General features: G+C 36.6%; 1 long non-coding RNA gene across 1 annotated transcript; it reads right to left on the minus strand.

Annotated features, from left to right (window-relative positions):
* Positions 1–26,924: 26,924 nt before the first annotated feature.
* Positions 26,925–51,736, minus strand: LOC115507364. The gene is made up of 3 exons (XR_003966622.1): positions 51,663–51,736; positions 45,821–45,823; positions 26,925–26,936 (listed from the first exon to the last, which is right to left on the minus strand). It is a non-coding gene; the product is annotated as an uncharacterized LOC115507364 (long non-coding RNA).
* Positions 51,737–72,089: the final 20,353 nt, after the last annotated feature.

A 72,089-nucleotide genomic window follows, 5' to 3' on the forward strand; every position in this document is an offset into this window, starting at 1 on the left:
GTTTCTCACTTGATTATGGCCTAATCTTTTTGCTATTCTTTTGATGTGACATCTTACCCTTTAAGCTTGAAAAAACATTTTTAATCTAAGATTTATCCATATATCACTTTTTGAATATAATAGCATTGAATTATTTTTAGTATGGGTGAATAATTTTCAAATTTCCTTCCTTCAGTTTTACTACATTAGTGAATTTTTATTGCACTGTGACATACATGTAGATAAGTACACAAATAATAAACACACAGCTCAGTGTATTGTCATCAAGTGAACCAGGTATAATCAAAACCCAGAACAAGAAACAACTTAATGAGCTTCTCAGAAGCTCTTTTTATTCCCTGATCAATTGACTTTTTATTCTCTGTATAAGGGCAACCACTATGCAAACCTCTAACACTATATAGTTATTTTATTTGTACTTAAACTTTAAATAAATGAACTCATTATGTGCTGTTTGGGATCTAGCTTCTTCCACTAATGGAGAGTCACATATGTTATGTGGGGAACTGTAATTTATTTATTCTCATGACTGTTAGCCAGTTTACTTTTCAAATGATTTTCTTAAGTTAGCCTACCAATTCAGCCCTGGGTTCTTATACCATATATAAGCTGATGGTGAGTTTCTGTGGGGAAAGAGTATATGTGCTAGAAATGCTAACACTGGAAGTTTGTGAGATTTTCTAACTTTTTTCTCATGAATGGTCGTGGCAACCATTGGAAATGCTGGGGGGGTGGTGTTTAAAAGGGGCTAGCAGACTGTTTTCTGGATATTTCAGGGGATCCCCAAATTTGCTCATAAATGAGGAAAAGTAGGCTCCAACAAACCTTACTCCATTTCACTGAACAAAGTAACTACAACATAGAAGCTCCACTGCATATTATGTTGTCAGTGGAAAATAGATGTGGAAGGACACAATCAACAATGATTAATAGATCATATAGATCTGGGGGCTCCAGGTAGGAAGAGAAACCCAATGAGAATGAAGCCAACAATGGATGGAACTTGAGAGCATTATGCTAAGTGAAGTCAGACAAAGTCAGACAAATACTGTGTGATCTCTCTTATACATGGAATCTAAAAGAAAACAAAAACCCTAAAAAAATGTCAGAGAAAGTCCCAACAAGCAAACAGCAAGCTCAGGGTCAGTGTACACACCCAGGGCATTCTGAGTTCACATTTGAAATTGGTCTACCATTGGCGATGCCTTGGAAAAAATAGCTCACAGATAGAGAACAGAATGGTTCTAAGGAAAGAGATTTCAATACAATGGAATGCTTCCTATTTGTTGAGATTATGTATTCTAGTGGGAGATTAGATGCCATTTTGACTGATTTTGGGAATTATTCATATGCAAAACCTTAAAGTTACAAGTAGGATATTATCTCCAACTATTTTTCCTACATGTCTAGTTTCTCCTATACCTGTTGACAAAGAAGATACCCTAGAATTTTTTTAGTGCTTTTTCACCTATCTGGTAAGTGACAATTACTTGTTACTTTCTTCCGTTAGTATTTTCAGCAATTTCCAAAGTGAGTCAAAACAGCAGATTCACTTCCTTTAGATAAGGGCCTGGATGTTTTCTTCTTTCTTGGTTATGGTTGAAGAGCTTTACTTTCACTCATTTCCTTCTATCCATCAGGATTTAGAATGGAGACAACATATATTTTCCTTATTGAAGAGTAGTTGACACACAATGTTACATTAGTTTCAGGTGCCCAACATAGTGATTCAACAAGTCTGTATGTGATACTATGCTAACCACAAGTGTAGCTACTACCATCTGTCACCATACAGTACTATTATAATATCACTGACTATATATTCCCTATGCTGTACCTTTCATCCTGCAACTTACTCATTCCATAACTGAAATACTGAACCCCGCCCCCCACCCATTCCCCTTCAGTATTTCCTCATCCTCCGCCCTGTCCCATCTGGCAACTGCCAATTCTCTGTATTTATGGCTCTGTTTCTGCTTTGTTTTAGTTTTTAGATTCCACATGTAAGTGAAATCATATGGAATTTGTCTTTTTCTGTCTTGCTTATTTCATTTAGCATAATACCGTCTGTTTCCATGTATTTTATCACAGATGGCAAGATCTGATTCATTTTTGAGGCTGAATAATATTCCAGTGTACATATATACCACATCTTTATCCATTCATCTATCACTGGACACCTAGGTTACTTCCATATCTTGGCTATTGTAAATAATGCTGTAGTAACCATAGGAGTGTATATGTTTTCTTGAATTAATGTTGTTATTTTTTTTCAGATGAATACCCAGTGGTAGAATTACTAGATCATACAGCATTTGTATTTTTAATATTTTGAGGAACTTCCATACTGTTTTGCACCATAGCTGCACCAGTTTACATTCCCACCAGCGGTGCACAAGGGTTCATTTTTCTCCACATCCTCACCAGGGCTTGTTATTTCTTGTCTTTTTGATTCTAGCCATTCTGACAGGTAGGTCATTGTAGTTTTTTTTGTTTTATTATTTTTTTTGAGAGAGAGAGAGACAGAGTAAAAGTGGGGGACGGACAGAGAGAGGGGGATACACAGAATCCAAAGCAGGTTCCAGGCTCTGAGCTGTCAGTGCAGAGGCCGACGCGGGGCTCGAACCCACTAACTGTGAGATCATGACCGGAGCCGAAGTCAGAGGTTTAACAGGTGAGCCACCCAGGCACCCCTCATTGTAGTTTTGATTTGCAGTTTCCTGATGACTAATGATGTTGAGCATCTTTTCATGTGTCCATATGTCTTCTTTGGAAAAAGGTCTTTTTAGGTCATCTGTCCATGTTTTAATTGGATTATTTCTTTTTTAGTGTATTGAGTTATAGGAGTTCTCTATATGTTTTGAATATTAACCCCTTATCAGATATCTATCAGTTGCAAATATCTTCTCCCATTCAGTAGGTTGCCTTTTCGTTTTGTCAATGGTTTCCTTTGCTATGAAAAAGCTTTTGGTTTTGGTGTAGTCCAAGTAGCTTAATTTTGCTTTTGTTTTCCTTGCCTGAGGAGACATACCTAGAAAAATGTTGCAAACGTGGAGGTCAACGAGATGACTGCCATTGTTTTCTTTTAGGAGTTTGATGGTTTCAGGTCTCACATTTAGGTCTTTAATGCATTTTGAGTTTATTTTTGTGTATGATGTAAGTTAGTGGTCCAGTTTTCCCAACACTATTTGTTGAAGATACCATCTTTTCCCCATTGTATTTTCTTGCTTCCTTTGGATTAATTGATCATATAAGCATGGATTGTTTTTTTGTTTTTTTTTTTTCTGGGCTTTCTATTCTATTCTGATCTCTGGGTTTATTTTTCTGCTAGTACCCTCCTGTTTTTATTATTATAGCTTAGTAGTACAACTTGAAATGTGGGATTGCAATACCTCCAGTTTGTTCTCTTTTATGGTTCCATGCAAATATAGGGGATTATTTATTCTAGTTCTGTGAAAAATGCTACTAGTATTTTACTAGAGATCGCATTGAACTTTAGGTTGCTTTGGGTAGTATAGTCATTTTAATAATATTGGTTTTTCCATTCCATGAGCCTGAAATGTCTTTCCATTTGTGTCATTTTCAATTTGTTTTATCAATGTTTTATAGTTTCCAGAGTACAGGTTTTTCACCTCCTTGGTTAGGTTTATTCTTGGGTATTTTATTCTTTTTGCTATAATTGTAAATGGAATTGTCTTCTTAATTTCATTTCTGCTACTTCATTATTAGTGTATAGAAATGCAAAAGATTTCTGTATATTTTTGTAGCTTGAAACTTTACTGAATTCATTTATTCTAATGGTTTTTTTGGTGGAATCTTTAGGGTTTTCTATGTATAGTATTCTTTCATCTGCAAATATGGAGGTTTTACTTGTTCCTTACAAAATTGGATGTAAGTTTTATTTCTTTTTTTGGGGGGTCTAATTGCTTTGGTGAGGACTTCCAGTACTATGTTGAATAAAATCTGTGAAAGTGCACATCCTTGTTACACATCTTAGAGAAAAAGCTCTGCTTTTTCATCATTGTGTATGATATTAGCTGTGGGTTTTTCATATATGGCCTTTACTGTGTTGGGGTATGTTCCCTCTAAACCTACTTAGTTGAGAGGTTTTTTTTAATCATGAATGGATGTTGAATTTTGTCAAATGCTTTTTCCGCATCTATTGAGATGATCATATGATATTTATCATTTATTTTATTAATGTGGCATATCATGTTGATAGATATGCAGATATTGAACAACTCTTGCATCTCCGAGATAAATCCCATTTGATCATAGTGAATGACTGTTTTAAAGTATTGGTGAATGCTGTTTCTTCATCATATGGCCTGTAGTTTTCTTTTTTTGTAGTATCTTTCTCTGGTTTTGGTATCAGGGTAAGACTTACCTGATAAAATGTATTGGAAGCTTTCCTTCTTCTATTTTTTGGAATAGTTTGAGGAGAATAGGTAGTAACTCCTCTTGAAATGTATGGTAGAATTCACCTCTGAATCTCTCTGGTCATGGACATTTGTATATTGAGAGTTATTTTGTTTAATTTCATTATTAGTAATTGGTCTGTTCAGATTTTCTATGTCTTCCTGATTCAGTTTTGGAAAATTATATGTTTCTAGAATTTATCTAATTTTTCCTAGTAGTCTCTTTTAATCCTTTATATTTCTGTGGTGTCAAGTAGTCTCTTCTTTCATTTTTGATTGTATTTATTTAAGTCCTTTTCCTTTTTTTCTGGATGAGTCTGGCTAAAGTTTTATCAATTTTGTTTATTTTTTCAAAGAACCAGCTCTTGGTTCTACTAACTTTGGGTATTTTTTGTTCTGCTTTTTCTAGTTCCTTTGGGTGTAAGGTGAGATTGTTCGAGATTTTTCTTGTCTCTTGAGATAGGCCTGTATTGCTATAAATTTACTTCTGAGAACTGCTTTAACTGTATCCCAGTAAACAGTTGGACCGTTAAGTGTTTCATTTTCATTTGTTTCCATGTATTTTTTTTTAATTTCCTCTTTGACTTCTTCATTGAATCATTGATGGTTTAGTAGCATATTGTTTTGCTTTCATGTGTTTGTGCTTTTTCCAGTTTTTGTCTTTGTAATAGACTTCTAGTTTCATATTATTCTGGTTGGAAAATATGCTTGATATTATTTCATTCTTCTTAAAGTTATTGAGATTTGTTTTATGGCCTAACATGTAATCTACCCTGGAAAATGTTCCATATGCACTTAAGTACAATGTGTATTCTGTTGTTTTTGGATGGAGTGTTCTGTATATATCTGTTAAGTCCATCTGGTCTAATGTGTCAAAGATACTGTTTTCTTGTTGATTTTCTCTCTGGATGATCTATCCATTGATGGCAGTGGGGTGTTAAAGTCTCCTACCATTATGACATTCTATCAATTTCTCCCTTTATGTCTGTTAATATTTGCTTTCTATATTCTTCAGTGATGGGTACACAGACAATTAAAATTGTTAGAGCTTCTTATTAGATCAATCCCTTTATCATTATGTAATGCCCTTATTTGTCTCTTGTTACAATCTTTGTTTTAAAATCTATTGTGTATAAGTATTACTACCCCAGCTTTTTTTTCACTTCCACTAGCATGGAATAGATTTTTTTTACTCCTAAACTTTAAGTCTGTATGTGCCTTTAGGCCTGAAGTAAGTCCTTGTAGGCAACATATAGGTGGAGTTTTTATTATCCATTCTGTCACCTCATGTCTTTTGATTGGAGCATTTAGATCATTTAAAGTAATTATTTATAGGTATATTTATTGCTATTTTGTTAATTGTTCTCTGGTTATTTTTGTAGTTCTCCTTTTCTTTCTTCTCTGGATCTCCTTCATTATGATTAATGATTTTCTGTAGTGTCATGTTTGGATTTATTTCTCTTTTGTGTATCATAAGTTTTTTGTTTGTGGTTACCATGAGGTTTATAAATAAATTATATAGCAGTCTATATTAAGTCGATGGTCACTTAAGTTTGAACACATTCTGAAAGAATTTCATTTTTACTGCCCCTCCACATTTTATGTATATGTTGTCATATTTTACATCTTTTTATTTTGTGAATCCTGTTAACTAATTTTTAAGATATAATTAATTTTACTACTTTGGTCTTTTTTTAATTTTTTTAAACGTTTTATTTATTTTTGAGACAGAGAGAGACAGAGCATGAACGGGGAAGGGGCAGAGAGAGAGGGAGACACAGAATCAGAAGCAGGCTCCAGGCTCTGAGCCATCAGCCCAGAGCCTGACGCGGGGCTCGAACTCACAGACCGCGAGATGGTGACCTCAGCCGAAATCGGACGCTTAACCGACTGAGCCACCCAGGCGCCCCACTACTTTGGTCTTTTAACATTCATACTAGCTTTATAAGTGATTGCTCTACTACCTTTAATGTATTTTTGCTTTTACTCATAAAATACTTTCCTTTCACAATTTTCTTACCTCTAATCATGGCCTTATCTTTTCCACTTAAAGAAGTCCCTTTATCATTTCTGGTAAGGCTGGGAATGAACTCTTTTAGCTTTTGTTTCTCTGGGAATGTCTGTATCTCTCCTTCAATTATGAATGATAAGCTTGCCAAGTAGAGTATTCTTGGTTGTAGATTTTTTCCTTTCAGCACTTTAAATATATCATGCCACTCTCTTCCAGCCTGTAAAGTTTCTGCTAAAAATTCAGTTGATAGCCTTATCGGGTTTCCCTTGTATGTAACTAGCTGCTTCTCTCTTGCTGCTTATTAAATTCTCTTCATCTTTAATCTTTGACATTTTCTTTTGTACCATGGTGTGGACTTCCTTGGGTTCATCTTTAGAACGCTCTATGCTTCTGAACTTGGATGTTTGTTTCCTTCCCCAAGTTAGGAAAGTTTTCAGCTATTATTTCTTCAAGTAAGCTTTTTGACCCCATCTCTATCTCTTTCTCTCTCCTTTTTCTTGGACCCCTATAATGCAAATTTTCACGTGGTATTTTTTAAGAAATCTCTTAGCCTATTCTCATTAAAAAAATAATTTTTTTTCTTTTTGCTATTCAGCTTGGGTGCTTTACATTTCCCTGTCTTCCAAATCACTTATATGTTCCTCTGCATCCTATAAGCCACTGTTGATTCCCTTTATTTCTCATTTCAATTATTGTATTCTTCAACTTTGAAGAATAACAAATATTTTTTTTTTATATTTTCTATCTCTTTGTTGAAATTCTCACTGAGATCATCAATTCTTCTCTTCAGTCCATTGAGCATCTTTATGCCCATTACTTTGAACTCTTTATCTGGTAGTTTGGTTATTTTTCTGAGGTTTTGTCTTGTTCTTTCAGAACATATTCCTCTGTTTTCTCATTTTGCTTGACTTTGTTTCTATGAAATGGGCAGAAAAGCTACTTCTCATAAACTTGAAGGGATAGTCTTGTGTATAGCCATCTCCTGTGTAGACTGTGTGTACCTGCTGACTTTGGCTGGCCAGAGCTGTGGCTGTCATGGGCTGGGGGTCCCCAGGCACTCTCTGCTGGGGCTGCCCTGATGGGATGGCCTGAGCTGAAGTGGACCTGGGCTGGGGCAGTCCTGATGCTCTGTGGACAGAGGGCACCCTGGCAGGACAGATGAAGCTGAAGTGGGTACATACCAGGGGGTCCTGGGCCACCACACAGGCACCCTTGTGGGGTGGTGGCTGGAGCTGAGGTGAATGCAGGCTGGGAGTACCATGGCACTGTATGCTGGGGTTGCCCTGGGAAGTTGTTTGGAGCTGAAGCAGTGTGGGTCTGGAGTGTTCTGGGGTGCTTTGCACTTGTGTCACCTTGGCAGGATGGGTGGAGCTGTAGTGATGCTCACCAGGGTGTCCTAGTGTGTGACATGCTAGGGCCACCTTGCTGGAATGGCTGGGGCTGGTGTGGGCTAGGAACTGGGGCTAGATGAGGGGGTAGGCCAGTTAGGGAACTTAACCTCTGCTCCCATGCATTCTATCAAGGTGGGAAGGACAATGTTAACTGTGGTGCTTGCCAGTCCTTCTGACTTAGAGTTTCTGCAGCTCTCCTACCATTTGGTGGAGTTCTAGGGCTGGCTCTTTTATATTCTAGTTAGTTTTTCATTTTGTTTAATACATATAGAGAGAACACACTCAAGTTGGGGAGAGGGGAAGAGGGAGAGAGAGAGAATCTTAAGCAGGCTCCATGCTAAGCATCATGGGGCTAGATCCCACGAGTCCGGGATCATGACCCTAGAAGAACCCAAGAGCGGGACACTCAACTCACTAAGCCACACAGGTGCCCCTCTAGTGTTTTTAACTGCAGGTTTTTTTCTATGCCCCAGGGCATCTGGGGCTGATAGGGACTAGGGGCCCAGTACTCAGTGAGGTGGCTGGCTATGGTGCCCATAACATGGAGGTAGCACATTTATCTGATGTGGGATAAAAAACTCAGAATCCATTTAAAATGACATGTACTTAAAAGAAATGTCAACAGTCTCATGTCCTTTAGTGTTCATCAGACTCTCCAGTACTTGAGGGGGGACACTTAATCTGTTGAGGCTAATGTGAATTGGGGCCATCTGTGCCATAGATAAGTGAATGCTGTAAGCTTACAAAAGGTTTGTTTATAAGTTTTATCTATTTCAAATAAGCATGAAAACAACTTTGTACAAAAAGATCCCCCCACCACCCCACCTTCAAAGTGAAAAATGTATCCTCTTAGTATCCATTTATTGAGTGGAACCTCTGGGAGGTAAGATATGAGTAATTAGAAGGGGTTTCAACAAGCTGATCTTAACTTCTTTTTAATAAGTGAACACTGGAAACATGACTGTGGCTTTGGTATTCTACAATAGGACACTACTTGGGAGCTGTGAAGAAGGTTATGGGGAGAATGATTTATTTGGTAAGAAAAAAGTGGGACACAAGAGGGGATACTAGGATTTTTAGGACTAGGTTGCAATAAAATCCCATGTGTGTAATTATTAGTCATTGATCTCCCCCTTTTCTCCATTTTCTTTAACGTTCATTTATTCTTTGATTTTATTCATTTTTTAGATTTAATTTTAGGTGATAAACAGTATTTTCTACTACTGTCATTACTACTCTTATTACTAGCAAATGTGTATTGAATGCTGAGTATGTCAGTCCCTATTTTAAGTGTTTCACATATTTTATACAATCCTTACAATAACCTGATGAAAAAGGTATTATTATTATATGCAATGCACAGCTGAAGAAACTGTGGCTTAGATGTTAAGTAACTTGCCTAAGATCACCCAGCTATTAAATGGTCATAGTTAATGGTAGTATTTAAATGGACACTATTTGAACCCAGATAGTATTACAGCAGAACAAACAACCGTATTGACTATTAAACATCTTACTTGATGAGTGACTGTTGAGGATAATTTTTATTTTTTTTCAATGTTTATTTTGGAGAGAGAGCAAGTGAGCATGCAAGCAGGTGAGGGGAGGATGGGCAGAGAGAGAGACAGAGGATCTGAGGGAGGCTCTTTGCTGTCAGTGCAGAGCCCCATGAGGGGTTCCAACCCACAAAGCATAATATCATGACCTGAGCTGAAGTCAGATGCTTAACCAACAGAGCCACCTAGGCACCCCATTTGGAATAATTTTTTAAATGAGTGCATATTTAAACTAATTTTAATTCATACTTTTTAATTTTCAAAGTTACTCTCAAGTAAACTTTTATGGATTCCACCTATTCATTGCCTTGTCACCAAAAAGCCACATCCTAATTCTTGCCCCCAAACCAAAAATCTAAAAAGCATTATTATATGTAAGGTATTTTGTTAGCCCATACTGATAATAAAATTAAGAGATTTTCCTCTGTTGAGTAGGGAATTAAGACATGTTCAACAAATAACTTTGAAGTCAATGTGTTTAACAAGAAATATAGATCAAAAAAATTACAGGAATTTACAAGGAAGTAGCATTTAGGTTGAAAATTAACAGTGGCTAGAGATTTGACATGAAAAGAAAAAGAGTTCACTCGGTTACTTGTGGAGGAGGCACAGTAACAGAGAATGGGAGCATATTTATAGAGCTGCCTTAAATTCATCTGATTGGAATATGGGGAGTGTCAGTAGTGTTCTTGAGCTGGATGGACTCCTACAGGCTAGGTAGAATCAAATGTTAAATAGTGAGGAGTTTTTGTGAGCTGGTTTTAAATCTTGGGTAGCTTGAAGTTGATCATGGTGGGAATATTAAAACCACAAAAATTGGCAAATACTAGAAATTATGGATTTCTTAAACTCTTGAGAGGTGGCTTTCCATTTCACCGGTTGTGTTAGGAGATTAAAGAGATTGGAATGGTTGATGGGATCAGTGTTTGCATGGCCAAAAATTCTAGCCCCAGGTATATATGCATTATTCAGTAAGCAAGGGTGGTTATGGAAGGTCATTTAGCAAGACATCAAAGTGACTAGTGAGGAGAATGGTTATACTTACATGTGACTCCTTGCCTCCTAGTATCTCAGGTGTGAAAGACACGTTAAGGGTCCAAATACTCCTGTAATGTTAAAGTTGTCACTATGCTTTCACTTTCCCTGAATTCTCCAAGCTCTCCAATTAACCAGGCGATGGGTGTTCAAAATATTTCAGTAACTCAATGTATATGTATTTTCTTGGCATATGGGTATTGTATTTAGGCTAGTAAAAAACAGTTTAAGCACAAATGTTAAACTAATTCTAAGCAGAGAGCTACAACTGTCCTTCTAATGTTGGTGCCATCACTATGAATGTAGAGGACTCAAAAGGACAAAACAGACTCATCTCAGATGTAAAGAAGAATGGGATCTGTCGTGGTTAGGCTCTTCTGAAAAACTAAATGCAAGATAACCTCAACCTTCAAAATGGATGTTCAGATTATTCACATTTAAATATAATTAGCTATAGGCCTCCCTGGTGTGATTAAGATGTGATTTAAAATACTACTTAAAATGTGGACAAAGGCTGTTAAGACAAACATTCTGATGTTTTCAGGTACACCAGCCTTGAAAACTCATTACCCTTTTTCCACTCCATGGTTTCTTACAATTAAAAGATTAATTGTAAGGAAGGCTTGCCTTCCTGAGTACCTGTGGGGATCAAATAACATATGAACTCTTTAAGATATCTACAAATTCTAGTTACTGTTTTAGTTGGTAGATCCCATTCTAGAAGCATTCTGGGTAAATGGTATTTGATTCTACTCACCTTTTTGTCTCTGTTTTCTATTAAGATCTTCCTGTATTATGATATTTCCAAAAAAAACTTAGCCATTAGTTTTGGAATTATACATAACTTCTTATGCTATATTTTGTGCTCCTCTATTTCTGATTGTTGTAGTCAGAGTTTGTTCTTTCATGCACTACCTAAATTTGTAGGACTAGGTGAGGAAAAGATAGTTAAGAAATCAGGTGAGTGTAAAGAGCTGTACAGATGAGGAGACAGAAATAGGAGAGGACTGCTAATAAGTATTTCCTCCAGAAGGTAGTAAATATATTCAACATACCTGCATATGTCAGGTACTAGATTAGTCACAAATAAGGAGAGAAATACCCTAGGTTTAGCTTGAGGGACCACTTGTCTGTTCTATGAGAAGATGGAATCTTCTTAAAAGCAACATTAGGGTGGATATGTTAAAGCCACTGATGGAGATTGTCCAAGGTTTAGGAGTTGTTAAGACACCATGTTGTAAGGCCGATGATACGAATTAAAATTCTGTCAGGCTTGACCACAGACTTTGGTCACAACCTTGGGAAGCTGCCTTGCAAGTATATTTTATTGTTATGGACGACAGGCTAAGATAGGGCAGAATGTCCCCCCCCCCAAAAAAAAAAGTAAGCAGCCAAATTGAGGTTCGCATTATAACCTAAGGAGAATGGGTCAAAAGTTTTATATTTTCTGTATGGGAAAGGCAATTAAAATAGAAGTGATCTTCAAAAAAGCAGGTATAGTAGCTTTGATCCTAGGAGAGGAAACTGACCAAGAAAGCAGCTGTCTCAAGTAAGTTGTGGTCCATAGGGAAAGGTGGGAGGTATAAAGGAAGAAACTTGTAAAGAATTACAGCATTTTAGACTTATAACATTCGCATTTTCCACATGAAGGAAGAAAAGGTAAACAGTTTACCCCCAACTGGTACCATTGGTGGTACTTGTCCAGTTTTAAGTGATGACTTTTTTTATAGAATGCTACAGTTGGTTTCCTTTTTGATCCTCACTCCTGCTTCAGGTCAGTGCAGTACTGATTATCTCCATCTTGGTGTATTTAGGTTTCTTAATTTATTTCACAAGTACTTTTTCTTAATGTTTACTTACTTATTTTGAGAGAGGGAGAGAGAGAATCCCAAGCAGGCTCTACACTGTTAGCACAGAGCCCTATGTGGGGCTCGAACTCACAAACCATGAGATCATGACCGGGTGGAAATCAAGAGTCGGACACTTAATCAACTGAGCCACCTGGGTGCTTTCGAAAGCCTTTTTCATGCCAGGTCCTGTGCTAGCCACAAGTGATAAAATGGCAAGACCTTGTAATGCAAACATAGTACAGTTATGACCAATCATCACAGATCATTTTTCACTGAAAGTTAATTAAATTTATATAAACTCAATAGAAACCAAATTTGGGGATTGTGAAGTGATCCAATCATCTGCAATGTACCATTCCACCAATTCAAACATCAAGAGAAAAAGCATATTGCACTGCTCATCGATGGAGAAGGTCCATTGTTTTTATTTTTAATTTCTTACTGAGGTTTCCTAAGGGGCCAAAGGCAATATTCACTTTTAAATTTTATGAATTCATGTCCATGAGGTTTGGATGCAAAACAAATTCCTTTTCTGTAGGACTTCCCTAGAGACTTGGTTGTTCAAGCTTCTGTTCCAAATAGATTTAAGAATCTCAAAACATAATGAGACTTTCCTATTCATGGCATGCCACCTGATTCTTCCACTCATGCCTGCCTGGGCCAAAAGTAGAGCAAAACAATACAAACATATTTTCCACTCCTAAGTAGCATGGTGATGCCCACTGTTGAGTCTGAATATCTAAAGTGAAAACATGTTTTGCATATTCAGCTAAGGAGAGCCTTGAGATGCTTTCACAACCTTGCTGTAAACCTATATAACAGCTTGAAATTTGAAACCTTTTGAAAAGGTAAGGGTGATAGAAAATTCTATTATAGTGAAAGAGGCAAACAAAATGATACGGTCTTTAAAAATCTCTCAACTTTCACTTGGTTTTCAAGTATAAGACTCCTATTTGAGATATTTTAGAAACCATTCCCCCCACCCCAAATCTGTGATTTCATAACTACCAATGGAATATGTAGTCTCAGATTTCCCACAAGGACCTCATGGTCTTAGCATTAAACACATCACTTATGTGCACACCTGGTAATTTGAGGTTTGAGGCTTCTACAGAAAGGCTATTCCAACTCAGGCTTAAGAGGGCTCCTGCTGTTTGGAACAAATTTGCTCTAGGAATGATAGTGACATAAAGGAATGCTCAGTGAATAACAGTGTAAGATTTTGGATTACCATGATTTGCCTTTTATAGCATATTAATAGTAATTTTTCATAAATAAGACAACGTTCATATATATTTTGGTTTTCTGCTTTCAAGTTAGTATAGTTGATGGGATCCCATGGTGCTGTCCAGTAGTGATATTTGCCAGAAGAATCAAGTAATGTTGAAGAGCTGCTACCCAGCTGGGCCACCTAAACAAGGTAAGTTTCATGTTATAACTCTGCCTTTTGTCAAGGGTCATAGTCAAGGGTCAGATCAAAAGGAAATGTTTTATATTCCCATAGTGTGTAAGAAAAGGAAAGGTATAGATGCCCTTGGTTTAAAAAATATTTTACTACAGGGGCATCTGGGTGGCTCGGTTAAGTGTCCAACTTCGACTCAGGTCGTGATCTTAGGGTTCATGGGTTTGAGCCCTGCATTGGACTCTGTGCTGCCAGCTCAGAGCCTGGAGCCTACTTCGGATTCTATGTCTCCCCCTGTCTCTCTCTGCCCCTCTCTTTCTCTCTCAAAAATAAACATTGAAAAACTTTTTAAGTAGTTTACTATTTTCTGATCAAATTTATGCACAATATAGTAATTATAAAAAAATGGGTGCAAGAAAAATATCCACAATCCTATCATCCAAAGGCAAATGTTATTAACATTTTGATACACTTCCTTCTGTAGTTTTTTCAAAGCATATTTTTTAATGGAGACTGTCCTGTAAATTGACTTCTGTTGTCTGCATTTTTGGGGTGGTTATGAAAATTTAACTCCACGCCTTATCCAGAGATAAGTTCTATTTAGTTTTCAGAGCTTTTCCCTTGTCTGCTATTTCTTAAAAATAATCAGCCTAAAATAAGTCTTATTGCAAAGAAGCACATTCTGGGGTACTGATTCTCCCCTTCAGTCTCACCTTTGAAACTTCCCCGAGTTGTTTCACAGTCCATAAAGTAAATTGACAGATCACTCCCTATGTCACTGGACCAGTCTCTTAATCTTGAGAATGGGTCAGTTCGGTTAAACAGTGTCGGATTTCAGGAGCCAGTGATACAGGCTATATGGCATAAGTAATTAGGTAAGGCATTTCTCTGGCAACAAAACAAATACAGAGGTTAATGACTGGAGGAGATGATAAACCCAGTCTAAGTCCTGATGGTAGGCAGCCTGTTAGGAAAGATTTCTAGATGTTGGAGGTTGAAGCATCTTTTGCAGTTTGAGTGTTTCTAATGATAGGTCCTCAAGTGTTCAGGTAAACTGAGTGGCCCACATTGCAACAGGCATAAAGATTTTCTTTTTTTTTTTTTTTTTTTAATTTTTTTTTTCAACGTTTATTTATTTTGGGGACAGAGAGAGACAGAGCATGAACGGGGGAGGGGCAGAGAGAGAGGGAGACACAGAATCGGAAACAGGCTCCAGGCTCTGAGCCATCAGCCCAGAGCCCGATGCGGGGCTCCAACTCCCGGACCGCGAGATCGTGACCTGGCTGAAGTCGGACGCTTAACCGACTGCGCCACCCAGGCGCCCCAAGATTTTCTAAATATGATATGTTGTGGTGATTTCTTGGAAAAGAGGAGAGTTGTAGTCAGATATTGCAGGAAACTACAAGAATTCATGATCCAGTCTAGTTTATGTGTAAATGCTAAAATTTTAAAGGCAGTGAACAGAGCTAGAATTTGATGTACAAGTGGGTATTACAGTTACTACTGAAACATAATCCAACATAATCAAAGACTAATTTGTTTGAAAAATAAGTCTTGTTTCAATACATTTGGCCTGTTCATTTACACAAGTGCAGCAAGAATAGTGATTAATCATATAGGCTGTTTTCATAAGGAATCTCAGATTAAACTGTTAAAAGCCTCTTCAAGCATCAGACTTTGCCTGCAATACCCAGGATTGCAACCCTGCAATCAGGATATAAGATGTGGAGGAGAGTGTAGAAAAGAGAACAAGAAAGAAAGTTCAGCAATGTTACTCTTTGTTATTGAGGGGATGAGCATATGGAGCATTCTGAGGGTATTACAAAGGCATCGTGCCAGTGAAAAATGATTGGGGCCAGTAAGACAGAATTGAGAAGCCACGCATGAATAAAGACTTTTGACCCTAAAATGAAGAGCCATCCTAAGAATCTTCAGAATTGCTCAGGACTGCATGTGTACTTGACTAAAGATAAGACAATTTTCTTACAAACTACAGTCTTCCCTCCTATGATAAACAGCTAAGTTTTAAAGTTGCACTAAGTTCTTTCTCTTTTTGGGTTGGCATTGAAGGTGGTTGTGCTCCAGGAGAAGGGGACAGAGAGAATGAAGAGTAGAATCTGAGTCGGGCAGGTAAGTCTCCTGTGGAAGATTCTGTATATCTTAAGTAGGGAAGGAAGTGATAGACCACTGAGTTAAACAGCTAGTCAGTGAAAAAAAGCCCCAATCTGGATAGTTTCTTCTTGAGGTTCCCCAAACTCTACCTGCCAGGAAGTGACCTTTCTTTACTCACCTGGTTAGGTTGCAGGAAACCCTTTAAGTGCAGTACCAGGTGGCATTTCCAAGGGGCGCTATTGGCTCTGTAAAGTCAAATTTAGTTCCTTAAAATTGGTCATATTTGACTCTGTACACACAATTCTCAAGACATTCCAATCAAAGCCTTGGTAATACAATCAATGTTTCCAATTTTTGTCCTGTTATAAGGATAACAGATTCTTATTGAACTTATGCAAATAATGATTTTGCCATGAAAATAAGAATACTAACAGTTTCTGAATTCTAGAGGGATCAGGCAGGGAGAAAAAGTAATTGTTTCATCATTGTTCACAAAGGTATACTTTACCACACTGCTCTAAGTCATAGCTTAAGAGAAAAGATTTCCTTAGATCTGGAAAAACAAAACATGGTTGATTCTTTAATACTTTAAAGGCATAAAAATTTTATAATCAGAGTCCTTTCATTCATCTCTCTGAAGATGAAGCACTTAGAAAAATCCACCAGAATCAAATAATAACTATCTGTAAATGACAAAAGACTTTATTTTTTTAATTTTATTTTTTAAAATTTACATCCAAATTAGTTAGCATATAGTGCAACAATGATTTCAGGAGTAGATTCCTTAATGCCCCTTAACCATTTAGCCCATCCCCCTTCCCACAACCCTTCTAGTAACCCTCAGTTCTCCACATTTATGAGTCTCTTCTGTTTTGTCTCAATCCCTGTTTTTTATATTATTTTTGTTTCCCTTATGTTCATCTACTTTGTCTCTTAAAGTCCTCATATGAGTGAAATCATATGATTTTTCTTTCTCTAATTTCATTTACCATAATACCCTCCAGTTCCATAGCAGCAGTATCCACAATAACCAAAGTATGGAAAGAGCCCAAATGTCCATCAATGGATGAATGGATAAAGAAGATGTGTGGTGTGTGTGTGTGTATATATATATATATATACACACACATATATATGTATATACATATGTACATATGTATATGTGTGTATACACACACACACACACACACACACAATGGAGTATTACTCAGTAATCAAAAAGAATGAAATGACATAAGACTTTAAAATGGCCATGGTTAGAGATCCGATGAGAGATCATTATTAAAAAGAAAACTCGGTTGTATCTGTGACATACATTTTAAGATGATAACTAGAGTTATTAACATCTCTCTTCTATAAGGAGAGAGAGAGCAAATCTTTTGAGATGTTCATGTAGCCCTCCGGCAGTTACTTCTAGGTCAAAAAGACTGCATTTAGTATTGGATTTTGGGAATTTTGCCTAAAGTATCAAAAGTTTTGGACACTAAACACTACTGATATTAAAGCTTCTTTTAATAATTCAATTTTAGCCATCTTGACTTCATAAGGTGGAATTTTCTCTCCTTCCAACTTTTTATATCCATTGAATTTATACTTTATCTTCCTCTTTGCCTTTCTGAAATAAGCAGCTTGACTTTCATTTTCCTTAACAAAAATGCATCTCCATACGTTTTCTTAGCCAAAACTACATCCTAGTTTCCTTGCATACACAGTTGTTTCTATTATTATTTAATTACATATAGAAACCTTAATTTCTAGTGACAACTAAGAAGCAATTGTGAACTTCTACACTAACATTCTTCAGATTGGCAAATTTACTAACTCAAAATTTTAATTCCTCTGTAGTAGGTAAGACTATGTTCAGGAATTAATGTTCAATACTTCATTGCATTTGGAAATGATCCAGATATTTAGTAATTCATTTCTGTCATTGAACTCAGCAAAACTCTAAGGGTGAAAGTTTCTCAAATCTTTTTGGTAACTTTTACTAGACATGCCCTAACACATAATGATGAACTGAAAAGTTCACCAAAGAACTCTTTTCTCTTTTATATCTATCTAAATCACTTGCTCCCAACAATTATGTTTAGATTACTCAACAAAATTTCACAAAGCATTAGATACCTAGCCATCACCTTAAGGTATTTTTCCCTTGGTGACAAATACCTAGTTCCTATAAGGGCTTGTCTTTATTTAAGCCAATTAAATGGAGCTCTTTTACAAGTTAATTTAAGCAATTCCATCTTGAGGTAGAAAAATATCACTCACCTACAAAATATATAGACACATAAACACAAAGACAGACACCAACAGAATCCTTATAGCTGACGTTCTAAAATCTTAGCCATGTATCAGGTACAATACAAGTTTACACCGCTCTCTGAAAATAGAGCATTCCTATGAAAACTTTTGTTAGGTCGAAATGGTGTAAAGTGAAGAAGCAATTACCATTAATTTATATAGAAACATTTTTGAGTATCATCACACCCCAAAAGTAACCCCTCTTAGGCATTTCTGATAACTTAGGACACATCTTGATAACATAGGCGCCAAATACATGGAGATGAAGTATGGATGCTTACAGACACACTTCAAAGCCATGGAGGGAGGGTGAGTGTAGTTCCTGGGGAGAACGCTTGGTGGAGCCACTTGGTGCTTGAGGTATAGACTGCCTCTGTAACAGCTTACTACTTAACAAATGCTGAACGCTATTTTGCTTTTTGCCTTTTTTCTAAAAGTGAAAATTCTCTTCACATTTCGTATGGTTAGTAAAAACAGGTGCAAATGTGGGTCATTCATAACAGTGAAGTGGTATAATATGAAATTTAAAAAAGCAGGGCTATCTGTAATACAAAACTTACTTGTTTATATAAGAACAGTTGGATCCAAAATGTGTTTCTGACAGTTTACCTGCTCAGAAGGCTAACGTTTTTTAGTAATATGTGTGGAGCAGACACTTAGGATTTTTAATCTGCCCTATTTTTAAAGACCTCCTTTGCATTTCAAAAAATGGCCCTTAGGTTGTGGAGAAGATGGGGTAGAAAATCTACAGAAAAAGAGGGGAAAATATCTAAAGTCTCGCCCTGGTAAATACACCCCAACACTCCTCTTACAAGAAGTTGAGGGTACTTAATATTTAAATATTTCCTTCTTTTTAAGTGCAGGTTTCTTAGATGGAGCTTCAGGGTTTAATGTATTATGCCTTTGAAAGTCTGAAGAAAGTGAACTGAGGCCTGCAAATGCTCTTCTTAGTGTAGAATCCAACATTAGAGCAATTCACCTTATAGGGAAAAGCCTTTCCTATTGATTTTATCAGCTCCTTAACATTGGCCTCTATCTGGACAATTCCTGAGAGTTTTCAGGAGGCCCTGGGAGAAATTTTGGTCATCATCTGTTGCCTCTGTAAGGGAGGTTCTGGGCGGGAAGAACACCTCTCAGCAGCCAGTTAAGGGCCCTGTGAGTGGGGCTGCTCATATCCACTATTCTTTCTAAATCTTCTCTAAATTTGGTTGTCTCCTCTGAAAATGGAGGGGGAAAAAGGCTTTGTAACTTCATCTTGTTACAAGAGTCCCTAAGGCTAGGCATTATAGACCTTTGTGTCCACTTTTCAAGTTGGTGTTTCCATAGGTATCAATAAGACAATTGTTTGGGATGACGGGTCTCTAAAATGTTTTCAAATATAGAAGCTTTGCCAATTCAAGGGATCTATTGTGTGGCCATGGATGAGTAGGATCTTATTAATCTCAACAGTATCTCAAACCAGTAAGCCTTTGTATGGCTTAACCATCAATGCAAGAGGAGTCCCCAGAAAGTACAAAATAGGCAGCTCTCACAAGATGGAAAAAGTTCACTCCCAGAGTTGGCCTAAGAAACCAAAGACTTTCATTGTCCAGGCACTATGAATGGGGTAATGCAAATAGCATCTCCGGTTCCCCCACCCAACCCAAGCATATGAGAAGCCTCTAGTCACAGACCTTCTAATCACTGACACAAGGCAGGTGCTACTGGAATGTGACTTTTCCAACACTAATGAGATAATGAAGGTTGAGATGACAAAAGGTCCCTTATGGACCGGGACCCCTTTTGACAACCTCCCCTCTGAACTGGCATGCTCAAAGATGCTGCTGCTTCTAGGGTCCACAATCTGTTTGGCTGTTCACCAGAAGCATGCTGGTACATTCACTCTCTGGCTAGCAGAGACCAGACTGATGATAAAGTCAAGCTCTCAAGACATAGAACAAGATGAAAGGAAAACCTCCTTATGACAAATGATACAAAAGAGACAAAACAATGACCCTCTCTGGGAGGAAAAGGATCAATAAAAAGTAAGCGTACTGACAGTAAGTTTTTACTAGAATTGTTATACCCAAGAAATAGTTCATGCGAATATTCTCTCTGGCTAATCTAAATATGGAAAAAAAAGGGACAAGGTGAAATTTTTACCTTCCACTCTTGACTGGGCCCTAGAGAGAAAGATCTGGGAAACCCATACTTTGGTAAGAGATCTTACCTTTCACCAACTTCTGCTAGTTTTTTAGGATCCTATGTGTAGGCTTTGGAGTATGGTGTCTCAATTCTCCCTCTACCCTTCTATATTCTTTGTTGAAAATTCCTTGCAATAAAAAGATTAACAAGATAAAACAAATGTAACTTTTTTTCACACATATATCTCCTGTAGACATGGAAGATACCTAGGAAATTTAAGTGACTCCTCTGCATTTTTACATAAAATTATAAAAACACATTTCCTCATTCTGCATGTATATAACTTTAATGACTGCATAACCTTTTGTCTTTAGGTGTACCACAATTTAAGATATCCCTTTTGTGCTACTGGATACATATGGTGTGGCTTAATTTTTTTTATTTTTAGTAAAGCTATGTAAATATCTTTGGACAAAAATTATTGCCAGTGATAGTAAGATGACAGGTTGGGGGGGGATACATGAATATTATAAATCATACCGTTATTCCTATCACTTTATTAATTCAACTGATGTTAACTTACTTGGATTTGTATCGGAGACTCTACTACATAAAGCTACAACCAATAATTTAGAATAAAACTGGAATAGTGGATCAAAGACTTGCTGAATTTTCATTTGTTGACTGGATAACTTTACAGTTTTGTCTTCTACCTTTGAAGGTAACTAGATCAAAGGTGAAGAAGTGCCAACACTGGTGAATGCCTAGCAATGTGTTTATTCATGGCTCTTCTCTTTTGTTTCAAAGCAGGCATCAGGCCTGAAGCAGAGCCCAACACAGGTCTTGAACATGACCCTGAGATCAAAACCTGAGCAGAGATCAAGGGTCAAACATTTACCAGACTGAACCACCCAGGCACCCCATTCATGGCTCTTCTTGACTGACATCCTCTGCGTTCTCATTTTTACGTTTAAGATGTTTATTTTTCTAAGCTGGCATTTTAAAAAAATGCTAAAAACTGGCTGCCCATTTTCATAGACTGGAAATCTGGTTATCATGGAGCTCTAAAAGTAGAATTAAGTTACCAGTGGAGATGGGTGAAATAGGGGAATGGAATTAAAAGTACACCTATCATGATGAGCACTGAGTAATATATTAGAATTGTTGAGTCGCTATATGGTACACCTGAAACTACTATAACCCTGTATGTTAACTAATTGCAATTTAAAAAACTTAATAAAAATACATTTTCTACTTGAATTACTTTTTTAAAACCACTTCTGAAGATAGTTATGAATTTTTATGAGTATGAACAAAAGCTAAGGAGATGAAGCCAAATTCTTAATTATTTGTGTCTCTGCTAAGTTCAATTTCACCTTTACTGATTGACCATTTTACGTAAAATGGATGAGATCTGTCTTAGGGACTTTGCTCTTCTTTAAATAGTGTCCTTCGTTTCCCCTGTGGTATCTCTGTTTTGAAACCCAGTTGGGAAAAGGAACTTTAAGCAGAAGAACTTCCATGTAGTTTTTAATTGAAACCTTTAATATGTTTTTAATCCAATTTTTTATTACTATCATCAGAGTTTTGGGTTAAAAACCCTGTAGTTTTCCACTGAAAATATACACATGGCCAAAAGGAGTTAGTACCAGAAAATTTTATAGGAAAAACAATACATTTTACCAATTCACTGACCTCTTTGTTAAATTAGGCAAGAGGCCACAGTTAGAATTTATTATGGTGGACCAAAGTAAGGTCTGTATATACCTTTCCAAAACAAGTGTGGGAAAAAATACGAAATAAAAGCATAGGAAAAATGAAATCTGTCATTCAGATTTATTGTGCTTATGTATACAATCTAATACCTGCCTATATTTAAGATTATGGCAGTATGATTTTTCTAGTTACCTAGTACAACAAAAAATTGCCTAAAATAAAGCATTTAAAAATGTTAGGAAAGGGGGAGGCAATATTCTTTTAATTGGATATTTGAGCTTATAGCAAAATAGGGGAAATCATCAAGGGGGAGAAACCTAAAAGACAATTGAAAACCAGAGTCGAAGTACCTGAACTGAAGGTGCCCTAGACAAAGACGGGATGAATGCTAGTCTTAGTAACCTAGCAGATTGGTTCTTAGTACCTTCCTGGAGATAACAGACAAGGCTGTAGGCTTTTATAAGATGACAGATGGAATTGAAATACACATACGTATTCCATCAGGTTAGGACTCTGAAAGGACTACCTCCTCAATTAAAGGATTGGGAAGAGGGAGACAGAAAGAAGCTTGCTGTCCTGGCCTGAGTGGAGAAAAAAATACCTGTGATAACTTGTAAAATTTCCCCTCCATACTGGTTGTTCGATGTTGCATCCCCATCACCAATACATGAAACTTTTCCATTTTACGTTACTCCACCGATTAAGCAGCTACTACACTATAAAGTCTTTCTGCATTCATAGCAACGGGATAACTATAGAAAAAAGGGACCCCAATTTATGATTAGAATATTCTGGAGTCCTAAATACACAGTTCAGCACCCTGTAAAATGATGCCTTAAAATAGCTTATTAATTTCACAAAATGGGAAACTTAATATTGTTCAGATGGCAATACTCCCAATATTGACCTACAGATTTGATGCCTATCAAAATTCCAACCACTATTTTATTTTTTGCATAAATTGATAAATCTTGAGATTCACAAGGAAATGTAAGGAACCTAGATAAGCTAAAAAACAATCTTGAAAGAGAACAATGTTGGAGGACTCAAAATTTCCAATCTACTACAAACCTACCATAAACACAGTAGATTTGACATAATGATAGATATAGATCAATAGAACCCAGAAATAAACCCATACATTTATGGTCAAGTGATTTTTGATGAGGACACCCCAAGACCATTCACTGGGGGAAAAGTGGTCTTTCAACAAATGTTGATGGAATAACTGAATATAAATAGGCAAAAAAAAAATGAAGTTAGATCCTTAATGCATACCATATACAGTAATTAACTCAAATGATCAAAGACTTAAATGTAAGAGGTAAAACTATAAAAATCTTAAAACATGAATCTTCATTACCTTGGATTAGGCAACCATATTTTAGGTATGACATCAGAGCCCAAGCAACCAAAGGAAAAACAGACAAATTGAACTTTATTAAAAATAAAGCTCTGTGCTTCCAGAAAGTGAAAAAGCTATTAGCATAAAAAAACACAACAAAACACTTAAAAAGACACAAATGGGAAGACATCCAGTGTTCATGGATCAGAAACTTAATATTGTTAAAATGTCAATACTACGCAAAGCCATCTATAAATTCAGTGCAACTCTATCAAAATTCCAATGCCATTTCTTTTTATTAGAGAGAAAGAGAGAGAGAGAGAGAGAGAGAGAGAGAGAGAGAGAAAGGGCTCAAGCAGAAGAGAGAGGCAGAGGAGGAGAGAGAGAATCTTAAGCAGGCTCCACACTCAGCACAGAACCTGATGTGGGGCTCAATCCCATGACTCTGAGATGCTCAACCAACTGAGCCACCCAGGTACCCCTCCAATGGCATATTTTACAAAAATAGGAAAAAAAAATCCCAAAATTTGTATGGAACCAGAAAAGACCATGAATGGCCAAAGAAATCCTGAGAAGGAGCAAAAAAGCTAAAGACATCACACTTCCTGATTTCAAGTGTACTATAAACCAATAGTAATCAATATAGTACATATGGTACTAACATAAAAAAAAAAGACCAATGGAACAAAACTGAGAGCTCAGAAATAAACCCACACACGTAAGGCCAATTAATATTTGACAAGGGAGCTAAAAATACTCAAGAGGGAAAGAGTCTCTCTTCAATAAATGGTTCTGGGAAAACTGAATATCCACACACAAAAGAATGAAACCGGACCCCTATCATAAGCTGGGCACAAAAAATTAAAGCGGATTAGAGACTGAAATGTAAGGCCTGAAATCATGAAAATACTGAAGAAAACATAGGAAAACTCCCTGGCACGGGTCTTGGCAATGTTTTTTTTTGATCTGACACCTAAAGCACAAGCAAGAAAACAAAAAATAAACAAGCATGACTACATCAGACTACAAAGTTTTTGCACATCAAAAAACCACAACAAAATGAAAAATCAATCTATGAAATAGGAGAAAATAATTTGCAAACCATCTATGTCATCAGGGGTTTATGTCCAAAATATACTAAGAACTCCTATTAACTCTATAGCAAAAAATAATCCAATTAAAAATGGGAAGAGTACCTGAGGAGACATTTTTCCAAAGAAGATATTCAAATGGCCAACAGTACATGAAAAGATGTTCAACATCACTAAATCATCAGGGAAATGCAAATCAAGACCACAATGAGCTATCACTGCACATCTGTTAAAATGGCTATTATCAACAAAACCAGTAGTAGCAAATTTTGGTGAGAATATGGAGAAAAGGGAACCCTGGGAACAGTTGGTAGAACTGTAAATTGGTAAGGACACTATGGAGACAGTATGGAGGTTCCTTAATAAATTAAAAATAGAACTAACACATTATCTAGCAATTCTACTTCTGGGTATATATCAAAAGGAAACAATCACGATGTCAACATATACCTGACATTCCTATGTTGACTGCAGTATTATTTACAATAACCAAGACATGGAAACAGTCTAAGTTTCTATCAAGAGATAAATGGATAAAGGAAATGGATGAAGGTAGTCACAGAGTACAAACTTCCAGTTATAAGATGAATGAGTTCTGGGGATATAACGTACATGATGACTATAGTTAACAATATTGTATACTTGAAAGTTGCTAAGAGAGTATATATTAAATATTCTCACCACACATACCAAAAAGGTAGCTGTGTGAGGTGATAGATGTGTTTAACGTTATTGTGGTAATCACTTCACAAAATAAATGTATATATCAAATTATCAGATCATATACCTTATACTTACACAATGTTACATATCAAATATATCTGAATAAAGCTGGAAAAAAAGTGAAAATACAACCCATAGAGTGAGAGAGAATATTTGCAGATCATTTATTTGATACAGATCTAGGATCCAGAATATATAAAGAACTCTTTTCCGAAGGAGATATACAGATAGAAAAAAAAGCGCATGAAAAGATGCTTATCGTAATTAGTCATTAGGGAAATGCAAATCCAAACTACAATGGGAAACTACTTCACATTCATGAGGATAACTGCAATGATAAAAAAAAAAATCCAGAGGGGCGCCTGGGTGGCTCAGTCGGTTGAGCATCTGACTCTTGATCTTGGATCAGGTCATGATCTCACGGTTTGTGGGATTGAGCCCCACATCGGACTCTGTGCTGACAGTGTGGAGCCTGCTTGGAATTCTCTCTCCCTCTCTGTCTGCCTCCACCCCACTCATGTTTGCGCGCGCTCTCTCTCTCTCAAGATAAATAATAAACTAAAAAATAAAAATAAAAATAATACCCAGAAAGTCCATGTGTTGGTGAGGATGTAGAGAAATCAGAACTGTCATACATTGCTGATGGGACTTGAAAGAAGAGGAACCAGCCTTACATACCTGGACATTGGACCTACCATACTGTGAAATAATAAACATGTGATCTTGAAACCACTACATCTGTGGGAATTTGATATGGCAGCAACAGAAAATATTACATGACTACTAAGGCTAGGTTGTAAAGGACAAAAAGGCAGTACAATTTCCACCGGGCCTGCTCTCTCTCTGGACTCATACCTTTGGAACACTGAGAAACCATGTAAGAAGCATAGCTACCTGAAGCCACAATGCTGGAGAGAGTACACAAAGAGAAGAGATGTCCCAACTATTCCACTGCTAAGCTGTTTAAGTCTTCCAGTTTAAGTGCTAGACATTTCACAGGATGCTTCCAATATGGATTTAGCCACAGCTACATCAGATTGAGAGACCTCTAGTAAGAATGACCTAGCTTAGTCTAATCAACCTCTATAACTATGAGATGATGGTGATAAGATGAATGATGTTTTTGAAACTAAGTTTGTGGTGACTCATTATACAGCCATAAAAAATACAAACAGTTCCTTATCTTTTTGTCCCTCCATAAAGAGAGATGAAAAGCTTTCCCTGTATGAAGGAAGAAGGAGCCGAATCATAGAGAAGTAGATAGAAAATCAAAGAGTAACGTACAGATACAGGCCTTCACTCTTCATTTCTCTGGTAGGGCTGAGAGAAAAAGAGCCAGTACCTGTGGCTCACTTTTCCTCTAGAAAAGGAACTGGCAGACTTTTACTTAAAGGGCAAGACAGGAAATATTTTAGGCCTCTCAGGATAAGAAGCAAAATCAAGACTATGATGTAGTGACTTATCTAACTATTTAAAATATAACCATTTATTTTTGTTGGTTAAATATATGCACTACACTTTATATTTTGCTCAAAACAATATGGGTCTTTGCTTCACAATACCCCACTATAGGGAGGCTGCTCTTCAGTGGAAGGCTATTTCTAAGTTCTGAAACATATTTGATTCTGTAGATGAGGGTCATATGAACTTTGATTTTGGCCATTCTGTGCTGAGCTTCAGTTCTGTAAACCGACAGGATTGATATCTGCCTGTTCGTTTAACATGTGTGGTTGAAGTTCAAATGAGCTAAGACAGTATGAAGGTGAATTGCAGCTTCAAAGTGCATGACACCTTCCAATTGTTATCGATGTGCCTATTACAAAGCATTTCGCCAACTCTTCCCAGCTTCCTCTTCCTCCCTCTCTCTTATGTTTCAGAATCTTCACTATTCTTTGTTTTGCACAGATGTGTTCTGCTATTCATTTAACTGATAAATTAATTTTGATGGCTTCTTATTCAATACATTCTCTTCTGATCCAATGTCTCCCACTAGTGATTTTCTGGAAATAAGATGGAAAGAATGATGACCTCCAATGGTGGAGATGTGGATATGTGGCACATGATCATATGAGGTGTCTTATATTACAAGGGCCTTTTTGAGCTTATGTTAGCCTTTTATCTATATGATTAATTCTCAACTGGGGTACCACCTTTTTTTAATGTTTATTCATTTTGAGAGAAAGGTGCTAGTGGGGGAGGGACACACACACAGAAAGAGAGAGAGAGAGAGAGAGAGAGAGAGAGAGAGAGAGAATCCCAAGCAGGCTCCATGCTGTCAGTGCAGAGCTCCATGTGGGGCTTGATCCCAAGAACTGTGAACTCATGACTTGAGCTGAAATCAAGAGTCAGACACTTAACAAACTGAGCCAGCCAGGCGCCCCATAAGTGCTACCTCTTTGACAGGCACTATGCTTGGTGCTATAGAGTAGTGAATGAAAGAGAAAAGGTCCCTCCCATATAGATCTTACATACTGATGGGAAGTGAATGAGTTTCCTATTACTGCTGTAACAAGTTACCACACACTTAGTGGCTTAAAGCAACACAAACTTATTAAATGATGGAGGTCAGAACTCGGAAGTCTACAATGCGTCCACAGACCTTTGTTCCTTAGGCAGGCTCCTGGGAAGAGTCTATTAAAGGTTGTCTGTACTCTATGGCTTACATACATTTTTATTTATCTTCAAAGCCAGAAACAGAACACCTTGACTTTCTTTGTCTGCTTCTATTGTCACTTCACCTTCTGTCTGACACCCTCTAGCCTCCCTATTATGCGTACCCTTGTGATTATAGTGGGGCCACCTATAATCCAGGATAATGTCCTCAACTTAATATCCTTAACTGAATCACATCTGCAAAGTCTCATTTTTTCATGTAAAGTAACATTTACATGTTCGGGGAGCTATACTGAGTATATATCTAAGGGGTAATTGTTCAGTCTATCACAGAAAGAGGGAGAGGTAGGGAGAGAGGAGAAGAGAGACAGAGGGAAAAAGAGAGACAGAGGGAAAAAGAGAGGGAGGGAGAGGCGGAAAGGGAGAGACGGGGAGAAAGAGAAAGTAAATGGGTATACAAATATATAAGATGACTTTAGAGTGTGATTTGTGCTACGAAGGCAATAAGTGGGGTAATAGAGCTACACCACCCAGTGTGGTAGCCACAAGCCACATGAGACTACGGGCTTTTTAAAATGGGGCTAGTGTGATTGAGGGGCTGAATATTGAATTTTATTTCATTTTAAATACTTCAAATTCAGGTAGCCAGAAATGACTAGTGGCTACTATATCAGACAGCACAGCTTTAGGCTTTTTAGAGGACACAGAAGAACATGTTTCCTTTCTTTTTAACTTAACACAATTATGTAAAGATTCAGGAAAGCAGTCAGTCCTCATTAACCTTAATAGATGAAATAAGGCTACTCAGGTGAGCAACTAGGTATTTTTTCCTGAATGAGCAAAAGAGACACATTCCCTATTACTAAAGCAATCTTTTAGTTCCAACTGGAGAAAATCCCTTCCATTTAGGGGTTAACATAGGGCACAGTTTATAATACTTAATTTCCTTCTTTATATATACACATGCTTGCCCTGGCTTCGTGGTGAGCTAAGTATATTTCCTCACTGACTGACTTTGTGCTTGGCTCTGTGATTTGTTTTGGCCAATGAAATGTTAACAGCTATGACATAAGCATGGGCTTTAAATTTGCTCACAAGGTTGGGTTTACCCTCTTGTGTTCCTGTGACTGCTATGAGAACAGCCTATCCTGGGTAACCACTGTTCTAAAGAGAATGTGGAGATGTGGGAATAGGCCTGAAACCAAGCTAGAGATAAATCTTGAGGCTGGGGTCCATCCTACCCTAGCTGAACTACAGCCAATCTACAGGTCTGCTTTAGGACACAGAATTTTGCATCTATTCGTTACTTACCATCATTGTAGCAAGGATGACTAATACAAGGTGAAATACAAAGACTTCTCCTTTCTTGGAGGACTTTGCACATTACTGAGGGACACTGAATTCTCCAAAATTCTTCCAAACTCCCTCTGGATTTTACATTTAACATGGGGGAGACCAGACAGGGATTATTTGCTTTCAAGGCGGTTTCTTTTAGTAGTTTTAAGAATAGGGAGACCTTCAAAGTCTAAAGATTTGTGTAACCGAAATTGCACAGCTCAGTGAGCAAAGCAGCTAAGCGGAACTCTTCACTTTAACAAGGTCTATTTTTGGCTTTAATGACGCAACTTTGTCCTTCCTGAACCCACCATCTTTCAAGCTTTGTTACCAGGAAAGCAAGGAAAATACCACTAGCTAGCCTTCCTTCTAAAGTAAGTGTGATGAAAAACAAAATTGGCAAAGACTTTTAGAAGCCAATAGTAATTTAAATATATGGCTTTTCTTTAGGTAACCAGAGTTACTAAAAGTACACCTGGCAATGCCTCTCAAATGGACATTCTTTCTTAGTGACTGAGTGGAAGTTTAGCCACCTCTCCTGTTGTTTCTCTGCATGGTCAAAGTTGAGTGACTTTTTCTCCGTGTGATTTTTTGTTGCCTCCTGAGCATTAATGATGCTGGAATAGTATTGTACTTTCCCCCCAGGTGCATCGATTTTCCTGCTTGAATTGATGTAGTCCCACAAAGAGAACACCTCACTGTTATTATCCTTTTGGATGCTCTATTCATTGGCTCAGCTATTCTACTCAGCTTAATCAAAAGTAGGCTGTGTCTATGGAAGAAAATACAGGTTTACAGATGTGGGAACCTTCCTGAGCTTGATGCATGAGAACAGGCATCTACTCAAAGATTAAGGGAATGAGATTTCAAAAATTTAATGTAGCAAGTGATGAAAATATTAATGGAACAGCAAACTAGAGAATGCAAGATTTAGAACTATACTTACAGGAAAAAAATCACTTCCTATATATCTGGATCTGGCAAAAGAGACCAAAAAAGTTATATTCTCCCCATTTTGTGCTGTATGTCCAGAAAATTCCCCCCCAGGCCAAAGGTCAGCCATGCTATCACAGTCCTTTGGGTACAGGACAAATGGAGAAATTATTTTCCCTGAGACTTCAGTAGGGCTGAAACCAACAAGGATGAATACCTGAGTTAAATAGGAAGTTGAGTCTAGTACCCCAGAGAGGTCAAATCAAAGGATATGGTTAAAGCTAAAAGGTAAGATGTTGATCACGGTAGGGATTTGGTGCCAGAGAGAAGAGAAATCCACTTCAAGAAAGCGGGGCATTACCTCAGGTAATTCTTGGAATAAGCCCTATTGTCAGGGGCTGGAACCTGTTGCCTGTAGGAGTGTATTAGCAGAAGGAGTCAGCTATCAGGGACAGAAATGGGACATTTTCTCCCAGTCTGTGTCTCCCACAAGACTGTGAGTTCCCTGAGAAAGTTCTTTTTGTTTAGTTTTTTTTTGAGAGAGAGAGCGAGACAGGGCACAAGTGAGTGAGGGGAAGAGAGAGAAAGAATCCCAAGAGGGGCAGAAAGGAGGGAGGGAGAGAAAGAAGCGGGGCTCACGCTCACCAAAGGGGGCTCAATCTCACCGGCTGTAGGACTCCAACTCAACAACCATGAGATCATGACCTGAGCCAAAGTCAGATGTTTAACGACTGAGCCACCCAACCCCCTCCCTAAGAAAGTTCTTATCTAATTCCTTCTTATTCCTCTAGTGATTATCATAAATGGAACAACAATCCAGATTAAGCAGATACACAATATTTCTGTTAATGTCACTATTCAAGTAAGTCAAGTTATACAAAGGTCCCAGTGAATAGACTTTCATTTATATAATACGTTGCAATTTGTGTAATGGAAGAACAGAAAAGACAAAATTAAAAAGGTAAAATATAGTTTTCAAAAGAAAAAAAGCTGGTTATAGGGTTTTCTGGTAGCAGACCTACGGCATGCTTTCAAAAGGCTACAGTGATGTCTGGAGTTAGTAAAAATCGTGGTTCCTACTGCTGTGAAAAGAAGATGGACTTGAAATGTACCCTTTAGGTTCTTTTTAGAGAAAAGCACTTTGAAAAGAGAAAACACTGTATAAGTGCCAAGTCTTATTATGATTGTCACTGCCATGAATCCCTCCAAGCCACAGAAAAAAACATGTTCATAAAAGAAGTGCCTTGGAGATGGGCTGGTGAGGAAAGTTCATTTGAGAGATTCCATGCACAAGCTGCCTGCATTTAGTGCCATCTCCCTCAAGTCCCAAATTACTACTGTCACCACTGTGTGCAGAAAAACTTTCAGGTAAATAAAGAGCACAGTGGGAGGAAAATGTTAAATGCTTATACAGTGGTCTAATGCTAACAATCCCAGAGCATTATTTACTTTCATGGTAAATCACAGTGTGAAAATAACAATATACATTCCTGTGACTGACCAGTGTCACCCAGTCACCATGGAACATTGGCTCTTTTTATTTTTCCCTACAATTGCAGAAAAGCCTGAAATAAATCTTTCACACATGAATGTCAGGTCTATTTGGCCTCCAGCTTTTCCAGAACGGCTCAAGCTCTCATGCTCATATTCATCTATACATTCTTGATATGTTTATACAGACCTACATCTAGAGTAGTAGTTGGCACATGACAGCCTATGGCCCAAAGGTAGTACCAAATGCCCAAATGTCCGCTCCTGTTTTTTATGTCCCATGGGCTAAGACTGGTTTTTACATTTTTAAATGGTTAAAAAACTGTCCAAAAGAATATTTCATGACAAGTGAAAAAATTCCATGAAATTTAAATGTTGATGTTTTCATAAAAGTTTTATTACCTGTGATTACAGCTGCATTTAGTATATGAAGAGAAAAACAAACTTGTCTTATTTATTGTGAGTAACTACAGATACCTAAGCATAAGAACTGGGGACAAAGATAGAACTAAATGTATAAAATTCCACGTATCCAAATTCCTAGGTATATATCCTTAGGCAAAGTCTTTACCTTTGTTTGTAGTGTGGGAATTCTGGAATCCAGAGTTACTATGAGGATTGTGAGACGAAACATGTATCATTCTTTTGTTTAGCACCTAGCATATAGGAAGCACTCAATAAGTGTCATTTAAGCCTATGTGTATCATGCAAAGACTGACAAGAATTTCAACTTCTGGCAATGCAACAAGTTTCTCAATGAGAACAACTAGAAAATCTGAACAAAATATTAAAACCCTCTATTTGAAGGTATAGGGGAGCTATCAAGGTAAAGACATTAGATTAGTGGCATTAAGATCCTACAGAGAAGAAAAGTCAGAGAAGGAGCCTGGCATTTGGCACTGCTTTTCATCTCAATGGGTCTGTCAATTCCAAAAACAGTGGCTGAGAGGCTAATAAGTAGGGCAGAGATTTCAATAGACTCAGAGACATCCTTGGATGAAAATTTAAGTCAAGGACCACCAAGGGGGAGGAGTCTTAATGTATACTTTGAGATTTCTGGTAGAATTCTAAAGACACCTAAATTTAGAAAGCAAATATTAACTGATGGAAAGAAAGAGACAGCAATATATTAATAGCAGGGAACTTTAAGGCCCTACCTGCATCAATGGATACATCATCCAGACAGAAAATCAATAAGGAAACACTGGACTTAAATGACACGTTAGACCAAATGGACTTAACAGATTTATACAGAACATTCCTTTCAGAAGCACTAGAATACACATTCTTGTCAAGTGCACAGGGAACATTCTTGAGTATAGGTCATATGTTAGGCCACAGAGCAAGTCTTAATAAATTTAAGAGAATTAAAATAGTACCAAGCATCCTCTCTATAACGGTATGAACTAAGAAATCAATTAAGAGAGGAAAACTGATACTTACATGGAAATGGAACAACAAATGGGTAAATGAAGCAGTCAAAAGAGAAATGAAAAAAATTAAATGGAACAAAAGCACTTCTAAGAGGGAAGTTAATAGCACTAAATGCCTACCTCAAGAAACAAGAAAAATCTCAAGCAACCTAACTTTACACCTCAAGAAACTGGAAAAATAAGAACAAATGAAGCCCAAAGTTAGTAGAGGGAAGGAAGTAACAAAGATCAGAGCATACACATGCGTGCACACACACACACACACACACACACACACACAAAAGAAACTAGATCAATGAAACCAAGGGCTGGTTCTGTGATAAGATAAAACAAAATTGGCAAACCTTTAGCTACACTCACCAGGAAAAAAAAGAAGAGTCAAATAATTAAAATCAGAAAAGTTAACGAGACATTACAACTGATACCACAGAAATACAAATGAGCAGGAGACTACAATGAACAATTATGCACCAACAAATTAGCAACCTAGAAGAAACACATACATTCATAAAATTATATAACCTTCTAAGACTGAATCATGAAGTAATCGAAAATCTAAAACAAATAAATAATAAGGAAATTGAATCAGCAACCAAAAACCTTCCACCAAACTAAAGTTCAGGAATAGATGGCTTCGTGGATGAATTATACCAAATGTTCAAAGACTTAATACCATTCCTTCTAAACTCTTTAAGGAAAATAAAAGAGGAGGAAACTCATTCTACAAAGCCAGCACTACCCTGATACCACAATCAGACAAAGACATCACAAGGAAAAAAAAACTGTAGGTCAGTATCCCTGATGCATAAAGATGCAAAAATCCTCAGCAAAATATCTGCAAGCTGAATTCAACAATATATTAAAAGAATCATATGCCATGATCATGTGAGATTTTTTTCTGGGGATGCAAGGATGGTTAAACATCCACAAATCAGTAAATGTGATACACCACATTAACAAAACGAAGGAGGGGTGCCTGGGTGGCTCAGTGGGTTAAGCGTCTGACTTCAGCTCAGGTCTCTGTCTTTAGGGTCTCGGTGGTCAAAGCAGAGCCTGCTTCGGGTCCTTGGTCTCCCTCTGCTCCTCCCCTGCTTGCACTCATTCTCTCTCTCTCTCTCAAAACTAAATAAACTTAAAAAAAAGACTATAAAAATGAAGGATAAAAATCATACAACCATCTCAGTAGATGCAGAAAAAACAGTTGACAAAGTTCAAAATCCATTATGGATTTAATAACTCTAAAAAAGTGGGAATAGAGGGAATGTACCTTATAATAAATGCCATATATAACAAGCTCATGGCTAATGTATATTCAACAGGGAAAAGCTGAAAGATTTTCCTTTGAGACCAAGAACAAGATGAGAATGCCCATTCTCACATATTTCACTTAAAAATAGTATTGGAAGTCCTAGCCAGAGTAATTAGGCAAGAAAAAGAAAGAAAAGGCATTCAAATTGGAAAGGAAGAGGTAAACTGTCACTCTTGGCAAATGATGACATTATAGAGAGAAGGCACTAAAGATCCCACCAAAAGACTGTTAGAACTAATAAATTCATACAATTGGAGGATACAAATCAATATACAAAAATGTGTTGTGTTTGTATACACTAAAAACAAGCAGAAAGAGAAACTAAGAAGACAATTCCATTCATCACTGCATAAATGAATACAATACCCAGGAAAAAATGTAGCCTAGGAAGTTAAAGACCTATACACCGAAAACTGTAAGACACTGATGGAAAAAACTGAAGAAGACACAAATAAATAGAAATATCTATGCTCATGGACTAGAAGAATTAATATTGTTAAAATGTCCATATTACCCAAAGTAATCTACAGATTCAGTGTAATCCTGAACAAAATTCCAATGGCACTTATCACAGAAATAAAACCATCCTAAAATTTGTATGGAACCACAGTAGACTCCCCCATAGCCAAAGCAATCTTGAGAGAGAGGAACAAAGCTGGATGCATTCACACTCCCTGATTTCATTCTATATCACGAAGCTATAGTAATCAAAATAGTATGGTATTGGCATAAAGACAGACACAGAAATCAATGGAGCAGAATGGAAAGCTTAGAAAAAAATCCATGCATATTTGATCAATCACTTTATGACAAAGGAGCCAAGAATACTCAATGGAGAAAGGACAGACTCTATAATAAATGGTGCTAAGAAAACTGGACAGCCACAGGCAAAAGAATGAAATTGGACCACTATCTTACATGACACATAAAAATAAACTCAAAATGGATTAAAGACTTGAAGGTAAAACATGAAACCATAAAGCTTTAAAATTTTTCAAATAATTTTTTAATGTTTATTTTTGACAAAGAGACAGAGTGTGAGCAGGGGAGGGCTGGAGTGGGGGACACAGAATCCAAAGCAGGCTCCAGGCTCCGAGCTATCAGCACAGAGGGGCTCGAACTCACGAGCTGTGAGATCATGACCTGAGCTGAAGTTGGACACTTGACCTACTGAGCCACCCAGGTGCCCCCAAACCATAAAACTTTTAGAAGAAATAGGTGGTAAGCTCCTTGACATTGGTCTTGGTGATTATTTTTGCTTTTGTTGCCGGTTCAAAAAACATTGAACTGAGACTACATCAAACAAAAAAGTTTCTGTACATTAAAGGAAATTACCTACAAAATGAAAAGACAACCTACCTAATGGGAGAAAATGTTTGCCAATCATATATTTCATAAGGGGTTAATGTCCAAAATATAAAAAGAACTGCAGAAACAAAAATCACATTAAAAATGGGTAGAGGATCTGAATAGCCAGTTTGCCAAAGAAGACATATAGATGACCAAGAGGTACATGAAAAGATGCTCAACGTCACTAATCATCAGGGAAATTCAAGTCAAAACCACAATGAGATAACACCTCATATCTGTTAGAATGGCTATTATCAAAAAGACAAGAAATAAAAAGTGTGAGGGTTTGGAGAAAAGGGAACCTTTGTGTACTCATGGTGGGAATGTAAATTGGTGCAGATACTATGGAGAAAATTATGCAGGCTGTTCAAAAAATAAAAAATAGAACTACCATAGAATCCAGCAACTTCACTTCTGGGTATTTATCTGAAGAAAATGAAAATGCTTACAACATGGATGGATTTTGAAGGCATTATGCTGAGTGAAATAAGTCAGAGAATAAAACGCTGTATGATCTCACTTATATGTGGACCCTTTATAACAAACTAAACCAAGCTCATAGATAAAGAGAACAGATTGGTGGCTGCCAGAGGTGGGGGGTAGGGGTGGGTGAAATGGGTGAAGGAGGTCAAAAGGTACACAGTCCAGATATAAAATAAATCATGGTGATGTTATGTACAGCAGGATAACTATAGTTAATAATAATATAATGCATATTTGCTTGTTAAGAGGGCAGATCTTAAAAGTACTCATAACAAGAAAAAAAAATTGATGACTATGGTGAGGGATGTTAACAGGACTTAACATGGTGATCTTTTAGCAATATATACAAATACCAAGTCATTATGTTATACACTTGAAACTAATAAGATGTTACATATCTATTATACCTCAAAAGATAACTCTAAAGGATTGCACTTTAAGTGTTAATGGACCGTTCCGGCTTTCGGAGAGACTAAAGCCTACCTTTGGATAATATCATTTCATGGCCAAATTGTTGTCTGAGATTTCTAGTGCCCTTAAACTACCCACCTGCCTGCAAGGCAAAAGTAAACAGTGTCTTCAGGAAGATCACATCATCCAGAACCTCAACTTATCTCATTTTTTTTCATAAAAATTTTCAATAGTTATTTTAAAAATAACCAGCCATGCACAAAGGAAAATCTGTCCCAAAACCAACAGCACAAGCAGACAATAAAACCAGACCCAAAGGAGGGCCGTATAAGGAAGTTATCATTCAGGAATTTTACATATGGTAAACTTGATACCAAATTAATTTCAAACTTTCAGGTTGCAGTTGTTTCTTTCACTATCATAATGCAGCAATAATAGGACTGCCAATTTCTTAGGCTATACCTCAAACCAATGAAATACAAAGGAAAAATATGGGTGCTAGTGCACAGCTGTTGTGGAAAAACAGCAAGAAATCACAATAGCAATCAGAACATCTTACATCTAAAAATGGTTCCAAGATAAGTTTAAATATTTATTTAAATAGTCCAGGCCTTTAGGGTGCCTGAGTGGCTCAGTCGGTTGAGTGTCTGACTTTGGCTCAGGTCATGATCTCACAGCTCGTGAGTTTGAGCCCCACATCAGGCTCTGTGCTGACAGCTCACAGCCTGGAGCCTGCTTCACATTCTGTGCCTCCCTCTCTCTCTGCCCCAACCCACTCTCATTCTGTCTCTGTCTCTCTCAAAAATAAACGAACATTAAAAAAAATTAAAAAAAAATAGTCCAGGCCTTTGAAAGTGATAAAAGATAAAAGAAGAATTAAAAAAGAAACCCATGAGGTCTGAACATAGACAATAATAGGGATATAAATACACAAAATCCTCAATTTTCATTTGCAAATAAAATATTTGCAAGTGAAGTTTTAACAACTATAATAAGAAATTTTGAAATTAATTTGGTATCACATTTCCCATATGTGTAAATATATAAATTGGGAATCAAATGACCCATGCTACAGCCTCAGACAGAAGTGGCCTAACTTATAAAAACAAGTGTACAGATACAACTCTCTAGATCAATGAAATGTAAGTTTTTTTCTATGAGTCCTCATGAATGGTTTGTTTTTATATTTCATAAGCCAGGCAGATAACTTGTAATGACCCTATCTTGTTCTTTATTTCCTACAGATACCATGATGCAGCACCTAGAAAACTGCCTTTCATTCACAGCGGCTTAAAAGAAGAAGGTTATAATAATAGTTAACAATAACCTAGTACTTACTATGTACTGGGGACCATGATAGGCATTTTCATGTATCAGAATATTTAATATTTGCAATACACTTAAGTTTCTAACCAAAAAGAATTTCAAGATAACAATAGTTAATATGTTAAAGGCATTGAAAGGAAAGACAAAGATATTTGGTTGAGAAATGGACACTAAAAAAAAAACAACTGAAAGGAAATTATAAAAGTAGAAATAATTAAAATTGAGAGCTCACTGGATTGTTTTAAGTGGAGACTGGATGCAAAAGCATATGGAATTGGTTAACTGCAATATGAATCAGAATAAAAATATCCAGACTTTAATTACGGAGAATGAAAATGGTAGGAATAAACACAAACTTTTGGGATACAATGAAAAACTCTAACTCCGGTAATTAGATTCTCAAAAAGAAAGGAGAGTGAAAAAGGGCAGAAATTATTAGCTAGTAGTGGCTGACCATTTCCCAAAAGTGGTGAAAGACACCAAGGCATAGACTAAAGTAGTACTATGTATGCCAAACTGGATACCTAGTAAGAAACCCGTATCTAAATATGAAAGTATCAGTGAACAAAACAAAGTACAAATTAAAACAAAATGTCATTATACACTTATTAGAATGGCTAAAATCCAAAACACAGACAACACGAAATACCAGACACAGTATGAAGAAAAAAGAATTCATTATTTAGGAATGTAAAAATGGCATAGTGTGGCAGTTTTTACACAATTAAATATACTATTGCCATATGACCCAATACTCATGATCTTTGGTAATTATTCAAATTAGGTGACAATTTATGTTCACAATAACCTGCACAAATATAGGTTATTTATTCATAATTGTTAAAACTTGGAAAAAAACCAATATATCCTTCAATATGTGACTGGAAAAACAAACTCTGGTACAGCCCTACAATGGAATAATACTCAGCACTAAAAAGATATGAGCTATCAGGCCATGAAAGCACATGGAGGAAACTTATTTGATATTGATAAGTGAAAGAAGCCAGTATGTAGAGGCTACAGATAATTTGTTTCCAACTATGTGACATTCTGGAAAAGGCATAAATATAGAGACAGTTAAAAGATCAGTGGTTGCCAGGGGTTTGGTGGAAGGGAATGAGGAATATTAGGTGGAAGATAGGGTAATTTTCAGGCAGTGAAACTACAGCTGTATGAAACAATCTAAACAAATAAACCAAAAAAATCTCAATAGGTGCAGAAAAAGCATTTGATAAATCTAACATATATTGCTGATAAGAAAACTCACTGCAAAACATATAAGAAGGAAACTTCCTCAACTTCATAAAAGGCATCTGCAAAAAATCTACAGTGATATATTGATGGCAAAAGCCTGAATATATTACCGTACACTCAGGAACAAGACAAGGATATGTGCTCTTACCAGTTCTATTCAATACTGTACCAGATGTTATAGCCAGTACCATTAGGCAAGAAAAAGAAATAGAAGGTTTGGAGACTGTAAAGGATGAAATAAGGAACTGTCTTTATTCACAGAAGATATGGTTACTAATGTAGAACTTATCATGGAATTGGTGAAAAATCTACCAGAACTAAAAGTGAGTTTAGCAAGACTGCAGGACACAAGATCAATATACAAAATCAATATTTCTCTATGTATCTATAATAAAAAAAATCAGATATTGTAACAACAATACTACCGATTAAAATAGCATAAAATATGAACTACAAAATATGTCAAATACCTGTGCAATGAAAACTACAAAAGACTGTTGAGAGAAATTATAGAAGACCTAAAGAAACAGATATGTATAACAGCACGGAAGTTTTTTGTATGCCTCGCATCCATGAAATCTAGCCAGACCAACACTAAACCATCCTACACACCTAGAAAACTGACTGGAGGATTAACACAACAATCTGCACAACCTGAACCACAGAATTCAGCAGGAATTCACCCCAAAGGAAAAGAACGAAGAAACAACAGCCAGGGATTTAACCAACACAGATACAAGTAAGATGTCTGAACCAGAATTTAGAATCACAATAATAAGAATACTAGCTGGAGTCAAAAATAGATTAGAATCCCTTTCTGGAGAGATAAAAGAAGTAAAAAAAAATAGAATGAAATTAAAAATGCTATAACTGAGCTGCAATCACGGATGGATGCCATGGCGGCAAGGATGGATGAGGCAGAACAGAGAATCGGCAATATAGAGGACAAACTTATAGAGAATAATGAAGCAGAAAAAAAGAGGGAGATCAAGGCAAAAGAGCACGATTTAAGAATTAGAGAAATCAGTGACTCATTAAAAAGGAACAACATCAGAATCATAGGGGTCCCAGAAGAGGAAGAGAGAGAAATAGGGGTAGAAGGGTTATGTGAGCAGATCACAGCCGAAAACTTTCCTAACTTGGGGAAAGACACAGACATCAAAATCCAGGAAGCACAGAGGACCCCCATTAGATTCAACAAAAACCGACCATCAGCAAAGCATATCATAGTCAAATTCACAAAATACTCAGGCAAGGAGAGAATCATGAAAGCAGCAAGGGAAAAAAAGTCCCTAACATACAAGGGAAGACAGATCAGGTTTGCACCAGACCTATCCACAGAAACTTGGCAGGCCAGAAGGGAGTGGCAGGATATATTCAGTGTGCTGAATCAGAAAAATATGCAGCCAAGAATTCTTTATCCAGCAAGGCTGTCATTCAAAATAGAAGGAGAGATAAAAATTTCCAGGACAAACAAAAATTAAAGGAGTTTGTGACCACTAAACCAGCCCTGCAAGAAATTTTAAGGGGGAACTCTCTGAGGAGAGAAAAGATGAAATGAATGAATGAATGAATGAATAAATAAACAAATAAATACCCAAAGCAACAAAGATTAGAAAGGACCAGAGAACACCATCAGAAACTCCAACCCTACAAGCATCATAATGGCAATAAATTCATATCTTTCAGTACTCTAAACATGAATGGACTCAATGCTCCAATCAAAAGACATAGGGTAACAGAATGGATAAGAAAACAAGATCCATGTATATGCTATTTACAAGAGACCCATGTTAGACCTAAAGACACCTTCAGATTGAAAGTAAGGGGATGGAGAACCATCTATCATGCTAATGGTCAACAAAAGAAAGCTGGAGTAGCCATACTTATATCAGACAATCTAGTTAAAATAAAGACTGTATCAAGAGATGCAGAAGGGCATTATATTATAATCAAGGGGTCTATCCACCAAGAAGACCTAACAATTGTAAACATTTATGCGCCAAAAGTGGAAGCACCCAAATATATAAATCAATTAATCACAAACATAAAGAAACTCATCAATAGTAATACCATAATAGTAGGAGACTTCAACACCCCACTCACAGCAATGGACCGATCATCTAATCAAAAAATCAACAAGGAAACAATGGCTTTGAATGATACATTGGACCAGATGGGACTTAACAGATATATTCAGAACATTTCATCCTAAAGCAGCAGAATATACAATCTTCTCTAGTGCACATGGAACATTCTCCAGAATAGACCATATACTGGGACACAAATCAGCCCTCAGCAAGTACAAAAAGATCGAGATTATGCCGTGCATATTTTCAGACCACAACACTATGAAACTCGAAATCAACCACAGGAAAAAATTTGGAAAGGTAACAAATACTTGGAGACTGAAGAACATCCTACTAAAGAATGAATGGGCTAACCAAGAAGTTAAAGAGGAAATTAAAAAATACATGGAAGCCAATAAAAATGATAACACCAAAGCCCCAAACCTCTGGGACACAGCAAAGGCGGTCATAAGAGGAAAGTATATAGCAATCCAGGCCTTCCTAAAGAAGGAAGAAAGATCTCAGATACACAACCTAACTTTACGCCTTAAGGAGCTGGAAAAAGAACAGCAAATAAAACCTAAAACCAGCAGAAGACAGGAAATAACAAAGATCAGAGCAGAAATTAATGCTATCAAAATCAAAACAAACAAACAAACAAACAAAAACCAGTAGAACAGATCAATGAAACCAGAAGCTGGTTCTTTGAAAGAATTAACAAAATTGATAAACCACTAGCCAGTTTGATCAAGAAGAAAAAGAAAAGGACCCAAATAAATAATGAAAGAGGAGAGATCACAACCAATGCAGCAGAAATAAAAATAATAAGAGAATATTATGAGCAATTATATGCCAATAAAATGGGCAATCTGGAAGAAATGGACAAATTTCTAGAAACATATGCACTACAAAAACTGAAACAGAAAGAAATAGAAAATCTGAACAGACCCACAACCAGTAAAGAAATCGAATTAGTAATAAAAAATCTCCCAAAAAACTAGAGTCCAGGGCCAGATGGCTTTCCAGGGGAATTCTACCAAACATTTAAGGAAGAGTTAACACCTATTCTCTAGAAGGTGTTCCAAAAAATATAAATGGAAGGAAAACTTCCAAACTCTTTCTATGAAGCAAGCATTACCTTGATTCCAAAACCATACAGAGAGCCCACTAAAAATGAGAACTATAGACCGATTTCCCTGATGAACACGGATGCAAAAATCTTCAACAAGATATTAGCTAACCGGCTCCAACAATACATTAAAAAAATTATTCACCATGACCAAGTGGAACCTTGGATTCAAGGCTGGTTCAATATCTGCAAAACAATTAATGTGATTCATCACATCAATAAAAGAAAGGACAAGAACCATATGATCCTCTCAATAGATGCAGAGAAAGCATTTGACAAAATACAGCATCCTTTCTTGATAGAAACCCTCAAGAAAGCAGGGATAGAAAGATCATACCTCGAGATCATAAAAGCCATATATGAATGACCCAATGCTAATATCATCCTCAATGGGGAAAAACTGAGAGCTTTCCCCCTAAGGTCAGGAACAAGACAGGGATGGCCACTCTCACCACTGTTATTCAACACAGCATTGGAAGTCTTAGCCTCTGCAATCAGACAACACAAAGAAATAAAAGGCATCCAAACTGGCCAGAAGGAGGTCAAACTCTCTCTTCGTAGATGACATGATACTCTATATTGAAAACCCAAAAGATTCCACCAAAAACTGTTCAAATTGATTCATGAATTCAGCAAAGTGGCAGGATATAAAATCAACACAGAGAAATCGGTTGCATTTCTATACACCAACAATGAAGCAACAGAAAAAGAAATCAAGGAATCGATCCCATTTACAGTTGCACAAAAAACCATAAAATACCTAGGAATAAATCTAACCAAAAAGGTGAAAAATCTATATGCTGAAAACTATAGAAAGCTTATGAAAGAAATGGAATAAGACACACAAAAAAATGGAAAAAGATTCCATGCTCCTGGACAGGAAGAACAAATATTGTTAAAATGTTGATACTACCCAAAGCAATCTACATATTCAATGCAATCCCTATCAAATTAACACCAGCATTCTTCACAGAGTTAGAAGAAATAATCCTAAAACTTGTATGGAACCAGAAAAGACCCCAAGAAGCCAAAGCAATCTTGAAAAAGAAAACCAAAGCAGGAGGCATCACAATCCCGGACTTCAAGCTATACTACAAAGCTGTAATCATCAAGACACTATGGTACTGGCACAAGAACAGACACTCAGATCAATAGAACAGAATAGAGAACCCAGAAATGGATCCACAAACGTATGGCCAACTAATCTTTGACAAAGCAGGAAAGAATATCCAATGGAATAAAGACAGTCTCTTCAGTAAGTGGTGCTGGGAAAACTGGACAGCGACATGCAGAAAAATGAGCCTGGTCCACTTTCTTACACCATACACAAAAATAAACTCAAAATGGATGAAAGACCTCAATGTAAGACAGGAAGCCATCAACATCCTCAAGGAGAAAGCAGGCAAAAACCTCTTTGATCTTGCCGGCAGCAGTTTCTTACTCAACACATCTCTGGAGGCAAGGGAAACAAAAGCAAAAATGAACTACTGGGACCTCATCAAAATAAAAAGCTTCTGCACAGCGAAGGAAACCATCAGCAAAACTAAAAGGCAACTGACGGAATGGGAGAAGATATTTGCAAACAACATATCAGATAAAGGGTTAATATCCAAAATCTATAAAGAACTCATCAAACTCAACACCCAAAAAACAAATAATCCAGTGAAGAAATGGGCAAAAGACATGAATAGACACTTCTCCAAGGAAGACATCCAGATGGCCAACCGACACATGAAAAAATGCTCAACATCACTCATCATCAGGGAAATACAAATCAAAACCACAATGAGATACCACCTCCCACCTGTCAGAATGACTAACATGAAAAACTCAGGCAATAACAGATGTTGGCAAGGATGCGGAGAAAGAGGATCTTTTTCGCATTGTTGGTGGCAATGCAAGCTGGTGCAGCCACTCTGGAAAACAGTATGGAGGTTCCTCAAATAACTAAAAATATAACTACCCTATGACCCAGCAATTGCACTAGTAGGCATTTATCCACAGGATACAGGTGTGCTGTTTCGAAGGGACACATGCACCCCCATGTTTATAGGAGCACTATCCACAATAGCCAAAGTATGGAAAGAGCCCAAATGTCCATCAATGGATGAATGGATAAAGAAGATGTGGTATATATATACAATGGAGTATTACTCGGCAATCAAAAAGAATGAAATCTTGCCATTTGCGACTACGTGGATGGAACTGGAGGGTCTTATGCTAAATGAAATTAGTCAGAGAAAGACAAAAATCATATAAGTTCACTCATCTGAGGACTTTAAGAGACAAAACAGATGAACATATGGGAAGGGAAACAAAAATAATTTAAAAACGGAGGGGGACAAAACAGAAGAGACTCATAAATATGGAGAACAAACTGAGTGTTACTGGAGGGATTGTGGTGGGGTGGGCTAAATGGGTAAGGGGCACTAAGGAATCTACTACTGAAATCATTGTTGCACTATATGTTCATTAATTTGGATGTAAATTTTTTAAAAATAAAAAAAAAGAAATAGATATGTACGGTCTTTATGGGTTCTAAGACTAAGTATTATTAAATGTCAACTCTCCTCAGTTAACCTGTATATTCAACACAATCTCAACCAAAATACCAGCATGCTCTTTTGTATAAACTTACAAGGTGATTCTAAAATTCCAAAATATCTTAGGTGGCCACAAAAATTTTCAGAAAGAACAAAGTTGAAGGGCAAACACTATCTCAAGAGTTATTACAAAGATACAGTTAGCCAGACTGTGTGATACACAATGACAGACAAATAAGTGGAATAAAATAGTCTGGAAAGACACCTGCACATATATAAACAAATAATTTTCGACAAATGTTCAAAGGCAATTCAATGGGGAAAGGATTATTTATTCAACAAAAAGGGTTGGCAAAAGATAAGCAAAGATAAGAAATTTCATCTGTACCTTATACTATATATAAATATTAACCTGAAGTAAATCACAGACCTAAACGTAAAACCTAAAACTATAAAATATCAAAAAGAACACAAAAAGACCTTAATAATCACCTCATAAAAGAAGAGGGGGTGCCTGGGTGGCTTTGTCAGTTAAGTGTCCAACTCTCGATTTCAGCTCAGGTCATGATCCCAGGGTCATGGGATTGAGCCCCACAATGGACTCCATGCTGAGCTACTTAAGACTCTCTCTCTCTCTCTCTCTCTCTCTCTCTCTCTCTCTCTCTCTCTGTTTCTTCCCCCTCCTCCACCCCTCTCTCCTGCTCGTGTGCTCTCTAAAATTAAAAAAAAAAAAAAAGAAGATATACAGTGGCAAATAAGCACATGAAAAGATGCTTTATATCCCATGTCATCAGGGAAATGCAAGTGAAAGTGAGACAGCACTACACACCTATTAGAATGGCAAAATCGAAAACACAACACCAAGTGCTGGTGAGGATGTGGAGCTCAGATTCATTGCTGATGGGAATGCAAAATAATATAGCCACTTTGGAAGACAGTTTGGCAGTTTCTTAGAAAAGTAAACCTATTATTGCCATTGGATCCAGTGCTTGGTTTCCCTGATATTTATCCGAAGGAGTTGAAACCTTACATCCACACACACACACACACACACATACACACACACAAACTCTACAAAGTTATGTCTAACAGCTTTATTCATAATTGCCAAATCTTGGAGGCAACGAATATGTCCTTCAGTAGGTGAATGGATACATTAACTGTGGTACATCCAGATGATGGGTTATTATTTGGCACTAAAAAGAAATGAACTATCAAGCCATGAAAAGACCCTGAAGCAACTTCAGTGCATATTAGCAAGTGAAAGAAACTAATCTGAAAAGGCTACATAATGTATGATTCTGGCTAGATGACATTCTAGAAAGTACAAAATTATGGAGACATTAAAAAAAAAGTAGTTATCAGGGGTTGGGCTGGGAGTGGGAGGGTGGTGAATAAATGACTCACACAGGATCTTCAGGGAACTGAAAATACTCTATATGATCCCATAATGACAGATACATGTCATTATACATTTGTCTGAACCCAATGAATGTAAATGCCAAAAGTGAACCCTAATGCAAGCTATCAACTTTGAGTGATTACTATGTATCAGTGGAGGCTCATCAATTGTAAAATGTACCACTCTGGTGGGGGATGTTGATAATGTATGTGTGGGGGCTGGGGTTATAACAGTCTCCTGTTATCCTGAGGTGGTACATTCCAAGACTTCCAGTGGATGCCAAAAACATATTACCAAACCTTATATATGTTTTCTCATATATACCTATGTTAAAGTTTAATTTGTAAATTAGGCACAGTAAGAGGCTAACAAAAACAACTAATAATAAAATACAATGATTATAACAAAATAAAGGCCTGCCTTGCTTTTATTGTGCTTTACTTTATTGCACTTGACAGATAGTGGGTTTTGTTTCTGCTTCTGTTTTTTTTTTGTTGTTTTTTATTTTTTTTAAATGTATGTTTATTTTTGAGAGAGAGAGAGAGAATGATAGAGTGTGAACAGTGGAGGGGCAGAGAGAGAAGGAGACACAGAATCAGAAGCAGGCTCCAGGATTCAGGCTCTGAGCTGACAGCACAGAGCCAGACACAGGGCTTGAACCCACAAACAGTGAGATCATGACCTGAGCTGAAGTTGGACGCTTACTCGACTGAGCCACCCAGGTGTCCCAGTTTTGTTTTGTTTTTTACAAATGGAAGGTTTGTGGCAGCCCTGCATGGAGCAAGTCTGTCAGTGCCATGTTTCCCCCCAAGGTATTTGCTAACTTTGTGTCTTTGTGTAACACTTTGGTAATTATCACAATATTTCAAACTTTATTTTTTATTTGTAATAGTGATCTGTGATTAGTGAGCTTTGATATTACTAATATAATTGGGGGGGCAAAAATTGTGCCCATATAAGATGGCAAAGTTAACTGATAAATGTTGTGTGTTTTCAAGCTGTTCCATCAATGGGCTGCTTCCCTATCTCTTCCCTCTTTTCAGGTCTCTCTACTCCAGAGACACAACAATATTAAAATTAGACCAATTAATAACCCTACAGTGTCCTCTAAATGTTCAAGTAAAAGGAGAAGTTGCATGTCTCTCACTTTAATTCCAAAGCTAGAAATGATTAAGTTCAGTGAGGAAAGCATGTTGAAAGCTGAGCTAGGCCTGGGGTGCCTGAGTGGCTCAGTCGGTTGAGCATCCAAATTCAGCCCAGGTCATGATCCCGTGCTTTGTGGGTTTGAGCCCCACGTCGGGCTCTGTGCTGACAGCTCAGAGCCTGGAGCTTGTTTCAGGTTCTATGTCTCCCTCTCTCTCTGCCCCTCCGCCACTCTGTGTCTCCCCAAAATAAATAAACATTAAAAATTTTTTTTTAAAAAAGAAAGAAAGCTGACCTAGGCCAAAAGCAAGGCCTGTTAGGCCAAGCAGCCAAGTTGTGAATGCAAAGGAAAACTTCTTGCACAAAATTAAAAGTGCCCCCCCCACCACAGCCAACATCATACTCAATGGTGAAAAACTGAGAACCTTTCCCCCCAGGTCAGGAACAAGACAAGGATGTCCACCCTTACTAATTTTATTCAACATAGTATGGAAGGCATAGCCACAGCAATCACACAACATAAATAAAAGGCATCCAAATAAGTAAGGAAAAGTAAAACTCTCACTACATGCAGATGACCTGATACTGTATAGAGAAAACCCTAAAGATTCCACCAAAAACTGCTACAACTGATGAATGAATTCAGCAAAGTCGCAGGATACAAAATCAAGGTACAGAGAAATATGTTGAATTCCTATATACTAATAGGCAGCAGAAAGTGAAATTAAGAAAAGAGTCCCATTTACAGTTGTGCCAAAACCAATAAAATATCTAGGAATAAACTTAACCAAAGAGATAAAAGACCTGTAGTCTGAAAATTACAAAACATTGACGAAAGAAATTTAAGACATGAAAAGTAATGGAAAGACATGCCATGCTCATGGGTTGGAAGAACAAATATTGTTAAAATGTATATGCTACCTAAAGCAATCTACACACTTAATCCAATCCCTATTAAAACACCAACAGCATTTCTCACAGAACTAGAACAAACAACCCTAAAATTGGTGTGGAACCACAAAAGACCTCGGGTAGCCAAAGTAATCTTGAAAAAGAACAACGAAACTGGAGGTATCACAATGCTAGATTTCAAGTTATATTATAAAGGAGCAGTAATTAAAACAGTATGGTACTGGAATAAAAATAGACACGTAGATCAATGGAACAGAAAACCCAGAAACAAACCCACAATTATATGGTCAATTAATCTTCAACAAAGCAGGAATGAATATATAGCAGGAAGAAGACAGTCTCTTTAATAAAAAGGTGTTGGGAAAACTGGACCACTTTCTCACACCACACACAAAAATAAACTCAAAATGGATAAAGGACCTAAACATGAGACCTGAACCCATAAAATCCTTGAAGAGAGCACAGATAATAATTTCTCTGACATCGGCTGTAGCAACATTTTTCTAGATATGTCTCCTGAGGCAAGGGAAATAAAACCAAAACTAAACTATTGGGACTATATCAAAATAAAAAGTTTCTGCTCAACAAAAGAAACAATCAGCAAAACTAAAAGGCAACCTACTCAATGGGAGGAGATACTTATAAATAACATATTCAATAAAGCGTTAGTATCCAAAATATGTAGAGAACTTCTACAACTCGATACCCAAACAAATAATCCAATTCAAGGGCGGGGAGAAGACAGGAACAGACATTTCTCCAAAGAAGAAATACACATGACTAACAGACACATGGAAAGATGGCTCAACATCAGTAATCATTGGGGGATTGCAAATAAAAACTATAATGAGAGATCCCCTCACACCTGTCAGATGGCTAAAATAAAAAACACAGAAAACAACAAGTGTTGGTGAGGATGTGGAGAAAAAAACCCTCTTGTGCTACTGGTAGCAATGCAAATTGGTGCAGCCACTGTGGAAAACAGTTCGGAGGTTCCTCAAACAATTAAAAATTGAACTACCCTATGATCCAGGAATCACACTACTGGGTATTTACCAGAAGAGTACAAAAGCACTAATTCAAAGGGATACATGCACCCCTATGTTTACTGTAGCATTATTTACAATAGCCAACCTATGGAAGTAGCCCAAGTGTTTACTGATAGATGAATGGATAAATGTGGCATACACACACACACACACACACACACACACACACAGTGGAATATTATTCAGCCATAAAAAGTGAAATCTTGTTATTTGCAGCAACATGGATAAAGCTAGAGAGTATAATGCGAAGTGAGATAAGTCAGAGAAAGACACATATCAAATGATCTCATTCATGTGGAATTTAAGAAACAAAACAAATGAACAAAGGGATAAAAAGACAAATGAAGAAACAGACACTTAATTATAGCGAATTAATGGTTACTGATGGATAGAAGATCAAACCAGCCACAACATTCCCTTAAGCCAAAGCCTAATCCAGAGCAAGGCCCTAACTCTTTTTAATTCTATTAAAGCTGAGATAGGTGAGAAAGCTATAGGGAAAAAGTTTGAAGGTACCAGAGGACAATTCATGATGTTTAAGGAAAGAAGCCATCTCTATAACAAAAAGTGTAAGGTGAAGCAGCAAGTACTGATTTAGAAGCTGCCTCAAGTTATCTAGAAGATCTAGCTAAAATAGTTAATAAAGGTGGCTACATTAAAATACAGATTTTTAATAAAGATAAAACAGCCTTATATTGGAAGAAGATGCCATAAAATACTTTGATATGGGAAATCATGCTTTCAAGCTTTAAACCAGGCTTTAAAAGCTTCTTAAGACAGGTGACTCTATTGTTAGGGGCTAATGCTGGTGGTGACTAAATTGAAGTCAGTGCTCACTGACCATTCCAAAATCCTAAGTACCTTAAGAATTGTGCTAAAATCTGGGGTGCCTGGGTGGCTCAGTTGATTAGGCATCCGACTTGTTCCATAAATGGAACAACAAGGCCTGGATAACAGCACATCTGTCTACAACATAGTTTACTGAATATTTTAAGCCCACTGTGGAGACCTATTGTTCTGAAGAAGAGAAAAGAAAAGATTCCTTTTAAAATAAGATTCCTCATTCACAATCTACCTGGTTACCCAAGAGTTTTGATAAAGAAGTACAACAAGATTAATGTTCTTTTCATGCCTGCTAACACAGCATCCATTCTGCAGCTCACATATAAAGGAGCTATTTTGACTTTCAAGTCTTAATATTTACAAAATATATTCCTAAGGCTACAATGGTCATGGATAGTGGTTCCTCTGATGGATCTGGGTAAAGTCAATTGAAAAGCTCCTGGAAAATATTCACTATTCTAAATGCCATTAAGAACATCTGTGATTCATGAGAAGAGATTAAAATATCAACATTCACAGCAGTTTGGAAGAAGTTGAATCCAACCCTTATGGATGACTTTGAGCAGTTGAAGACTTCAGGACAAAAATTAACTGAGGGTATATGGTGGAAATGGCAAGAGAACTAGAATTAATAGTGGAGCCTGAAGACATTACTGAATTGCTGCAATCTCATGCTAAAACTTGAATGGATCAAGGGATGCCTGGGTGGCTCAGTCCATTGAGAAACCGACTTCGGCTCAGGTCATGATCTCACAGGTTCCTGAGTTTGAGCCCCACATCAGGCTCTCCACTGTCAGTGCAGAGCCTGTTTCAGATCCTCTGTCCCCCTCTCTCTCTGCCCCTCCCCAGCTCATGCTCTCTCTCTCAAAAAAAAAAAAACATTAAAAAAAACTTTAATGGATAAGGACTTGCTTCTCATGGATGAGCAAAAAAGTAGTTTCTTGAGATGGAATCTACTCCTGGTGAAGATGCTCTGAAGATTGTTGAAATGACAACCAAGGATTTAGACTATTACATAAACTTCGTTGATATAGCAGTGACAGTTTTGAGAGGATTGATTCCAATTGTGAAAGAGATTCTTCTGTGGGTTAAATGTTATCAAAGAGCATCACATGCTACAAAGAAATCATTCATGAAAGGAAGAGTTGATAGATACGGTATGCTTCACTGGTGTGTTATTTTAAGAAATTGCCACAGCCGCCCCAACCTTCAGCAATCACCACCCAGTCAGCAACCATCAATATTAAGGCAAGACCCTCCACCAGCAAAAAAGACTGCAACTTGCTGAAGCTCAGATGATGGTTAGCATGTTTTAGCAATAAAGTATTTTTTAATTAAGGTACGCACATTGTTGTTTTAGACAAAATGCTGTTGCACATTTACTAGAATACAGTGTAGTGTAAACATAATTTTACATGTAGTGGGAAACCCAAAAATGCATTTGACTCACTTTATTGTGATATTTGCTGTATTGCGGTGGTCTGAAACCAAACCTATAATATCTCTGGGTTACACCTATACTATAATAAAAGCTTGTGAATATGATCTTTCTCTTTCACAATATCTTACTGTACTATACTCTTATTGTGATGATGTGAGATGATAGAATACCCATGTGATAAGAGGAAGTGAGGTGAATGACATGGGCATTGTGACGTAGTGTTAGGCTACTAGTGACCTTCTTCTCATCATACTTCAACAGAAGAACCATCTGCTTCCAAACCATGGTTAATCACAGGGAACAGGAATCACAGGGGTGGGGGGATACTTAATGCGGGAAATTTATGTATCTTCTTCTCAGTTTTGCTGTGAGCCTAAAACTGCTCTAAAAAATAAGTCCTATTTTTTTAAAAAAGAACACTTAGAAGAAAAACTTTGTTATCTTGGGTTAGACAAGCATTCCTTATGTACAAGATCAAAAGCATGACCCATAAAACTACAAATTGATAAAATGGACTTCATAAAAAGATACTATCATCAGCATTTTGAGAAACACTGTATATAGAAAATGAAAAGACAAGCCCTAGATTGGGATAAAATATTCACAAAATGTTCATGTAGCAGATATCTAAGAAAGGACTTCTCAAACCTAAAAGAAAAAAAAATCAACCTAATTAGAAAATAAGCAAATATGAATAGACACTTCAGTAAAGAAAATATACCAGTGGCAAATCAGCATATGAGAATATGCTCAATATTATAATTCACTAGGTAAATGCTAATTAAAACTGTAATGAGATACCACTACATATCTAATAGTATAACTAAGATTTAACAAACTGAGCATCCCTAGTGTTGACAATAATGTGTATAAACTGGAACACTAATACACTGCTGGTAGGATTGAAAAATGGTATACTCACTTTAGAAAATAGGCAGTTTAAAAAAATTGAACATACACTTACTATATGATCTACTCATTCCACTCTTACGTATTTACCCAAGAGGAATAAAGGTATATGTGCAAAGACTTGTCCATGAATGTTTACTGCAGCTTTATTTGCAATTCCCCAAATTAGAAAGAACCCAAATGTGTACCAATAGGTGAAAGAATAAACTGTGGTATATCCATGCAGTGGGATACTATTCAGCAACGAAAAGTTATTAATGATACATTTTATACTGTGAATGAATCTGAAAATAATCATGCTGAGCTAAAGAAGCAGTATATACTTGATGAGTCCATTGATGAAAAATTCCAGGTAATTCAATATATTATACAGTAACAAAAAGCAGATCAGTGGTTGCTGAGGATAGGGCAGGAGGGTTGTTTCAGGGAGGGATAGAAAGGAGGGATTCCAAGGAGGCACAGGGACACTTTTGGGTGTGATGGTGTAGTGGGTTGAAGTGTGTCTTTCCAAAAGATATATCCAAGTCCTAACCCCTGGTACCTGTGAATGTGACTTTATTTGGAAACACGTTCATTATAGATGCAATTAAGAATATGAGATGAGGCCAAGCTGGATTTAGGGTGGGCTCTAAATCTAATGGATGGCATCTTTAAAAGTGCAAGGAGAGGGTGATTGGATGCATACAGGGAAGTTGGCCATCTAAAGATGGAGACACAGATTGCACCTATGCTTCCACAAGACCAGGAACACCAGGAAACACCACAAGCTCCAAGAGGCAAAGACAGATTCTCTCCTAGAGCCTTTAGAAGGAGTGTAGCCCTCCTGATGCCTTGATTTTGGATTTAAGGCTTCCAGAACTGTGAGAGAATAAATTTATGTAGTTTTAAACCTCTGAGTTTATGGTAATTTATTATGGCAGCCACAGGTAACTAATACAGCTAATACAGATGGATATATTTATTGTTATGGTTGTGGTCATGGTGTTTTATATATATATACATACAGTTATCAATTTATATATTTTACTTATGTGTAATTTATTGTATGACAGACCTCAAAGCTATTAAAAAGGCCAGCAGCAATATAGAGGATTCAAACAACATGCTTAACAAACTGAACCTAATTTTTATATATTGAATAGTATACCCCCAAACGTAGCTGAAATAAAAATTTTAGGTACATATTCATGGAATATTTGTCAATGTTGGCCAATATAAATTCATAAAGCTACTCTCGCTACATTTTAAAGGACTGAAATTGTACAAACCATGTTATCTTACCATAGTAAAATTGAGATCAAAGTTAATAAAAATCATTATTGGACAATACTGATATGTTCAGAAATTCATCAGTGTACGGCTAAATAACCCACAGGTTGAAAAAGAACTCAAAATGGAAATTAGAAAATAACTGAATTATAATTTACATATGAATATTTGTGGGATGCAGCTAAAGCCAGGCTTAAAGGTAAAGTATTAAAAATGAAATTTCTGACCTTAATGGCATATATTTAAACAGAAAAATTTAATGCTCAATGATCTAACATCAATTACAAGCAATCAGAAGAATAACAGAAAATTAAACAAATAGAAGAAAATAATTAATAAGAAAAATTAGTAAAATTGAAAAGAAAAATGTAGTAGAATTAACAAGACCTAAGTTATTTCTTTGGGGAAAAAAACAGTAAAATTGATACCTTCCCTTGTAAGATGCAATAAGAAAAATAGAAGGCAAAAAAAAATATCCCCAAAAAGTAGGGATCAAAAAGAGGTCATCACCAAAAGCCCTACAAACATAAGTGAGTTTATATTAATAAATTTGAAAATTAAACTAAATGAACAAATTATTAGAACTGATAAGGCTAGCAGGGATTCTGAACACAAGTCAGCATACAAAAATCAACTGTATTTTAATAAGTGATAATAAAAATGAAAATGGGAATAATATAATCTACAGTAAAATCAGATGAACCAAATACTGAAAAATAAAGCAAATAAAGTGCAAGACTGTTTCATAGAAAATTTTAAAGTATTACTGAAAATTCCTCTCAATAAAGTAACAAACAAATTCAAGATATAGTATCATTTATAAATGGGAAGAAAGGCTCACAAAGAGGACAATAATCTCAAAAGTTACATAAAATTAAATCCAATCCCAATTAACATCTTGCAATACTTTTATACTGAAACTGACACATAAAAATTCAAAAGCCAAACAGAGTCAAGACATTCTTAAAGAGTAATAAATTCAGAGACTTGCTTTATAAAATAGCAAGCATTATTTTTTGTTTGAATTGTATTTATTTAGAAGCAATCTGAATATCAACAAAACAGCTGCAACTATTTTTTTTTGCAATCACAGAGTGGTATTCAGTTATGAGAACAATTATTTTGTATGTGCTGCATCAGAGACAAATGAAGATAAATGAATTCCCATCCCCCTATATAACTCATTTTTGCTGTGCACCAACAATCATGTGCTTGAATGTGCTGCAATGGTTGTCGCGAGCATTATTTTAAAGCTACCTTAATTAAGCTTGTGATTAGTGCCAGAATATGGATAACTTGCACAGAAGACAGAATCTTGAATTGATTCATATGCATGAATACTTGATATAAAACAAAGTTGGGGAGTACCTGGGTGGCTCAGTCATTTAAGTGTCCAACTTCAGCTCAGGTCATGATCTTGCAGTTTGTGAGTTTAAGCCCCACATGGTGCTCTCTACTGTCAGCACAGAGCCCGCTTTGGATCCTCTGTCCCCCTCTCTCTCTGCACCTCCCCAACTCTCTCTCTCTCTCTCAAAAATAAACAAACATTTTAAAAAATGTAAACAATGTTGGCCATCCAGAACAGTAGAGAAAAGACGGTTTTTACAGTAAATGGTGCTGTATCAGTTATATATTCATATACCCAAATAGCCATATGTCCAAGAAAAACTTTGCCCCTTCTTCAGACCAAAACAAAAAATCATTTCTAGGTGCACCATAGGTCTGAATCTGAAAGGTAAAACAAATTTCTAGAAGAGAATATAGACTATTTTCATGACATCTGATTAGGCAAAATTTTATTAAAAAGATACAAAAATCACTAACCCTAAAGCAAATAAACTGAACCACATTAAAAGCAAAGAGTTCTATTCATAAAAAGAAACCAGTAAGAGAATAAAAAGGTGAGCCACTGAGAAGTAATTTATAACATGTATCTCTGACAAAAGGCTTGTTTACAGAATACAAAATGAACACCTACAGATCAATAAAGACGAGGATGCAATGATGGCTCAACATCAGCAAATCAATGTGACACACCACAAAATGAAGGATAAATATCGTATGATCATTTCAATAGATACACAAAAAGCATTTACAAAATTCAACATCTCTTTATGATAAAAACTCTGAACAAAGTGGGTATAGAGAGCACATGCCTCAACATAATAAAGGCCGTATGTGACAATCGCACAGTAACTTCCTACTAAATGGTGAACAGGTGAATGCCCTTCCTCTAAGATCAGTAAGAAGACAAAAATGCCCACTTGCATCACATATAGTATCGGAAGTCCTAGCCAGAGCAACTAGGCAAAAAAAATAAAAAAGAAAAGAAAAGGACACCCAAATTGGAAAGAGAGAAATCATCACTATTTGCAGATGACATGGTATTGTATACATAAAACCCTAAAGCTTCCACCAAAAAATCCTGTTAGACCTATATAGTCCAGTATCTCTGATGAACACAAATGCAAAAATCCTCAAAAAATATTAGCACACCAAATCCAACAATACATTTAAAAAAATCATTCACAATCAAGTAGGATTTATTCCTGGGATGCAATTGTGGTTTAGAATTCACAAATGAATGTGATACATCACATTAACAAGAGAAAAGATAGAAACCATATGATCATCTCAATAGATTCAGAAAAGGCATTTGACAAAGTACAATGGACATTCATAGTAAAACTCTAAACAAAGTAGATTTAGAGGGAACATACCTAAACATCATAAAGGCCATACACAAAAAAGCCACAGCTAACATCAAAGTCAATGGTGAAAAACTGAGAGCTTTTTCTCTAAGATCAGGAACAAAACAAGGATGTGCTCTCTCACCACTTTTATTCAACATAGTACTAGAAGTCCTAGCCACAGCAGTCAGACCAAAAAAGATAGATAGATAGATAGATAGATAGATAGATAGATAGAAAGAAAGAAAGAAATCCAAATTGGTAAGAAAGAAGTAAAACTTTCACTATTTGTAGATGACATGATACTATATTATAGAAAATCCTAAAGACTTGACCAAAAACCTAGAATTGATCAAATGAATTCAATAAAGTTGCAGGATACAAAATCATTGTACAGAAATATGTTGCATGTCTATATATTAATAGTGAAGTAGCAGCAAGAGAAATTAAGAAAACAATCACATTTATAATTGCACCAGAAGAATAAAATATTTATGGATAATCATAAACAAGGAGGCAAATAACCTGTACTGTGAAAATTATAAAACACTAATAAAAGCAAATGAAGATGACACAAATGGAAACATATTCCGTGCTCATGAAAGAGAAGAACCAATATTCTTAAAAAAATCTTCATACTATTAAGAACAATTTACAGTTTTAATGCAATCCCTGTCAAAATACCAATGACATTTTTCACAGAACTAGAACAAATCCTAAAATTTGTCTGGAGCTCCAAAAGAGCCCCAGTAGTGAAAGCAATCTTGAAAAGAACAAAGCTGTAGGTATAATAATCTCAGATATCAAGATATACTACAAAGCTTTAATAATCAAAATAGCATGGTGTCGGCACAAAAACACACACAAATATCAATGGAACAGAACAGAAAGCCCAGAAAGCAACCCAAGATTATATGGTCAATCTATGACAAAGGAGAATATGCAGTTGGGAAAAGATAGTTTCTTCAACAAATGGTTCTGGGTAAACTGGACAGCAATATGCAAAAGAATGAAACTGGACCACTTTATTATGCCAATATGCAAAAATAAACTCAAATGGATTAAAGACCTAAATGTGAGACCAAAAACCATAAAACTCCTAAAAGAAAATACAGGCAGTAATTCATTTGATAACGGACACAGAAATGCTTTTCTAGGTATGTCTTCTCAGGCAAGGGAAACAAAAAGTTAAACTATTGGAACTATACCAAAATAAAAAGCTTTTGCACAGAAAAGGAAACCATAAACTAAATGACAAGACAACCCACTGAACTGGAGAAGATATGTGCAAGGGATATATTCAATAAGGAGTTAATATCCAAAATATATAAAGAATTTATACAACTCTGCCACCCCAACCCCCCTCCCCCAAATCATCTGATTAAAAAATGGGCAGAGGATCTGAACAGGCATTTTTCCAAAGAAGACATACAGATGGCCAATAGACACATGAAAAGATGCTCAACATCACTAATCATCAAGGAAATAGAAATCAAAACCACAATGAAATATCACCTCATACCTGTCAGAATGGCTACAATCAAAAAGACAAGAAATAACAAGTGTTGGTGAGGCTGTAGAGAAAAAGGAATCCTCACACACCTGCTGGTGTGAATACAAATTGGTGCAGCTATTATTGAAAAGAGAATGGAGGTTCCTCAAAAAATTAAAAATAGAATTACAATAGGATTCAGTAATTCCACTACTGGGTATATACTCAAAGAAAACAAAAAATACTAATTTGAAAACATATACATCCCTATGTTTAATGCAACATTTATAATAGCCAAAATATGGAAGCAACCCATGTGTCAATCAATATATGAATGGATAGAGAAGATGTGGTGTGTGTGTGTGTGTGTGTGCATGCACGTACATGTATAATGAAATATTACTCAGCCATAAAAAAGAATGAGATCTTGTCATTTGCAACAACATGGGTGGACCTAGAGGGTATAATGTTAAGTGAAATAAGTCAAAGACAAATACCATATGATTTCATTCATATGTGAAATTTAAGAAAAAAAATGAATCAATTAAGAAAAAAGAGAGATAAAAAAATCACAGACTCTTAACTACAGAGAACAAACTAGTGGTTGTCAGAGGGGTGATGGGTAAAGAGATAAAGGAAATTAAGAGTACAATTATCATAACGATCACTCAGTAATGTACAGAATTGTTGAATCATATTGCACACTTGAAACTAATATAATACTGCATGTTAATTATACTTCCATTAAAAAAACTGTTAGAAGTAATACTTGGATTCAGTAAAGTTGCAGGATACAAAATCAATACACAAAACTCTGTTGCATTTCTATACACTAATAACAAAGTGTCAGAGAAATTAAGAAAACAATCCCATTTACAATTGCATCAAATGAATAAAATACCTAGGAGTAAATTTAACCAAGGTGGTTAAAGACTTGTATATTGACAACTACAAGACATTAACGAAAATAACCAAAGACAAAAATAAATGGAAAGATATTCCATGCTCATGAATTAGAAGAATCGGTGTTGTTCATATCATCCAAAGCACTCTACAGATTCAATGCAATCCATATCAAAATTTCAATGACATTTTTCAAAGAAACAGAACAAATCATAAAATTTGTATGGAAGTACAAAAGAATCCAAATAGCCAAAGAAATCTTTAGAGAGAACAAACTTGGAAGCATCACAGGCCTTGATTTCCAACTATATCACAAAGCTATAGTAATGAAAACACTATGGTACTGGCATAAAAATAGACACAGATTAATGGAAGGGAATAGAGGGTCCAGAAATAAATCCACACATAAATGGTCATTTCATTTATGACAAAGGAGTCAAGAGTATTTAATGGGGAAAGGATAGCTTCTTCAGTAAATGTTGTTGGGAAAACTGGACAGCCACATACAAAAAATTAAACTGGACCACTATCTTATTAAACAGAAATTAATTCAGGGGTGCCTGGGTGGCTCAGTTGGTTAAGCATCTGACTTTGGCTAAGGTCATGATCTTGCAGTCTGTGAGTTCGAGCCCTGCATCAGGCTCTGTGCTGACAGCTCAGAGCCTGGGTCTCCCTCTCTCTCTATACCTCCCCTGCTTGCACTCTGTTTGTCTCTCTCTCAGAAATAAATAAACATTAAAAAACAACAGAAATTAATTCAAAGTGGATTAAAGACTTGAATGTAAGACATAAAACCATAAAACTCCTAGAAGAACTACCATATGATCCAGCAATTCCACTTCTGGGTATTTATTCAAAGAAAGCAAAAACCACTACCTCAAAAAGATAGATGCACCCCCATATTTATTGCAGCATTATTTACAATACCCATGGAAACAGCCTAAATGCATCAATGGATGAATGGATACACAAATTCTGGTCTATATACACAATATCATTCATCCATAAAAAAGAATAAAATCTTCCATTTGCAACAATATGGATGGAACTTGAGAGCATTATGCTAAGTGAAGTCAGAGAAAGACAAATACTGTGTGATCTCTCTTATACATGGAATCTAAAAGAAAACAAAAACCCTAAAAAAAAAAAAAAGCTCACAGATAGAGAACAGAACGGTTGCCAGAGGTGGGAAAGGGGTGGGGCAAGTGGGAGGAATGAATGGACTGTTGTCTTTTGGGGTTTTTTGAGTTTATGTGAACTGTTTAAATAAAAAAGAAAACCACTTAACAGAAAAACAGGCAAGAGTCTTATATAAGCATTTCATAAAATGATATCCAAATGGTGAACTTGTACCTACCAGAATGATTAAAAATTTAAAAGCCATGAAACTATCTACTGTAGGCAAGAATGTGGAACAAGGACAATATTTGTACAACTATTGGTGGGAGATTTAATTGGTTCAACGACTTTGGAAAACGTTAGTGTTTACCAAAGTTGAATACACGTATGTCCCATGACCCAGAAATTCCACACTTAAGCACATAACCAATAGGAATGTATACATATTTGTACCAGAAATGTTCAGAAATGTTTATGGCCATTTTATTGAAATGACTAAGATCTAGGGCAAAAAACATCACCAAATGTGCATCAGCTATACAATTTGTAAATAATGTCATAAGTTCAAGAACAAGCAAAACTAATCTATGTTCTTGTGGTTACCATTTGGGGGAAAAATGGGTCCTGATTGACAGGAGGCATGATGGTGACTTTTGGAGGCTGATCATTTGCTGAGTTTCCAAGTAGTTACTTGGATGTGCTTACCTTGTGATAGTTCATTTAGGTGTTTATTTCTGATTTCGCATATATGTCATACTTCAATAAAAAGTAAAAAGGGAAACAAAAATAATATAAAAACAGGGAGGGGGACAAAACAGAAGAGACTCATAAATATGGAGAACAAACTGAGGGTTATGGGAGGGGTTGTGGGAGGGTGGATAGGATAAATGGGTAAGGGGCACTAAAGAATCTACTCCTGAAATCATCGTTGCACTATATGCTAACTAATTTGGATATAAATTAAAAAAATAAAAATAAAATTAAAAAAAAGTAAAAAAAAATAAGTTTTTTTTAATAAAATGAAGTAGGCAAACTAAATAATCAGGTATATTCTATCATACTTTTTTTTCCAATCGCAGTGATATTCATATTTTTCCCTATTTATATGTCAGTAAATTGATATGTCCTAGTGATAAAACATCAAAATAGGTTGAAATGAAGAGACTTAATGTTATCTTTTATTGTGGTTAAAAACATGTAAGATTTACCCTCTTAAATTTTTTTAAAAATTTTAAAGTTTATTTATTTTGAGAGAGAGAGAGAGAACACAAGTAGGATAGGGGCAGAAAGACAGTGGAGAGAGAGAATCCCAAACAGGCTCCACAGTGTCAGTGCAGAGCCTGATGTGGGGATTGAACTCACAAACCATGAGATCATGACCTGAGCCAAAACCAAGAATCCAACGCTTAACCTACTGAGCCACCCACACGCACCCACCCTTAAAAAATTTTTAAGTGTACAGCTGAGTATTGTTAAATATAGGCACAGTGTTATAAAGCACATTTCTAGGATTTATTCACCTTGTGTACTGAAACTTTATACCCATTAAACAATCCCCCATTTCCCCTTCCTCGAGCTTCTTATAACTACTATTCTATTTTCTGCCTCTATGAGCTTGATTAGTGTAGATACCTCATATGAATGGGATCACACAGTATTTATCCTCTTGTTACTGTTTTATTTCACTTAGCATATGTCTTTAAGGTTTACCGATATTGTTGCATATGATGGTATTCCATTCATTTTTAATGCTGAATAATAGTACATGGCATGTATATACCACATTTTCTTTATCCATTCATCTGCTGATGGACATTTAGGTGGCTTTTAAATCTTGGCTACTGTGAATAATGCTGCACTAAACGTGGAAGTCTAAATATTTCTTCAAGATCCTGATTGCAGTTCTTTTGGATAAATAGCCGGAAGTGGGAATGCTGGATCGTATGGTAGTTCTATTTTTAATTTCCTGAGGAACCTCCATACGGTTTTTCCATAGTGGCTAGAGCATGTTACATTCATACCCACAGTGCACAAGGTTTATGGTTTTTCTACATCTTGGCAAAACTTGTTATTTATTTTTATAATGGCCATCCTAACAGATGTGAGGCAATATCTCATTGTGTTTTTTAGTTTCATTTCCCTAATGATTACTGATGTTGAGCACCTTTTGATATACCTGCTGGCCATTTGTATGTCTTCTTTGGAGAAATGTTTATTTAGTTCTTTTATGCATTTTTAAATCGAGTTACTTGTTTTAATTTTGCTACCATGTTGGAGGGCCTTATAAATTTTAGATATTAACCTATTTGGTTTGCAAGTTATTTTTCCCATTCCATAAGCTGCTTTCTCATTCTGTTGTTTCCTTAATATTTAATGTGTAAAAATGACAACACTAAATTAGTTTAATTTGGATTTAGTTTTCTTGCAGTTAAACAGAACTAATTTTCATCTTATGATTCATAGCTGCTGAAGAGTTCCTTTCACAGAATGGATGTGTAATTTAGTTTTTCTATTTTCTATGGATGCATTTGACTGCTTTATCTTTTTTAGAAGTTCCAGCTCAGATGTGTTTGGACACTTCAATGCATTTCTGAGACACAACACAGCCTAATTTTACAGGGCATTCTATAACTTAGGAATGGGAAAAAACTGATCTACGATTTCCTTCTTCATTATATACTCCTGTTGTTTATAATTTGGGCCAAATCATGATCATTGTATGAACTTCAGATTTCCAACTTCTAATGGAGGATTTTATGGTAATTCTTTGACTCTTTTATTTTCCCACTCAATGTGTTCTATTCCAGGTAAGCAATTTCTTCTGGTGGGATTGGCATATCTTTTCCTTTTGAATGCTAAAGGCTTTCACATTGGGTTATAGAGTTTAATAATAAATATTAAGTATTATTCATTCTGGGCTCACTAAAACCGGTCAGATGTTTCTGGACCTGCACGGTCACATTGTAGCTTGAATTATTTATATATAATTACATTGCTTTTGAGAAAAATAGGAGATGCAATGGTAAAGCTGTTAAAATGACTGTAATTAAAGTAATACATGAGAAAAAAGATCCAATTTTGTGGATAGTTGTTTATTCTGCATTTTACCTTTCAGAACAATTAAATTATTATACACTTATATGCTCACAGGGAATATGTGCAATATAATTTTAAATTGGGGCAAATTAGTATTTTATATCAGCCCATTAGAAAAACAAGCAAAGAACCTAATCTCTCCTCCATTAGGTTAAAGCAAACCCTGGTCTCAGGAGATGGTGATCCTTTTATTTTCTCTAATAACTAAGAAAATAAGGGAAAACTCCCCACCATCATTCTCAGGCCTGTGAGGTTACTAGGACTGGTAAAGGACTATACTTTGGCTCGAGCTTCTCTTACTCACTTAGGTACCTGTTAATGATAGTTTAAGGTATACTGTAACCCTTCTCCAACCTCGGCCCATTTCCTCAGCTCCTCCCTGATTTTAGTAAATTGCCTTGCCATGGAGGTAGGTGTATTTGGGTGTCTGGACAGACTTAATACTTCTGCCATTTTTCAATTTAATGAAAATCCACGATGAAATTGTATTCTAAATATCTTTTGAAAAGTTTGGATAATTGTTCATTACTCTATTTGAGTACCTCAGTAGCCTTCAGTTTCCATCTAATTGGTAATGACCTTAAGCCAGCTTCCTTCTCTTTCAAATTCCCTAATCACATTTCACAGCAGTACCATCAGACTATCCTGGAAAAGCCACATGCCAAGATGCCAAAGACATCCATGCAGGCTTGAAACACTTAAAGAGAATGGGAGCAGACGAAAAAAAAAGAAAAACCATTCAACCTCGTCAAGTTTATAAAATGTAATGTCTGGCAAGGCATCTCACTAGATGGTCCAAATTTTTTTTCAAATTATTTTCATAAAGAACAGACTTTATATTTCCAGAAAACTTAAGTTTGCATTACTTTGCATTGTTTAATATTTTAGAATAGTCACAAAGATCTGTTTTAAACATTTCTTCATCTTTAAATGAGCCTGGTATAATTTTTTTTCCAATGATCAATTAATGGAGACATGTAATATAGTCAAGGTCTATGCCAAACACTATGGAAATGTTGGAAAAATAACTTCAGGAGAGTGTTGTTGCAACATTTTGAGAGATTCGGTGGGGTTCCAGGGCTTTATTGCCACAAAGCTAAGTCACCAGACCACATGCAAAAATGGTGCAATCAAGCACCTAAATGATTTATCTGTTCACTGCATGGTTAGTTTAATGGAGCTCAAACAACTTGCCTAACCACCTGAATGCTTCATATTTCACGGATTGTTATGGGATCATGTAGACACTAGCTATAATGCTAAGATCTATTTTTATTCAATAAGAATTGTGCATAGTATTATACATGCCTTGAATTTATATAATGCTCTCTATCATGGCATTTTACAAGAGGAGATGATTTTAAATGTGCCATCTGACTTGCAAGTAAAAAGAGCATCTCTAAAATGATACTAGTTACTGAATATATAGTAGCAGACAAGTTGTTTCTGGGAAACAAAAGAATGATTACAAAAAGTTCATTTGAAAGCCTTGTCCTGAAAGAAAGGGCTCAGTTGGTAGAGCTCTATGCCTCACATCAGCCTTTCCCCTTACCATCTCCTCTCTGTAGGGCCTCACAAAGGGTACAGGTGTTTGGGCAAGTTTAAAGAAGAATGAGAATGTACCGACCTACTTTAACATACAATGCTTCATTTCCTTGGAACATTTGAATCCATTCTAAGAGCTGGCCTAAGACTGGCCTAAAGAAAGTGAGAGAAAGCAAGAGAGAAAAACCACCAACCTAAAAAAACAAAAAACAAAAACAACCCAAATCAACATAGTCTGGTCAAAATGAAAGCAGACCTAAAAAAACTTCATTTCAAATGAAAATATGATCACAAAAGTATACAGATGTGAACAGTTTATCTTACTACCTTATGCTTTATGACCTCAGTGTTGGTTCTGGTTTTGTTCAGTTTTTTTAAAGCTACACATTTAAGTATTTTTCTAACTCTAAGACAAAAACGATAAAGGATAGTTATTAATATTTTTGAAGAGATAAGCCCTTCAGAGAGTAAATAACTTTTTTTTAAAGTTTATTTCCTGGATGCACATGAATGTTTTTTTCCTAAAATCTTTATGGATTCAGCGTAAGGCCAAACAGTGTTGACAAAAAGTTATAAGTGATTCTAGCAACCATGGGCCTTTCTTTGCCTCTTAGCTGGACTACAATTTACAATTAACAGTTTAAAAATCAGCCTGAGCATGAAATAGTTGTCTAGTATTATTGCCTCTGTGTGTTTTGATCAGCTGCCAGCTGAGAAACGTTTGGGGCAAAACCTTATAAGTTTATCTCTTGGTTCATTAGGGTTACTAGGGGAAGAAAGAAAGACCGTCTTCAGGTTCCTGCTAATTAAAGTGATTGCCAAGACTCCTCTCCATGGACCACTCTTGCAGTTATAAAGTGCATGTGTAAATGAAGCACCCCAGGCCATCAGCAAGTTGACAAAAGCAGGTGAGAACCAGTGAAGCTTTCTGTTTAATGTAAGCTGGCATACAGCAAGCTTGGCTGGAAAAAATGGTAAGGAAATCTATTCACAACGGTTCTAGAGATTTTCTGATATCAGCAGCTGTTTTGAGAACTATTGGGAAAACATGGTTTCTTCCCTTTTTAAAAAGGCAGTTACTGGAACTTGGATTTCACATTTATGATCCAAAACTCCGACCCACCATTTGAATTTTTCATTTCGAGGCTTCATGTTACTACTTGAGGGAGTAAGAGTGCCACTGCAGATGCTGTCAATGCCCACTCATGCACCAAGGGCATCTTACTGCAAGCACCTGTGTCTCTGCCAGAGGGCAGTCTCTAGCCAGAGGAGCTGGCTGATGTTGTGCACAGGGCAGGCCCACTCTGGCAACTCCACCCCTAGGAATAGTCATGCAATCAGAAACAACAGAATTCGTAGGTGAATGCCATGGGCCTCTTTGGCTCTTGGGTGGGGCAGCTCTGAGATGCCTTCACTGTCTCCCAGAAGTTCCCAGGGGGATTGTGCCCCAGCTGCACTCATTGGGAGTCTGTTCATTATGCAGCCTGTACTGGCTTCTTTCCTTTGTCTATCCTATGTCCTCACTTGCCTCTCAGCAATTGCTGGGACCACCTCCCAAATAAAATGTTTGCATGTAAATTCTTGCTTCAGGTTTTGCTTTTGGAAGAAGCCAACCTAAAACAAGTGCTATTGCTGGGGTGCCTGCGTGGCTCGGTTAGTTAAGCATCTGCCTCTTGGATTCAGCTCAGGTCATGATCTCACAGTTGTTGAGTTCAAGTCCTGCATCTTGGGATCCTCTCTCTCCCTCTCTCTGCCCTTCCCCTGCTTATTCACTCTGTCTTTCTCAGAACAAATAAATAAACTTAAAAAATATATAAAACAAGTGCTATTGCTAAGAAGTATAGAGATAGTCCAGTTTGTATGGACCCAAGCAAGTCACCTCTGATTTTATTTATTTATGTCCTTACATTCCTTAATCATAGTCCACAAAGAAGCCCCTGTAGAACATAAAGTTTAGGTAACAGGTAAACAATGCACACAATGACCACATCTCTGATGCCTCAATATTCATAAATATTCAGAAGAATTGTTACACTGATCTGAATTTAACAATTTTTTTTAACGTTTTATTGATTTTTGAGACAGGGAGAGACAGAGCATGAACAGGGGAGGGTCAGAGAGAGAAAGACACAGAATGTGAAGCAGGCTCCAGGCTCTGAGCTGTCAGCACAGAGCCCGACGCGGGGCTCAAACTCACGGACTGCGAGATCATGACCTGAGCCGAAGTCGGCCGCTTAACCGACTGAACCACCCAAGTACCCCTGATCTGAATTTTAAAAGAACTCACTTGCAATCATCTCCTCTTGGGATATTTTGATACAGTCACAGGGATTTCTGGGAAGTTATTTTAGATACCTATTAGTTGGAAACATAATTAGTTCATTGGATATGCCATTGAAAATGGAAAACTTGAGATTAAAACCAGAATAGTGGCATATTCATCCATACACACACACAAACACACACACACACACACACACAATTTTTTTTAAGTATTTGGGAAATTATCACCTTTTTTCAGTTTTAACCACATGCTTGTCATAGCATTTTTAACACTGGGTTTTGATATATCATTAAACTATGTTTACAAGCCTCTTTCCCCAACTCTCCTCAGTCTTTTAAGGGCACATGCCCTGTTAACAAGCATAGTAAAGTTGTGAACAGAAACATTTAAGGGTGCCAAGTCAAGCTATCTCTCTCATTGCTCAAATTCTGTCCTGATTATCTGATGCCACAAGGAAATGTGCCCTTTAGCCCATATCATTCAAGTGTTCAAGTTACTTTAATGTGCCTACAGAGACAAACCACATAAAGGACACATAGTAAATTCAATCAACTCACAGGTTACTTACCAAACATCTGATCATTAACCCAGTTATTAAATAGTTGCAGCTGGTCAGAGGAAAGTATCGATGAAGCCTCAGATCACCAGTATCTGAATAAGCTTTGTTCCTTATCACAGTTACAGAGTTTGCACTCAGTTTGGCGAAACATCTTAGAAATGCATTATTTTGGTGACCCTTAAGAAAAACTTGACAGTAGTTGGAGCTTAGTGCCTTATGCTCCACACTTGTAGTTGTATTCTTTTGCTTATTTGACATTGTCTTAAACCCTTTGACTCTCATTCTGTTACATCGGGAGTGGTGACCTCCAAACAGAGTGGCTGTAGTCACCAAAGGAAAATATGAGAATAAGGCTCGTTTTTTGGTCTGATTAGCTTTCTCTGTGTGGCTTGGAATGATAGATTTTAAAAAATGGGCTAAGAAATGGGAAGTCAGAAAGAAATGATCAAATTATGCTTTTTTTCCCCCTTGGGAAGTATTTGACCATTGCTGAATTCCTGGCATCTAAATCATGTTTTCACTGCAGCTAGTAAGGATAAACAAGGAGCTCAAGCCTAGGTATAAACCATATATTTCATATTCTTCATTTCTGTTGACTAAGATTGAGTTTCAAATTGCATTTTGTGATGTTTTGATGCTTCTCCTAAAGCCTATATGCTTCTAGGAGATGAAGGATTACAGGCTCTTTCTATGGCTGCTGCAGCTACTGTCGCACGGCTTACCTGTTCATTATCCTTTTCCTCTACTTCTCCTCAGCACCTGCTCTTCTTTATCTGGAAAATCAGAATGCTATGAATTCTAAAGAATCAATGCATTGTAAACTGGCAAAAATCCAAAGAGAACGAAAGATGTTTGGGGAAGAGACATGCAATGGAGTATGCCATCTAGAATAGCAGATATTTTATCAATGTAATGGAGGAAAGGCCAATGACATTTGTGGACTAGGAAGAGCAGAGAGAAATCCTAAATCTTTTAGAAGATTGAAACAAAATGAGATCTTGATAAATCAAGTAAGTCATCCTAGCTTCAAAGAAGACCATCATAAAGTACTAAATAATAATACAAAGAAAGATCCTCATGCAGACATTGAGGGCGTTGTTTTCCTCAAAGGAAAGAGATTTAAAGATTAAGATAAAATAGAAAATAAATGTGAAGAAAAGACTCTACAGTGCCACTCAACTTAATAAAACATATTAAAGCAACACTAACATTGTGAACACATTATTACTGAAGTTTGTACTGATAGTAGGAAAATCATTAGGTTTGAAGGCAGAAGAGGGGTTCATATGTTGGCTTCTCCATTTGCTAGCTGTGTGACTAGATAATTTATCCTCATTTAGCCTCATTTTCTTCAGCTATTAAAGCTAAGATAATACCATTTTGTCTTACAATCCTTGTTTTACAAGGATTTCATAAGGGTTAAATGAGATCATGGAAATCAGTGGTGCTCAAATAGGGGCAATTTTGCTCCTCAGGGGACATCTGACAACGTGTGGAGATGTTTCTGGTCATCATAACTCAGAGGTGCTATTGGCATCTAATGGGCAGAAACCAACAATGCTACGCAGCATTTTACAGTGCACAACCAAGAACTGTCCGACCCAAAATATCAATGGTGCTGAGGTTGAGAAACTCTGGTCAAGTGCATGGCCCACCACCTGATATATAGTAAACATGGGGTAAACTATAGGTACTATTTTAATTACTGCTACCTAAATAAGAATACAGAGAATGAACTTAATTTGATGGGAAAGGATAAAAGAGGAAAACTGTAGGATTAAGTTGAGCAAAACATGCTGAAAGTGACCCTGGTTACAACCATGTCAAGCCTTTGTGAGACAAATGATTAAATGCTTATTCTGAACTTATTATTTTAAACACTAAAACTAAAAGGTAAAAGTTTAAGCAATTAAAAAGTGATGAGACCATTTAAAAATGCCTCTTGTGAGGGTGATGAGAAGCCCTTGGAAAAATTTAACCTATACAAACACATAAGATGGGATTAAACACATTCCAGGGTATGAAAGCTATTAAGATTATTAGACTGTGAAATATGCTGCCAAGGAAATGCCAGATCTGCCACCTGTTGAGACACTTAAAACTCAACTAACAAAACACTACAAAGTAGATTTCTGGGAAAAGGGAACTGGCACAAATGGGGATCAAGCCACTCATTCAAGAGGCCTTTTTAAGTTCCTTTGTATTTCAGCGGTTACTTTTAAAACGGTCAAAGGCAAAATGTCAAATTGGAAACAAGAATCATGGGATCAAGCCATAGAATCAGCTACTCCATCAGTTTGGCAAAGAACATGGAAACTGGCAAAAGTCTGTCTGTCGTGAAAAAAATTAAGACTGTTAAATAAGAAGAGATATCACAATCTATCGAAGCAGCTTCAGCATCTACCAAGTGGATAGCAAACTGGATTTTGAGCAAAAAAACCCTTTAGACATTAACAAGATAACCCGGAAATCATTAAATAAAAGGTAATGATAAAATTCATCATAATAATTTCCTAATTGGATGCGTATCCCCTCCTAGTTGCGGTGTCTTTACCTCACAAATGGAGGAAGAGTTCACAAATTGTTGAAAATATTTAAGGACATTTAAGGATATACTGGTTGAGAAGCACTTAGTAAACTGTCAAGCAATGTAGCACAGAGTATTACTATGTCTCTACTTAGTAAACTATACTTCATTGTTTTTAATAGAAACTCATTTGATAAGCATAATCCCAACTGATGAAAACACAACAAAATGAATGTAAATTCACAAGATAGGCAGGATACAGATGATGCAGCCAAGGCAGGCTAAGTGACTTGCTAAAGGCCATGTGAGATGTTTACAAGGCTTATAGCAGCACTCTCAACAATAGCCAAATTATGGAAAGAGCCTAAATGTCCATCAACTGATGAATGGATAAAGAAATTGTGGTTTATATACACAATGGAGTACTATGTGACAATGAGAAAGAATGAAATATGGCCCTTTGTAGCAACGTGGATGGAACTGGAGAGTGTGATGCTAAGTGAAATAAGCCATACAGAGAAAGACAGATACCATATGGTTTCACTCTTATGTGGATCCTGAGAAACTTAACAGAAACCCATGGGGGAGGGGAAGGGAAAAAAAAAGGTTAGAGTGGAAGAGAGCCAAAGCCTAAGAGCCTCTTAAAAACTGAGAACAAACTGAGGGTGATGGGGGTGGGAGGGAGGGGAGGGTGGGTGATGGGTATTGAGGAGGGCACCTTTTGGGATGAGCACTGGGTGTTGTATGGAAACCAATTTGACAGTAAACTTCATATATTGGGAAAAAAAGAATAAATAAATAAATAAATTAATTAATTAATTAAAAAAAATGAATACACGTTACAAGGCAGAGCTGGATTAACCAAATTATATTGTGCCTCTCTGACACCTGGATTACTGCCCTTTCTGTTGTTTTGACCCCCCGTATCCCACCCCACCACCACCTTTGGCCCCACTTTCAAATGAGTACTCCTGAAAGGGTAATGCTTAAGGTCTGTATTATACAGACATCTAAAGGTTTGTTTCTCTAGATCTTACACTTGTAGCTCATGATTGTGTCCTTACACGCAGGAGTTGGACATTTAATAAATATGCTGAGTTAATGAATAAAGTTTGAGCTTTCACCAAAGAGATTCAATAGACAGACCACTGAAGTTTAAATGATATGGGTACACTTTCTTAAGATCCCTATTACTCAAGACAATCTCAGTTGTAGGTTAGGTTAAGTCTCTTTGAACTAGCAACTATGAACTGTCAACCCTTAATGGTCTAAATTAAGAAGGATAATATGGGCAAGTGTTTTGAAGTAGAAGAAACTTATAATGATTTGTTCTATTCTCGTCACCATTAGCTGAAAGCGAGAATACATGAAAAGAAAATACTTCTGAACACAATGCAGATGACAGGCGAACACTAGTGATTTTCCACTATTGGAAAGGTTGTCATGTAAAGAGGCATTAGGTTTATTCCATGTGGTGCAAGAGGGCAGAACTAGAGCCAAATGATAAAAGAAAGATACAGGAAGTTTTTTATAAGTAAGTGCTGTTCCAAAGCAGGAATGGCTTTGTTTGGAAGAAATAATTATCTCATTTTTGAAAGGGTTCAAATGGAGAGGATGGACAGTCACTCACCAAGGAAGCTGTGCAGAGATCCAGACATTGAGTGCAAGTGGGGCCTAAACTGAAAAATTCCACCTCTGAGATTCTATTAGCATGATAGATAAATGGATGTAAATTTGTCAAATTGTTAGCCAGCTCTTTACCTTGAAAACTCAAACGAGCTAACAAGAGTTGTACTTAAAGAAAATTGCATTGACTATGTTATCAGTGGGGTCACACTTTATCAAAACAGTACAGTCAAAATGTACTCGTGTTTAGCTGACTTTTCCTATTTGGGCACACTGTTTCTAATTGAAAGTAAGATAGATGGGGTACTGGAATCTAAACAGCACCAGTAATGGTTTCTAATTATTTTGTTGTAAAAACATAGGCATTCTTTCTCTTTTAATGGCTGTGTTTTCCTGCTGTTTGCAATTGAAACAGCTTCTTTCAGAAACTGTGCAAAATATTTCCTAGGTAATCATTTGGGTAGCCCCAAATGAGCAATTTATGTGAGATATGCTAAATAACATTACTAAAACTCGATGGTACTGC

The sequence above is a fragment of the Lynx canadensis genome, chromosome X (assembly GCF_007474595.2).
Source record: "Lynx canadensis isolate LIC74 chromosome X, mLynCan4.pri.v2, whole genome shotgun sequence".
NCBI classification, from domain to species: Eukaryota; Metazoa; Chordata; class Mammalia; order Carnivora; family Felidae; genus Lynx; species Lynx canadensis.